Here is a 56,563-nt window from a genome sequence, read left to right as displayed (position 1 = left end):
CAAGTAACCACCACCTTACTCCTCCCCATAAACCGCATCACAATTGGTGACTGCATATTTTTTTCATACACTCCACCAAAATAGGAGTTTCACAGGGCTGGGCCCCATGTAGGATCAACCACTGGGACCTCTCACCTAACTTGGTTCACACGAGAGGGTTTCCAGCTATCAAGGCTTCGTCGCCCATCTGGGTAGTTAGAGGGTACCCTGTAGCTCCAACAGCCCCGACCCTATGCGCCTTACTTCCGGGATGCTTTCCGAACAGAAAATAACGTCACATAGGGCGTACTACGCCTGCGCACATTCCGCCCTGCGCCTGCGCATTCCTAGTAGCTCCTCCCCCGACCGGACATAACGGTCCGCGCGCGGCTCCCCGGACCGGAAGTGGAGGCGAACCGTCGCGGGGCGTGCCTGGCCTTCCTCAACGCGCGGCAGTCCCCGCTGTCGCCGCCGCCCTCGGCTATTGCCGAGGCTTCCCGCAGCCGCCATGTCCGCCAGTGCTGTCTACGTGCTGGACCTGAAGGGCAAGGTACGGAGGGCTCCCCACCCTCCCCGTTGCCAGGCTGCCGGCGGGGACCTCGCCCTTGGGGACCCACCCTGTTGCTAGGCAGCCGGTCAGTGGGACCCACCCTGGTCCTAGGCAAAGAGACCGTTAGGTCTCACCTGAGGGTCCCATCCTTTTGCTGGGTTACCAGGCTGCCGTCTCTGGTCTGCGAGACCTGCCTTGTTGCTAGGTAACCGGCCGCACGACCCCGCTCCCCCAGTGGGCCGGAAGCTCAGGCCTTCTTGGGGGCTGCGGAGGCGGCGGGCAGCATCTAGCTTCTAAGCCAGGCCTTCCGGAGGCAGCGGCTTCCCGACCCTTGGCCGGACGGAGGTGGCAAGGCGTGTCGGGGCCAATGTGCCTTCTGGGAGCACAACCGCTTCTGTTTATCTGGCTATTTCTCTGTGCTGGTCTGTATGAATTTCTTAATGTTCGTTGTGACATTAAGTTACAAAGGTTAGGTGAGGTGGGTGGTGGGCGAGCCATTTTACAGGAGTGAGAAACTGAGGCATGAAGAGGTTCCATAACCCGCCTAAGGTCGTACCCCTCACAGAGATGTGGCAGGTTTAGGAGTCGAACCCAGAATCATTTGTTCATTCAGCTGTTAATTTGAGGAGCACCTCCTGGGTGCCAGGCAGGGTGCTAACCCTTAGGCCATCTTGAGCAAAGTCCGAGTCAGGTGCTGTCCCTCTGGAGCTCACAGTCTGGTGAGGGAGGGCACAGTGATCTCAGAAAGCACAAATAAATGTAGATTGCAATGGTTTTGCAGTGAAGAGACAATAGGGAGAGTCAGCCTCAGCTGGTGTTCAGGGAGGGCTTCCTGGAGGGAGTGATAAATCAGACTGAGACATGAAGGAGCAGTTGAACATAACTAGGGCTCTTGAAGCCTTTCAAAAATGGGTTGCTGCCTTTCCTGGATGGAAGGCAAGTGAATCTCTGGCCTCTTACAACTGGGAGCAATGAGAACAGGTCCAACAACATTAAACTTTAAGTCCCACATCGATCAGTGAGATCCGTGAGAGAACACCTAAGCCCAATGGGTGTTGGGCTTAGGTGGGGCAGGCAGGAGTTAGCTCAGAAGCAGGGGAGAGTGAAGTTGGAAGTGGCTGCCCCTTCCTGCCCAACTCCCCACCCCCGGTACTTTCCCAGAGTCCCTTGAGTGGGTTGCCTGCCTTGGATGCCACCCAGAGTCAACAGCCTGTGAGTCCCAGTGTTGGGCTTCCGTCCATAGCCTTAGAGGCAAAGAATGATACAAGGTACGCAAGGTGGGTGCAGTGTTTCCTGAGTCCTGGTAGCACATGTTCTTGCTTCCACTGTGGCCACCATGTCCCAAGAGGTCCCACAGGCTTCCTGGCACAGCTCACTTGTTCCTTCAACAAACGTTTCAGCAGCACCCAGCATGCACCAAGCCCTGTGCTGACTATCTCACTGTTACTGTGGTGTTAGGGCTGAGGTCAAAACTCATCTCTGCTGCTCAGTGGTGTACTTGGGCAAGTGCCTTCACCCCTCTGAGCCCACTGTCCTTGCTAGTTCCCCTGGGCCTGGAGGTCTGGCAGGGGGGTACATGGATCCAGATGGTCAGATCCAATTAGCCACATGGGCATGAACAAAACCCCAGGTAATGGAATTACCTAAACTCAGTTTTGGTTGAAGAAGTGGTTACAAAATGCTTCCTGGAAAAGCTGGAAAGGTGATCAGGTGGCAGTCAGGTGAACAGGTAGGCGTTGCAATGGGCCCAAGGGGTGAGGAGCAGCCGAAGTCCTGGGTAACACGAGCCTGGAGGGTGGTGCCAGGAGGACTGTGGCCGTTGAAGATGTCCAGGCAGGAGTGAGGTCCATAAGGGGCCATTTTGATCCCAGGAAGGAGGAGCCACCAAAAGAAGATTATAGCCCAGGAGAAGCATGGCCAGTCGGCCTTGAGGGACGCTCCCGAGCAGTCACGGGCTTCCCTCCCATTTTCAGCAACCATCACGTCATTTATTATTCCACTCCCCATTCCCCACGGAGCTCGTGATTTGCAAGTTTGCCTCTAGCGCAGACTGCATTTAATCCAAAATAAGGTCATGGCACATGAAGAAATACATGATCACGTGTCTGTCTGCCAACCAGAGCCTCTGATCGCCAGGGAATCCAGTGTGGCCACACTTAGCTGATAGTAAGCTCTCCCCTTACCTTCCTTGCTTCTCTGCAGCTTCTGACACCACTCCCACTGTCAGCGGGCTTCCGCTGGCTCCAGGTGGCTGCACTCTGTTTGCCTCCTGTTTCTCTCAGTGGTTGCAGGTCCCTCCTCCCCTGGAGATGTTGGCCCATCAGGCTTGGGCCTACGTATGCCTCCTGTCTGTCTTTTCCTCAGGCTGGCTTTGATTCATGTCAGTGTGCCAGTGACTCAAATTTGTACCATAGTCCAGAGCACTTATCTGGAGACCCACTGGCCTCTGGGACACAGTGGAGGTCCCACAACCACTGCAAACTTGGCATTTCCCAAAATGAACTCCCGCCATCCCCAAAGCTGCTCTCTCTCCATTTCAGTGAGTGATGCTGCCATCCCTGGGACTGCCTGCATTAGAGACCTGACCATTAGCCTGGCCTCCTTTTTAATCACCTTTTTTTTAAAGATTTTATTGAGGAAGGGGAACAGTACTTTATTGGGGAACAGTGTGTACTTCCAGGATTTTTTCCAAGTCAAGTTGTTGTCCTTTCAGTCTTAGTTGTGGAGGGCGCAGCTCAGCTCCAGGTCCAGTTGCCGTTGCTAGTTGCAGGGGGTGCAGCCCACCATCCCTTGCGGGAGTCGAACCGGCAACCTTGTGGTTGAGAGGACGCAATGGTTGCGTCCAACCAGCTGAACCATCCGGGAGGCAGCTCAGCTCAAGGTGCTGTGATCAATCTTAGTTGCAGAGGGCGCTGCCCACCATCCCTTGCAGGAGTCGAGGAATCGAACTGGCAACCTTGTGTTTGAGAGCCCACTGGCCCATGTGGGAATCGAACTGAGCACCAACCGCCTGAGCCACTGGGCCGGCCTTTTTATCACCTTTTTATCCACGTTCACTGCACAGACATTTCCTGAGCAGCTACCATGGGCCAGGCTCTGTTCTGGATGGTGGGACATAGCCGTGAACAAAACAGTAGTGATCACTGTTCACAGGGAGTGTTAGACTCTGATAGAAGTGACAGGAGGTAAATGAGGATACAAATAAATGTACAATGTAGCCATGGCGTGGGCAGTGAGCGAAAGGTCGGGTCGAGGACAGATCTCTCAGCTACATCAAGCAGGAAAGATTTCTTGGAGGAGGTGCCATTTGAGCCGAGTCTTGAGAAATGAGTAGAGCCAGGCCAGGGCATTCTGGGCAGAGGGAACTGCATGTACAAAGGCCCTGAGGCAGGAGCAGATGTGGATTGCTCAGAGACCAGTAAGGGAGCCAGGATGGCTGGACTGGGGTGAGCCGGGGAAGCATGGATGGAGAGGCACTGTCATGGCCGTGAAGAGCCGGACGGCCATGGGGACAGACTTGCAGTTTGTTCTCTGAGGGGAGGCAGGGGCAGACAGCAGTTTCATGGGAGAAACTGATCTGACTTTTGTGTAAGAAGACTCTTCTTGCTCTTTGTGGGGAAGGAATTGTGGGTCAAGAGCAACACCTCAATGTTGCCTGCCTCCTCCAGCCTTTGTCCTCTCATCTGGGACCCAGCTCCAAGGCCATCCTCACTTCACCCAACCAGTGCTCCCCCCTCCCGCCGTGCCCTCAGCCATGCTGGCCCCTCTGCCTATATCCTGCCTGTCCCCTCAGGCCTCAGTTTGAAGGTCATGCCTCCAAGGAGACCCTCAGTTCCTCCCAAGCAAGTGTAGAGATCTTATTTGTCTTGGTCACCTGTGTGTCCCCAGGCCCAGCACAGTGCCACCTTAGAGGGACACATGGTGCATGCGTGTTGAGTGAGTGGACCTCTGTGCATTCCTGGGGAGAGCAAATAAATTGCTCCCTGCTCTTGGAGCACTCTGGGGGTCCAGGGGCTCCATGTCAGTGGCAGCCCCCAAAAGTGGATACCTGGGGAAGAAGGTGGGCCTTGGGAAGCCCAGGAAAACAAGGTGTGCGGCAAGCAGAAGTGGCCCTGCAGGGGTGAGAAGTGGAACTAGAATCCTGACTCAGCTTTGCTCACTTGTGAGGCAGGCACGTGGCACCACCTCTCTGGACGTCACAGTCCATCTCTGTGAAAATAACAGTCATATCCTCCTGGCAAGGAGTGCATGGAGCACATGTGAGTCCTTCAGCCGGGGCCTGCTCCAGGTGCCAGAGAGCTTTCCTACTGGGTGCTGGGTCCCTAAGAGGCCTGAGTCTCAGCAGGAAGAGGGCACAAGGTCCCTTGCCCACAGCCTACGAAAGAGAAACTAGGAAGGGAAGATGTTCACTCACTCTCATTTTCATTCTCACTCCCACTCCCGGCTAGAAACAAAGACAGTGATGTGTTTTCTGAAACTGCAGGTTCTGAGGCAGGCGGTTCCCAGGTTGGCCAGCTCAGTGATGGTCTCAGTGCGTTGCTAAGTCCTGCAGCTGGCTGTCCACGTGGGCCCATGAGAGTGGCAGCAGCTGCAGGCAGCTTAGGCTGCCAAAGCCTCAACCCTCCTTTTGATTCCTTCAGGGAGGGGTAACTTACATGTGACAAACTGGCTTATTTAAACCGTTGAGTTTGAGGAGTCAGTCATTGTATATATCCAGGAAGCCATAAGCACACATCTGTCATTCCCGAAAGGTTCCTCATATCCCTTGTGTCCAGCCCATCCTTGGGTAACACTAATGTGTTTTCTGTCACCATTTCCCAAGATTTTATAAAAAGGGACTCCTGCAGCATACGCTGTCCATGGTCTGGTTTCGTTCACGCGGCCTAGTCATCCTTCATGGTGCCGCGTGTGACGGGTCGCTCCTCTCCATGGCTGAGGGGTGACCCATGGTGTGGATGCACACGGTTTGTCTATTCACCTGTTGAAGGACATTAGCATTCTCTCCAGCCTGGGTCCATTTAAAATAAAGTTGTGAACATTTCACATCTGAGTCTTTGGACGTGTGGTTTCATTTCGCTTGTAGATACCTAACAGAGAAATGGCTGAGTCATAAGCTGGTTTAGCTGTGTGAGAACCTGCCAAACTTTACAAAAGTGGTTGTCCCATCCTGCGTTCCCATCGGCGGTGGACAAACGTTCCGGATGCTGTGTTTCCAAACCCACAGGCTGTGAAAGAGAGAGACCAGGAGAAGGGCTTGTCTTCAGGCCACAGGGGGTTCTAGCAGATGTGGGCACTGAGCAGCATCCCCTGAACAGGCGCCCGGTCACAGGCAGAGGAGCAGGGGGAGTCAGCACAGGAAAGGCTCTGAGAAGGTCTGCAGTGAGAGCCTACGGGACGTTGTTGCTCTTGGTGTCTCCTGAGCAGTTCAGTCCTGGGCCCTGGGCCCACATCCCTTCCCAGCTTCCCCTGCAGAGAACCCCGCTGCCCCTGGCATGTCTCACCCCCCACCCTAGGCACTGAAAATGAAAGCTGCTTCCCACCCTTCCGCCCCCACCCAGGTGCTCATCTGCCGGAACTACCGCGGCGATGTGGACATGTCGGAAGTGGAGCACTTCATGCCCATCCTGATGGAGAAGGAGGAGGAAGGCATGCTGTCGCCCATCCTGGCTCACGGTGGGGTCCGCTTCATGTGGATCAAGCACAACAACCTGTATCGTATCCCAGGGGAGCTCCCAGGGGACCCCTTTGTGGGCATGTACGTGGGCACCCACACATGCAACCAAGAGCTGCCAGCACCTGCCCTGGCCTGGCCCAGAGCTGCCTTGGGCACAGCGGGGCCAAGAGGCCCAGCCCTGCCATCCTGGAGCTCCTTGCCACCTGAGGAGATGGGCGGAGAACCCATGATGACAAGGGTGGTGGGTGTTAGGAGAGGGAGGTGTGTGATGGGGACGGCCTCTGGTCTGGGGATCCATTAAGGTTTCCCTGAGGAGGTGACATCCTGGAGGAGACCTGCAGGAGGGCAAGAGGTCTGCCAGCCAGAGGAGTGGGTGGGCCCCAGGAGCGCTGGGCCTGGGCGAAGGTTCTGCAGGTGGGAGGGAGGCTCAGTCCAGAAGCTGCAGTGGGGGAGGCACGGAGAAGTGATGCATGGTGGGAGTGACTCAGCAGGGTCTCGTGGGACCTCACCTTAAGTGATAGGAAGTGAACAGCTGGGTGGGGCTGGGGAAGGTGGTGACCCAGGCCTCTGAATGCTCCTTAACTGTGGCTGCCATGCAGTGGTTGCCACCTCCAAGAAGAATGCATGCGTGTCACTTGTGTTCTCCTTCCTCTATAAGGTGGTGCAGGTGAGTCAAGCCACAGGGGCCCCGGAAGGGTGTTGGTCACCCTGGCTCTGCTGTGTGCCTTCCCTTACCATCCACCCAAGGGCTGCAGCATTCCCAGGGAGTTCTGAGACTGAAACCCCAGGAAGTGGGATAGGGGGGCTCCAGCTGCCCTGTGTGTGGGCTTCTGTGGCCTTGTTTGCCCCCCACTGTCCTGGTGAGGGGAGGAAAGTGAACAGGAGAAGGTGGGGCTCAGAGCAGGGGTGTCCCCTGACCCTGGGAGGAGCAGGTATGCCCCCCAGCTGACTGTGGAAGGGTGGAGGCTGGCCAGCTGAGAGTCAGGTGTTGGGGAGGTGAGGTAACCAGGAAGAGGGCCGAGCCACGCTCTGCTCAGAATCTCCCAGGGGCTCTCAAAGCATTGGCCTGCTGGGGCATGCCGTGGAGAGAGCTCGCACACAGCAGGCCCAGGCTGGCAGCACGATGGGGAGGCAGCGAGAGCAGCACGTGCAAAGGCCCTGGGGCAGGAGTACATGTGGTGTAGTCAGGGGACATGGGGCAGGCCAGTGTGCCCAGGACAGGGAGTGAGGGGCAGAGTGGGACAGCTCAGTAAGGTGGGTGAGACTGGACCACAGGTGGGGGTGTGGAGAGGCACGTGAGGCCTAGTGAGGAGTTCAGATTTTATTCCAAGTATAATGAGCAATGGTGGAGGGCTTTAAGCAGGAGACTGCCAAGACCTGATCTGAGTTAAGATAGTCTCTGGCTGCCGAGCAGAGAAAGAATACGAGGGCAGCAGGGAGGCCGGTGAGGCTGCTGAAGCTTCCAGAAGAGAAATGGAGGGCCTGGCTGAAGTGGAGGCTGTAAGGTTGACAAAAGTGGAAAATTGGACCGCGGAGGTCTGGAGTGGGCCCAGGAAAGCTTTCGTACCTGAGGAGCACCTGTGCTGAACCTTGGGGAGTGGGCTGTCTGGCAGAGGGTGTGCGGGGAGGAGAGCAGTACGTGAGCCTTCAGTGTGGAACGGCGGTGCTTTCCGAGGCAGGGCCTGGGAGCGGGGAAGTGGGAGGAGGAGGTTCTTCTCCCTGGAGTGTCTGGCAGCTCCTTGCTGCTTTGGTGCGCTTCCTTTGGTATCAGTGCTAATGAAACGTTTCTTCCTTGGCATGCCTTCCTTGAGCCGGTTGAAATGGGAAAGATGCGTCTGCCTGCACAGCTATACAGACGGGCAGCTCAGGAGGGCCGGCGAGTCTGAGAGACCACTTATCCTGTCCCCAGTGGCTCTTGCTCCTCACCCGAGTCGCTTCTGACTCAGGCCAAGGGTGACAGTTACCCTGGGGATTCAAGAGAAGCTGGGAAGGGGCCCAGGCCTGGGCACGTCTGTCAGGGAGGGGAGGAGAGCAGGCCACAGGAATGGCGAGGCTTCTGACCAGGCCTCAGAGGACGCCTGCGCAGCCCCCAGCCTGGTTCCCAGGTCTCAGGCAGCCACACTGCTGCCCTCGTTGCCTGAAGTCAAAGGCCTAGTCCCTCCGTAGCAGTTGCCACACCTGGACATGGGCAGATGCAGCTTGTGGGCAAAAGGGCTGTTGTCTGTGGGCTGCGGGGTGAGAAGGGCAAATGGATTTGTGCAAGTGTTCACCCCTTGCCCCTCCTTCCTCGCCCCCGTCCGCCTGCCCCCGCCGCCAACCCCACAGGTGTTTTCAGAGTACTTCAAGGAGCTGGAGGAGGAGAGCATCCGCGACAACTTCGTCATCATCTATGAGCTGCTGGATGAGCTCATGGACTTCGGCTACCCCCAGACCACCGACAGCAAGATTCTGCAGGAGTGAGTGTGCAGGCTGGGGGCGCGGGGGCCATGGCAGTGGGCCATTTGGGATCCTTTCCCACACAGCTTCCCTGCGTGGCACGAGCACTTTCCTGTTACTAGGTCTTTATATTCCATCCATGAAGGCGCACGAAATGCCTGGTGGTTAGGAGTCACCTGCCTTTCTTTTTACTGTCACAAAGGAGGCTGTTATTTAAAAAAAATCTTCCTTCTCCGGAATCCTGCCCTTCAAAATAAAGGCCACCGTGGATTAAGCACTTCTTATGCCCTGGGCCCTCTGTGAGCCTCCTACAGTCACTTGAGTGACACTCTGAGTTGCTGTCTCCCGTTGTACAGGGGAGCAAAGGAACTCTCAGGGAAGCCATGGGACTTGCCCCTGTCTCATGCCTAGTGCTCCCCAAGTGGGAGCGGGGTCACCAAGTTACTTTCCAAGGGGGCCAGTCTCCTCTGCATGCCAACACTGGTTTTCCTCACTACCAGTGACCCCCGAAATGAATGCTCCATGCTCATTGTAACTTGAGTTTGTTGGGTTTTTGGAAATCGTAAGATGTCCTTGAATCACACAGCCCCAGGTGAAACCAGAGCCTGCCTTTTCTGGAGCCTTCTACAGTGTGGGGCTGTCTTCAGGAATGTCACTGTCTGAGCTCCTTAACTCTGAGCGTGGTCCCCCAGGTACATCACTCAGGAAGGCCACAAGCTGGAAACGGGGGCCCCACGGCCTCCAGCCACCGTCACCAATGCCGTTTCCTGGCGGTCCGAGGGCATCAAATACCGGAAGAATGAGGTCTTCTTAGACGTCATCGAGTCAGTCAACCTCTTGGTAGGTTCCCTTTTCTTTGTTTTTAAAAAATGTTGTCTTCTCCATGATTGTTGTAAAGGCAAGTAGACTTTTAAAAGTAGCAAAGCCCTGAGAACTATTCAGGTCCCGTGTGGTAGCACATCAGCAAGATTCAGTTTGGACCACTCACTGCAACGCGAGCTTGTTTTATCTTCATTAGCTTTTGTTCTTATTTAGAATCAACACATGCGCATTATTTTAAAAAGACAACAGTATATACAGTTAGAAAGTGAAGGGCTCCGCGATCAGAAAGACCACCACGCTGAGAATTCATTGTCGTCCTTTGGGACTTTATTCTATAGACACACAAACCTAACGTTTCTGTAAAACTGAGAGCATAAGATGTTCTCCTGCAACTTGGTTTTGTTTTGTTGTTGTTGCTTTGCTGTTTTGTATGTCTTCTTTTTTTTCCTTTACTTTTATTTTTTAAATTATGACCAGGTAAAATTGACCTATGAATTTTAGAGTATGTCCAGACTTGTGTACCCATTACATTCTCAGGATACTGAACGGCTCCATTACCTCACAGACTTCCCCTGTGCTGCCTCATGGCGGTCACACCTTCCCGCCTGTCCCCAAACCCTGGCAACCACAGATCTGCTCTCCGACAGTATAGTTTTGTTTTTTTGAGGTTGTCAAATGAGTGAAATCCTACCGATGTGACCTTTGGAGTCTGGTTTCTTGCTCTCAGCATATTGCCTTTGAGAGTCATCCATGTTGCTCCATTTTATCGAAAGTTGGTTCTTCATATATTTATTTATATTTTCTATTCTGAACCACAGTGTGTTTATCTGTTCACCCACCGAAGGACATTGGGTTGTTTTCCAGTGTTCAGCAATTGTGAATAGCGTTGCTATGAACATTTCGTGTACAAGTTAATGTGTGGACAGAAGTTTTCATTTTTCTAGGGCAAATACCCAGGGGGATTGCTGGGTCATATGGTTAAGTGTATATTTAACTTCATGCGACACTGCCAAGCTGGTTTCCATTGTGGCCACACCATGTTGCATCCCCACCGGTAACATCTGAGAGTTCTGGTTGCTCCACATCCGTGATGAGTATTTTTATTGTTGTCATTCTAATATGTATGTAGTGGTATCTCATCTTGGCTTTAATTTGCATTTCCCTAGTGGCTCATGACGTTTAACATCTTTTCATGTGCTTCTTTGTCACCCATAGGTCCTCTTTGGAGAAGTGTCTCTGTGTCTTTGGAGCATTTTTAAATTGGGTTGTTTGTTTTCTGATTGTTGAGTTTTGGAAGTTCTTTATATATTCTGTATGTAAGTCTTTTGTCAGGTATGTGATTTGAAAATATTTTCCCCCCATCTGTCATTTGTCTTTTCATTCTCTTGGCAGTGTCTTTCACAGAGCAAACATTTTTAATTTTGAGAACGTCCAATTGATTGTGTTTTGGTGCGATGGCTGAAAAATTCATTGCCAAACCCAAGGTCATATAGATTTTCTCCTAAATTTTCTTCTAAAACTTCTATAGTTTTACTTTTAGGTCTGTGATCAATTTCAAGTTAAATTTTACATAAGGTATGAGGTCTAGATCCATCTTTTGCATATGGAATAATATTTTGTAGTTGTTTTATTATCACTTTTTTGAAGACTGTCCTTTCTCCGTTGAATTATTTTTGCATTTTTGTCAAAAATCAATGGGCCATATTTGTGTGAGTCTATTTCTGGGCTCTCTATTGTGTTCCATTGACCTATGTACCTATTCCTTCGCTAATACTGCACTGTCTTGATAACTAACTTTGTAGTAAATCTGAAAATCAGATAATGTGATTCTCCCAACATTTTTCTCTTTCAAAATTGTTTTAACTATTCAGTTCCTTTGTGTAGAACTTGAGAATCAGCCTGTCTATATCTATAAAAAATTCCTCCAGGATTTTGATTGGTATTGTATTAAGTAACTATTAATCAATTTTGAGGGGAAATTGATATCTTTAGTATATTAAGACTCATAACCCATGAAACAGTATATCTTTTTATATTTAGGTCATCTTTTATTTCTTTCATAAGTGTTTTGTAGTTTTTACTATGTACATGTTTTGTTAGATTTATACTTAAGTATTTCATTTTTTTGAAGCTATTATAGATTATATATTTTAAATTTTATGTAGAATTCACCAGTGAAATTATCTGAGCCTGGAGATTTCTTTTTAAGAATATTTTTAACTACAAATTTCAAGTCTTTAAGTTATAGGACTATTCAGGTTTTCTGTTTCATCTTGGGTGAGTTTTGGTAGTTTGCTGTTTTCTTAAGAAGTTGGTCCATTCATCTAAGACATTGAGTTTATATGCGTAGTATTGTTTATAGTATTCCCTTATTATCTTTTTAATGTCTGCCGGCTCTGTACTGATATCCTCTCTTTCATTCCTGATATTGGTAATTTATGTCATGTTTCTTATTTTTTGTCAGTCTTGTGAGAGTTTCATCTATTTTATTAACGTTTACAAAGAATCAGGTTTATATTTCATTGATGTTTCTCTATTTTTGTTTTTAATTTCATTGATTTCTGCTCTTTAGTATTTCCTTCTCCATGATTTGGTTTTATTTTGCTCTTTTTTTTCCTAGTTTCTTAAGGTAGAAACTGAAGATATTGATTTGAAACCTTGTTTTCTAATATAAACGTTTAATGCTATAAATTACTCTCTAAGCACTGCTTTAACTGCATCCCACAATTGGTATGTTGGGTTTTCATTTTTGTTCAACATATTTTCAAATTTGTCTTGAGACTTCCTTTTTGATCCATCGATTATTTAATAAAAGTGTATTTGTTAATTTGTAAATGTTTGCAAATTTTTTTTAACATTGATTTTTAATTCCGTTATTATTTGAGAATATACTTTGTATAATGTCAACTCTTAAAAGTTTGTTAAAGTTTGTTTTGTTGTTTACAGTGAAAAATTTTTAGTTTTGGAATTAGCCAGCTGGACTCAATGTAGATGCTCCCAATTTTGTTGGCAACATCCAAAGCACCATAATCAGGAGCCAGTCGAACATATGCCCTCTTCTCTCCATCAGGCCTGATCAGGATGTTGACCTTGGCCATGTCAATGTCATAGAGCCTCTTCACAGCCTGTTTGATCTGGTGCCTGTGGGCCTTGACATCCACAGTGAACACACGTGTGTTGTTGTCTTCTATCTTCTTCATGGCTAACTCGTAGTTAGGGGGAATTTGATGATGGCGTAGTGGTCAAGCTTGTTTCTCCCGGGGGTGCTCCTCTGAGAATATTTGGGCTGCCTTCGGAGCCGCAGTGCCTTGGGCCTTTGGAAGGGGGTGATGTGCAGATCTTCTCTTATTTTTCATTTATTTATTTATTTTTGTGTGGCTGTGGATGCCTTCAGGACTGCTTTCTTTGCCTTCAAAAGCCTTTGCTTTGGCTTCTGCTTTGGAAGGGGCAGGGGCTTCCTTCTTCGCTTGTGGCGCCATCTTTCTGGAAAAGTTGTTAAGGTTTGTTCTCATGGCCCAAAATATCTCTCTTGGTGAATGTTCCGTGTACACTTGAGTAAAAAAGTGTATATTCTGCTGTTGTTGGGTGGAGTGTTCTTTAAATGCCAGTTAAATCCATTTGGTTGAAGGGCATTATTCAATTCTAGCAAGTCTTGCTAATTTTCTGTCTACTAGTTTTGCCCATTACTGACAGAGGAGTGTTAAAATCTCTAACTGTCACTGTGAATTTGTCTGTCTTTGCCTCACATGTTTTGAAGCTCTGCTATTAAGTGCAGACACATTTAATATCCTTATGTTTTCTTGGTGAACTCAGCCTTTTTTCATTATGTAATGGCCCTCTTTATTCCTGGTATTTTTTTTGCTGTGAAGTCTATTTTGCTATTAATATTGTCACTCTAGAGTTCTTTTGATTAGTGTTTACACGGTATATGTCTTTCTACCCTTTTACTTCTCTTTTTTAAATCCTCTTACTTTTAACTTCCCTACATATTTGAAATGAGTTTCTTATTGATAACATATAATAGGGTCATTTTTTAAAATCCATTTTGACAGTCTCTGTCTTTTAATTGATATGTTTAAAACATTTATACTTACTGTCACTATAAATTTTTTGGATTAAAGTCTGCTATTTTATTTGTTTTCTGCTTGTTCCCTCTGTTTTTCATCCCTTTGTTTTCCTATCTTTCTGTGGGTTACTTGAACATTTTTAGTATTCTATTTTGCTTGTTGTGGTTTTTACTGTATTTCTTTGTATAGTTTTTTTAGTGGTTTCTATAAAATACTTACCTTCTCACAGTCGACTTAGGACAGCATTTTACCACTTCGATTAAAATTTAGAATCTTTACTACCCATTTATGTTACAGTTGTCCTATGTATTCATCTACAGGCATTGAAACTCCATCAGACAATGTTAAAGTTTTTTGCTTTCGGTTGTTAAACATACTTTAAAGAACTCATGAAGAGGAGAAGAATAGTCTACCTTATTTACCCAGATATTTACCATTTCTGTTGTTCTTCCTTCATTCCTGATTTTCCAGGTTCCCTTCTGGTATCATTTCTCTTCCATCTAAACCTTATTTTAGCAATTCTTCTAGAAGAGGTCTACTAGCTACACATTCCCTTAGTTGTCCTTCCTCTAAGAATGACTTTATTTCACCTTCATTCCTAAAGGAGATTTTCACTGGATGTGAAATTCTGGGTTGACAGTTTTCTCTAAGCACCTTAAAAATGTTCTACTTCCTTCTGGGCTCCATGGTTTGTAATGAGAAGTCTAGTCACTAGTCTAGTTAGGGGAAAAATCCTTCTTCCCCTATTGGCAACTCATTGTCTCTGGCTGCTTTCCAGATATTTTTTTTTCTTTTTTCTTTTTTTTTTTTTTTTTGCTTTAGTTTTCAGCAGTTAGATTATGATGTGTCTAGGTATGCATATATTTGTGTTTTTAACATTTGGAATTTGTTTGACTTTTTGAATCTATAGGCTTATGTCTTTCACCAAACTTGGGATATTTTCATTATCTCCTCAAATTTGTTCTAATCAGTTCTCTTTTTTTCCTTCTGGACTCCAGTGATGTGAATGTTAAACATTCTGTTATTGTCCCATGAGTCCCCGAGCTCTGTTCATTTTATTCCATCTTTTCTTCTCTCTGTTGTTTTAGATTGAATAGTTTCCATTGCTCTGTCTTCAAGTTCACTGAGTCTTTGCCATTCTGCTACTGAGTCCCTCCAGCAAGTTTTTAATTTCAGTTACTGTATTTCTCAGTATAAAATTTCCATTTGGCTCTTTTTCCTGTCATGTTTCTTTATGAGATTTTTTATTTTAACATTTGTTGCAAGAGTGTTTGCAAGTTTTACCATAGCTATTTAAAGTCTTTGTCAGTTAATCCCAAATATCTATGTCATTGTTGGTGTCTGTTGATTGTTGATTGTATTTTCCATGTGAGCTGAATTTTCATTCTGTTTGTGCTGAATAAGTTTAGATTCTATCCTGGACTTTTTTTTAACATTACATTTTAAGATTCTAGGTCTTATATAAATTATATGGAGAATGTTGATATTTTTGTTTTAGCTGACGTTTGACTTGGTTTGGTTCAGGCCACAAGTTCCAATCCCCACTTTGGGCCGTGAGTGTCAGTTCAGTTTTCAAAGCCTTTGTGCCATTTGCAATTTGAATCTCCCCGAAGTATGCACTGACTGGTGGTCAGTCAGGAACTGGGCAGTTTGTTTCTCAAAGTCTTTGGTATGCTAATTATGACCCTATCGCTGCATGCCCAGTTCTAGAGAGATCTAAAGACATAAGCAATGCCATGGGGCTGCTTTCCTGAACTCCTCACCCTCTGCTATCTGCCTGGTACTTTCCGGCTGCCTGGGGCTCCCCTTTGGTTCTGTGGCCAAGCACTGGGGACTCTAGATCCCCACTCTGTCATACTGGGCTACACTTGGGCCTGAACACTGGGCTTGCCCCATCCTCTCGGAACAGCGGTCAGATTGCCTGGGGCCTTGGGGAGCAGAGAAGGGGGAAAAAGAGGGATTTCTTTACTCCTCTGACTGGCAGGAGTTCCCCTTCTGGGCCTGGAGCCAGAGCTAGGTGCTTCTGAGAGCTCTGTCTGCACCCAGTACTCACTTCCGCTTCCAGGTTCCTCTGCGCTTTCGCATGGGGGAGAGGGTGCTGCTTATTCTTGGCTCCTCCTGGATTCGCTTGCTGTGCTTTTGAATCTTCCCATAGTTGCCTGTGCCTAAAGTCAGTGGCAGAGAAAGGATGTAAGCCAACCCCACGTCACCCATAGCTGGCCTGTCTCCACATCAGATATTGCCCCACCTCCACTGTGTGTGTGGCCCACGAGGACTAGGCCAGTGCCATCACGGGGCTCACTTAGGGACGCCCATCCTGACTGTGACACACAGTGCAGAAATGAGCATGCTCGTGCATCCTCAGACGTGTTTTGGGCATCTCGCTTACCTGGGCAGGATTTCTGGAGGCGGACTTCCCAGACGTGGCATTGTTGAGATGCTTCCCAGAGAGAGGCTCCTAATGGACTTCACGTAACTGAATTTGCCTTCTTACTTTTAAAGTCGAGGGGCGAGACGGTGGCTTCACTAGCTGCATTCCCCTCCTACCTGAGGACCTTGGTCTGAATTGTTTGTTGAGCCCAAAACATGGTCCATCTGGCTCTGGGGTGTCCTGGGTGGAAAAGCAAATCCCAAGAGCAGGAAAACAGTTGTGTGGGAAAACACAGAGTTCAGGGGTTTGGGGGCGTCCCTGCATGAGGCTGTACCTAAAGGACTCTGTTCCTCCATACTTGAGGCACGTGAGGACATCCAGGCGTGTTGGGACGCCGCCTTCCTAAGGGTGTTTGCAGAGCCGGTGGCTGAGTCAACATCAGCCTTCAGAGCCCAGAAATCTGGATGGCGTAGTACACTTAAGCAGCCGATCCCTCGGCAGACATCTCCGTGCCTGCCCTGGGGGAAGCACCGGCTTTGGGCCTCTGGTCCTGCCTCAGCTGAGAAGGGCAACCCTGCTGCCTGCAGGGCCAAGATTCGCTTTGTGGGCTGTGTGGTTTTCTGTCTCCACTTCCTGGGCCTGCCTTCCCAGCATTCATGACCTCCCACGTTCAGTTACAGAAGACTGTGCAGTCCCGACTCCCCAAGGGGGAGACAGCCCCCAGAGAAGGGGACCGAGGGGCAGTCACAGTGCAGGGGGAAGCACGGAGGGCCCGTGGAGTAAGGCAGGTGGGAGTGGCAGCCAGCCAGAGCCCAAACAGGAGAACCCACGCCCGGTCTACCATTGCTGCTGACTTCCGCCTGCCTTCAGGCGTGTCCCTGTGCTGACCCAACGGCGAGCAGCTTGGCACAACCCCCTCACTAGGAGGGAGACGAGACAGGCAGCCAGGCTGGGGAGGCAGAGCAGGCAGCAGCTGACGTGCGCCATGGGTCAGGGAGCTGCTTGCTGGGGTGAGGACAGCGAGAGGTCAGTGTGGCCAGAGTCTAGCGAGTGACGGAAGTGACAGAGCCAGAGCCTGCAGGGCCTTCTGTCCTGTTTTGTACCCACCTTGGGGTCATCGCCCACTCAGCGCCTCAGTTCTCCGCTCCCCTCAGAAGAAAAGGGCTTTCATGTGGACATGTGGACAGAATTTCCTGCTTCTTTGCATAAATTGGAAGTTCGGGCCCTCTACCATGTGTGTGGCTATGTGCCCGAGGAGTGGCCTGGGTGGCCCTAGTCTTGCTTGCTGGTGTGGATGTGGCCTCATACAGGGTGGCTCTCTGGGGTGGTGGTCAGGGTGGTGGCCCCAGCGCCTCTGTTATCTGCTCTGTGCCTTTGGAGGGTGGCTCCCCCCTCTGTACCTCAGTGTTCTTATCTCTAAAATGGACACAAGGAGAGTAGCTCCAGCAGTCTCTAAGACAGTTTCAGGGTTTGCCCATCAGCCAATTGTGAGTTTTAATCGCACTCTCAGATGCCTCCAGTTGGCACATGAGATACAGGGTTGCCCAAGTCATAGCCCTGACCCACAGACTGTTGAGGGGTGCCGAGAGGGCCCCTGGCACAGAGGGATGTGTGCGCTGTGCCTGCATCTGTTTAAGTGCGTTGTTATTTTGTATCCGTGGTTATCAGACTCAGGGTAGCCCTGGGGAGCGAGGAGGGCTCAGGGCCAGGAAGCTCCATCTTTAACAGGCCCTCGGGGATGTGGGCCCGGTGGCCTCCCCAAACCCCACATGGAGAAACAGGAATCTGGAGAAAAGTAAGTGTGGCCTGCTCCGAGAGAGAGGTCTGGCACAGGGACGAGTCACCAGGTCTTCCCCCCGGCATTTAGGGCTCCTCAGAGGGCGCGACGGTTGAGAGAGCCCTCAGACAGGATTCCTGGCCCAGGTCACCAGGCCTGTCCCTGAGGGAGGAGCCTACAAGTACCTGCCTTGCTGGCTCTGGCAGGAAGGCTGAATGGGATGGGTGAGGCGCCCCCAGCTCGGGACAGTGAGAAGGGAGTTGAGAATGGGGGTGGCCGAGAGGGTCATGCAGCATGGCGGGGGACAGTGGCTGGCAAGCTGGGCCTCCCTTCATATCCCTCCCCTCCCCCCAGGTCAGTGCCAATGGCAACGTCCTACGCAGTGAGATCGTGGGCTCCATCAAGATGCGAGTCTTCCTGTCGGGCATGCCCGAGCTGCGCCTGGGCCTCAACGACAAGGTTCTCTTCGACAACACGGGCCGTGAGTACCCAGGCCTGGGGCCCTGTGCACACAGCAGGCCTTGCCCTTGAGGCAACTGCATCCTGAGCTCAGATTAGACCTGAGGGAACACTTAACTCAGTGAAAGAATGTTGATCTCAAGCACTTGGTTTAAGAACATTTTCATGTTGTTTACAAGACAACTGTGAAAACTAATACCTAGAAGTGATACCTAAAATTAACACCTGATAAATTAATAGAAGGGACCTGGCCTGGAGGTAGCACGTCCTGTTGTGGGCCAGGGCTAGAGCAGCCTCCGGGGTCCGGATTGCTGGGGCTCCGTGTTTACAAACTGGACCACCTGCCTCCCAGCCTGCCACAGGCCAAGCATGGCGGGCGCAGTGGCCAGCGTGGTCAGAGTCACCTCCGCAGTGGCAGCGCAGCTCCCTTCCTAGGGCTGGGTTCAACCCACACAGCCCCTCTGTGGGTGGGAAACCAAGACAGGACCCTAGGACTCAAGGGACGGTGGGGCCAGGGCCCTCGGGAGCCCCGAGCTAGCACCACAAACCCCCCAGCTGGCTTTGTTAGTCATTCAGCAAACGTGTCCCGAGCAGCCACCCTGCTTGGAGATTTGGCGTGAACCAAGCTGAGCATGAGCCCAGCGTCGGGAGGTGAAGGGGTCTTTAGGAGGCTGAGGAGGGCTGGGAGGGTGGAGTGTGGGGACCCAGGGTTATCTCAGAACCCGGCCCCTTTGGTGTTCGGGGCCCAAGATGCTGTCACAGATTTGGACGGCCCAGGCAGTGGAAACATTGCTGAGAGTGACCGGAGGCCTCGGGTCTGTCCCGCCCTCACCCCTACCTCCTCTTCAGGTGGCAAAAGCAAGTCAGTGGAACTGGAAGACGTGAAGTTCCACCAGTGCGTGCGGCTCTCCCGCTTCGAGAACGACCGCACCATCTCCTTTATCCCACCTGATGGCGAGTTCGAGCTTATGTCCTACCGTCTCAACACCCACGTGAGTGCGCCCAGGGCCCCCCACCCTGGGGCCAGCTCTCACCGCCAGGCAGCCATGGAGGCTCCGGGCGGGCTCCTGTCCCCTTCCCACGGGTGGGACAGTCCCCATCCAGGGTGAGGCTCATGTCTGTGACGTGACCCCCAGGGCGGGTACTGGGGCTGCCCCGGCTCCAAAGAGCCTGTGTTTGAAGACGTGGGGCTCTGAGCTTTGTGAGCAGCCCCAGCAGCAGCCCTGGTGATGTTCTCCGCGTTTTCATGGAGGCCCTTGGCAGCTCTCTGCTGCCGGGGCTCTGTGCTCGGGCCTTTCCTAGTGCAGCTGTGGACTCGTCCAAAAGCCCTGGGCTCATACCTGGACAAAGGGCCCCTCGCCCTGGGCCTTGGTCTCCCTCTGAAATGGGGCTTTGTGCTACGACCATGTGTGAGTGTCATCTCTACTCCCCCGGCAGGTCAAGCCCTTGATATGGATCGAGTCAGTGATTGAAAAGCATTCGCACAGCCGCATCGAGTATATGATCAAGGTGTGTGTCTGTCCTGGGGACAGCGTCAGCCTGGGGACAGGACGGCGAGGGTGTGCAGGGGACAGCACTTCCAGGGGAGGGGCTTCCTGTGGGGCTCTGTGACTCCCATCCTAGAGGGTGAGGCCTGTGGCTGTCATTCTTACGGCATCCCTATGAGCTCAGATTCGGGAGTGGGCCCGGGGCACAGAGGGGAGACACACCGCCCAGGGCCTGGGTGTGGCCATCATAGCAGTGGCCTCTGGCCACGCAGCCAGGAAGGTCGCTGCCTGTCAGGTAGAGCACTCCTGCTACTCAGTACACCCTGTCTAGCCTCGGCCAGCCTTGAGGACACAGACCTTGAAGTCCCAGGAGGCCAGGGCTGGGCTAGAGGGAGGAGTGGGGAGGCCGGAAGGTCAAAGGATTGAATAGGAAGGAAGAGACGGAACTTTCAAAGTCAGGCGTAGGGGAGATCTCGGGGCGTGAGAGAGGGATGGGCTGTGCCTGAGAATGGGTGGGGTTCAGCTCGGTGGAGGGTCCCACAGGCCAAGCTGAGGGGCATGTGGTCAACGTGGGGACAGGCTGGCGGGGCTGGGCCATCTCGCCTTCACCCTTTACCGTGTGGGCCTCCTCTCCAGGCCAAGAGCCAGTTCAAGCGACGGTCGACGGCCAACAATGTGGAGATCCACATCCCGGTGCCCAATGACGCTGACTCGCCCAAGTTCAAGACGACGGTGGGGAGTGTCAAGTGGGTCCCGGAAAACAGCGAGATCGTGTGGTCCATCAAGTCCTTCCCGGTGAGCGCTGTTCTCGGCGGGCGCCCCCGCCAGACGTCCCCCGTGCCTGTCATGTGGCCGGTGCCTGCGGGCTCTCCCCGAGCCTCAGGATGGCACAGGGCCAGGATCCTCAGCTGGGACTTCCGGGAGGGCCAGGAGGAAGGGTGGATGGAGAGCTGAGGAGCTGGCAGGCAGGGAGGGAAAGCTGGAGCCTTCTGGGGGTGCAGAGGGTGACTCCGCCTTGTGGGCCCCTCCCACCTTCCTCCTCAGCGTCAGGGCAGCGTCCCCTCCCCCTTCCCTCCTTCCTTCTTTCCCTCTGTCTGACACCCTGGTTTAAACTCAGCTTCCCCGAGGGGAACAGATTGCCCTGAAGCCAGAGTAGCACGGGTTTTGGGAATCCTCCTCCAGCTCCGGGAACATGTACTTTGTGCCCCGTGCCAGCCCCACCTGCTGGCCTGGCTGCCTGGCTTGTGTTCAGGACTCTGAGCACTTGAGTCTGGGTTTGCAGGAGTTGCTCCCGGAGCACCTGGAAGGCGGGTGTGCGCCTGAGCTGATTCCACTGTCCTCATCTTCTGTAAGGCAGGCTCTCAGCCAGTCGCTGCTTTCCCACGTTCTCCTTTCTGTCTGGACCCTGCAGAGCTTGGGAACAATCCCAACTGAGTTAAAGAAGCTGGACATGCAGCCATTCAAGTGCCTTGATTTTTTTTTTATGTTAGTCCTTTCCCTCAAAACCATGATATAATCACGTTACAGAAAATGTAGGAAATAGAGGAAGGAGAGAAAAAAAACTAATCCCACCACCATAGTGCAATTGCTATTAGACTTTTGATGTATTTCATTCTAATGTTTCTTTCTTTGTGTTTTTGTCTGACATTGTTCTGAACAGGAATAGAGCCGATCTGGTCTTGTTCACTTGCCTTGCTCCTATCAGGCATTTTCCAGGTCACTGACTGTCTTCTCGGTTTGGGCAGCAATAGAGTATTCCACAGAGGGGGTGACAACCATCCTGGATTGTCGACTCTTTCCACTGTTTAAAATAGCATTTATTTCTTTAAAAATAGAAAAATCAGAAGATAAATTGCATGGTTAGCTATAGGGGAGGAAGAGACATGGCCACGGGCTAGATCCATCCAACCAGTGTGGACTGTACCTTACTTTATATCCTGTGGTGTGTTTCAGTCTAATCTTTGAAATTTTCATTTGACTTTGAAACCATCAAAGTATTTTTCGTGAGCGTAAAACAAAAGTAAATCAAAATGGAAAAAAAACGAAAGGTAAGGATTTCTAAAAATCAAAAACCAAATGAATTGACCAGTGTATCAAGTTGAGACAACCACACAGAGACAAACTACAAATGATGTGCCCAGGAACAAAAACAACTGCAAAAAAACAATTACATACATACTTGTATACAAACCCTTCCCCCGTCTTAGATTTTCTCCACATCACTGATTCAGTGTACAGTTTGAGTTAGGGTTGGCCTTTTTTATTCCATTTTTAAATGTATAAATCCCTTATGTGGTTCAAAAGTCTATTTAAAAAAGAGAGACCCAGAAGTCTCACTTCCACCCCTGATCCCTGAATCCCTCTTTCCATTGTGTTCATTTGTGTCTTAACCTTCTGAAGTGTCTTGATAAAAAGAAACAAATGTAAGTGAGTATCTTACTATTGCTCCCCCTTTGTTACCAAAAGGAAGAGAAATGCTGGTCTGTCCTTTGCATTTTTCTCGTAACCATTTAGGAGAAATGGGTATATAAGGAGATCTCCTTGTTCTTTTTTCCCGCTACATAGTATTCCACTGTGTGGCATTTATTCCATCTTTGTTCAGCTACCCACCAGGGCATTTATGTTGTTTGTAATGTTTGGCTTTAGCGAGACCGCTCTGGTGATTGACCTTGGGCCTATGTCATTCTGTTTACTTGGAGACGTAGCTTCAGAGTCGATGCCAGAAGTGGAATTGCTGGGTCAAAGGGACACATGGCTGAGATTTCGTTGGACTGTTTCCAATTCCCTATGTGGGGCTTGTGCTGTTTTATGTTCCACCAGCTCAATTTCCCAAGCTTCACCAGCAGAGTTGCCATGGAGCTTTCAGACTTCTGCCAACTTGATGGCGGAGACACGGCTTCTGTGCCATTTCTCATTATAAACAAGCTAGAGCCCTTTCCTTATGCCTGAGGGCCATTTGCATTTCTCTCTTTGGAAACTGTAGTAGCTGTCTCTTGCTCATTTTTCTGTCAAGTTTGGTCATTTTCTTCTTAGTTCCCAAGAGCTCTTTATATATGAGGTGTGATAAAAAAATATGGTGAATGTGTAAGTTTAAAAAAATTTATTACAATAAAAGACACATTGCTATTAATCCCCCTAAAAATACTCCCCCTCGCTTCGAACACACTTATCCAGTCATTCTTGCCACTTTCTGAAGCAGTTCTGGAAGTCCTTTCATGAGTATCTTTAGTTGTGCTGTCATGGCTGCCTCCATGTCCTGAATCAATTCAAAACATTTTCCTTTCATGGTCATTTTGATTTTAGGGAAGAGCCAGAAGTCTCACAGTGCCTGATATGGTGAATAAGTGGATAAAGACACACTGTAATGTTTTTATTTGACAGAAATTGCCATACCAAAAGCAGTGTGTGACAACGTGACACAGAGCGTTGGCATGATGGAGGATGATTTACAGCACACTTTAAAACACACCTTCTTTCACTGCACCAAACAAGTTGAAATTTGTTACACAGTGTTACTAAGGTTCCACACACTGCTTCCTGTATTGAAGATCCCTGCCTTTCCCTTGGATGGCATTCGGCAGCGGCATCCACCATACTTTTTTTATCACACCTCATAGGGGCAATATTAGTACTTTTTCTTTGATACAAGTTGCAAATGGTTTTCCCCAGTGTGATGTTTATCTTTGACTTTGCTTCTGGTGTTTTTTGCTCTGCAACCTTTTTGGATTGCTTCTTTGTTTCATTATTGTTGTTTAATGTACTCAGATTTCTCAGCCTTTTCATTTTATCATGTCTGGATTTTAAACCATGCTTTGAAAGGCTCCCCATTCCCAGTTATAAAGGAATTCACCCCTGTTTGCGTCTAGAGCCTACCCAGTGGCATTTTTAACCTTAGATTTGAGGTCCTTTCAGGGCATGGACTGGTAAATGGGGTGAAGTACAGATCCAATTTGATCTTTTTCCAAATGGCTATCCAGTTCCCAAACAGCATTTACTAGAAAGTTCATCGTTTCCCCAGTGGTTTGAAGCACCATCTTGGTCACATATCAAATTTTCAGGCAGCATTGTGTCTCTTTCTGAACATCTTGCGTGTCTATCCCTGCAGCAAGGCCACAGTTTAACCTGGAGCTGTATTCTGTGTTTCAGCATCCGATAGGGCCGCCCCACCCTAACTCCCTCACCCCCATCACTTGTCTGTTTCCTGGCAATTCTTGCTTGTTCCATTTTCCTTACGAATTTTAGAATCAGTTTGTTGTACTAAATTAATAAGTTAATTGGGAAGAATTAACACCTTTATGAGGCTGAGTTGTCCTGTCCAATGGCTTTGTCCCAGTGTCATCTTTATGCTTTTTGGGAATGTTTTAACGTTTACCTCATGTGGACTTTCCCATACTTAAAAAAAAAAATAACTTTTATTGAAGTACAGCATGCATAACAGTACACAAATGAATTGTGATGCATTTTCTCAGCGTGAACACATCCGCGTATCTGGAACCAGGTAACAGCCAGAAAACACTCCACCCAGGATCCCCAAGGCTCACCATCAGTTTTTTGTGCATTTCTCATTAAGATGATTTTTAAGCTGATGTTTTGGTAAATGGGGCCTTCTCTTCCATTCTCGCTTCCAACAGGTCATTACTGTTTGTATGGCAATTTTATATCCTGGTACCGTACTGGATTTTTTGTTTGCAGTAGTTTTTCTTTTGATTCTCATGGATTTTCAGATATTCTTTCATATCATTTGCAGCCAGGTCAATTTTCCCCTCCTTTTCTCTCCTATTCTTGGGCATTTGATGGCTTCTGGCATCTCATTGCTTCTGTCTCCAGGGCCCTCCCATGGTGGTGGAGAGAACAGCCTCTGGCATTGTCCTCGACTGGAGCCACCAGGGTTTCCCCTGCAAGTTCAATGCTGCTTTGACTGTGAACAAAATCCAGCCCTTCTTTGCTGTGTTTTTAGCACAAATGGGTAACAGACTTAGCTAACTGCTTCTTCAGTGCCCTTTTCAGTTTAGATCTAATAATGGGATGAGTCTCAAACCATCAGTGCATTCTGACAAGCTCCACCTGATCGCGGTGTATGTTCTTTCTAATGTGCCTTTGAATTCTGTTGGTGACACTGTTGTGTTTAGGATTTTTGCATTGCTATTCATAACTTTCTAGAACCAGAGAGAGATTGAGTTTTGTTGGTCCAGTCTCTATCGGATATCAGTGTTATACCCATTTCATAATTTTTTTGTCTCCCTTTTCCATGCGGCAGAACAGTTTAACCTTGAGATTGTCTGGTCTTGAGATGGTGGATAGAATTCAGCTGTGTAACCATCTAATCTCTGCTACTTTCTCTGTCTCTTGGAATGGAAATTGGGCCATTTAGAGTTTCTATTTCTGTTCGAGTCGTGTGAGTAAATTATCTTTTCCTACAAAATTATCCATCCTAAGCAGTTTTTCAACTTTGTCTACACAGTTATAGGAAGTGTTTTTCCCCCGTCTCTTACAAAAGTTACTTCTCTCGTATTTCTTATTTTGTATATTTGTGTCTTCTTTTTTCTTGATAAGGTTATCTAGTGGTTTGTCTGTTTTTTCATATTCACTTTTGATTTGTTGTAATATTTTCCCATTTTTTAAGTCTTTAATTTCTTAGTCTTTTTTTTGTTCTAATTCTAACTTTTTGAGTTAGATATTGTAGTTCGATTATTTTGTCGTTAAATTTGTGTGGAGTAAGTACTTACAACACAGATGTTCCTCTTGAGCCCTGTCTCAGGTGTAGGACCCAGAGTCTGACATGTAATGTTTGATATCATCACTAGCCAGAAATTCTGTGATCAAATAGAGAGTTGTGTTGTTTAGTTTTGTTTTTAATTTCCTGGTGGAAGGGCCTTTGTTCCCATTTTCTCCTCAATCTATAGATTTGGTACCTGAAAGTCAGAGAATGTTATTTGTATTTGTCTTACTACTTCTAGAATTTATTGAAGTGTTCATTGTGGGCCAACAGAAGGTCAGAGTTTGTCAATATCCCACATGACTTTGAGAAGAAGGTAAGGGCTCTGTTACTGGGGTAGAGAGTTTGACACACATGCCCATGAGGTTCACTGTGCTGTGATGACACCCGCCAGGCACAGCCGGGTCAGCGCTGCCTCCTCTGGTTCCCTTTGCATCTCTCGCAGCATCTGCTTTACAAAAGTTGCTGCCGTGTTACTTGGTGCAAAGATACTCATAACTGTTATATCTTCCCTGTGGCCTGTAGGACTGTGGCCTGTAATTCTTGCCCTGAACTCTCCCTGTGACAGCAGCCCCTGCTCTGTTTTGTTTGCCCTCACCTGTTCTCCTGCTGGTTTAGCCTTCCTCTGCTTTGGCAGCATAGAGTTGGGTTTTGGTCTGTGAGCCAACCTGTAATTCTTTCCCATTAATAGAAGAATTAAACCCACGTATGTCAACATGACTGATTTGAGGTGGGTGTGCAGACTCCCCCCACCCCAGAAGGGCTGCTGCTTTGCACATTCTTTTGCTTTCAGTTTTCCTTGTCTTTATTATAAGTCTCGGATTTTTGGTCCTGTTATTGTTTCCTACACAAGCTGATGGAGCTGATTTTATTTCTTTGCCACTTGCTTTGTCTGTTGCTGAGACCACATTATTCTCCCCTCATTGTCCCAGAGTCTTTACTCAGCATGTGTCAGAGTCAGGCAGAGTCCCTGTTCTGTCATCGGCCCTGGAGGCCATGAATAAAGAGTGACCACTCCATCCCAGCAAGGGAAGCATGAGCCCAGCGCTGGGAGCTACGGCTCTGCCCAGTGTGCGAGCACAGCCCCCACTCTGGGCAGAAGCAGCCCTGGTTGGCAGCCCCTCCTGCTGCGAGAGCCCTGGGGATCCAAGACAGCAGTGTCCCACGCGTGGCAGGACCTGTGCTCTGCCCTGCTCGCCCTGCTCTGGGCGAGACGCACTGGGAGCTTGGACAGCCAGGCCAAGAGAGCTTACTCCTTGTGGCCAGGACTTGGCTTCCGGTCATTCCTGGCCCTGCTCCGAGAGTCATTGCTTAGCTTCCGGGCCCAGAGCCACACCTTACTCCCCCTCAGGTGCGGGACCTGGGGCCAGCTTCTCAGTCAGCCCCCAGCCTCAGCCTCTTTTGTCACCGCTCCCCATTCCGTTCCGCATTTTGACAGTAGCCTGTTGCTCTCACATGTCGCCAGGACTGGGCATGTGGGGGTTCTCTCAGACTTTTCTGCTGTTCTCCCTCTCTTCTTCCTTCCCAAGGCCTGTTGGTCTCATTTTCCTTGAAGCAATTAGTCTCTCTCTCTATGGGAGCTTGTGAGACTTTCACTTGATCCTTAGAATTCAACGATTTTCCCCAGTATGGCCTCCGATCTGCCCGTGGGGCAGGAGGGGGAAGTTTGTAAGGCCTGGAGGATACGTGTTAGAGGAGCTGGGGTGCTGGGTGACTGCTGGTCACACAGGAAAGGGCTCCGTGGCCGGGCTGACAGCCTGCAGTCTCCAGGGGCAGCTGTTGGCCAGGCTGGGCCAGGGCCTTGGCCTGACCATCCCCACTCTTGTCTGCTCCACCAGGGCGGCAAGGAGTACCTGATGCGGGCCCACTTCGGCCTGCCCAGCGTGGAGGCCGAGGACAAGGAGGGCAAGCCCCCAATCAGCGTCAAATTCGAGATCCCCTACTTCACTACCTCTGGCATCCAGGTACGTGCCAGGGCTGCTGGGCGCAGAGCAGCCATGGACAGGCCCCATGAGCCTCACAGGGACCCAGAGTCAGTCCAGGCCCAGAGGGTTGTAGGTGACACACAGCAATGCAGCCAGCTTAGAAAAGGGTTCTCGTCGGCTTGTCGCAGGCGCTGTGGTGCTGCCCCAGCTCTGCCTCTCCCCATGAGCAGCCTGCGCTCCAACAGAAAGAGGCCCACACTTGTCTGCTCAGACCCAACCCTGTGCTTCAGCTCCGAGCCCAGAGACATATTCAGCCCCCAAAACTTAGAGTTTGAGCCTCTAGTGTTCACACGCTTGTCTCATTGGGGCCTGTCTTCCTGGGTCCTTCCATGAAAAACCTGCTAGGGGAAGAAAACCCTGGACTTCTCTGGGAATCTGCTGGAGGCCGGGTCTGTGAGCACACACACATCCTGGCTCTTTGCTGCTCCTAGAGGCAGCTCTGCCCTCCCACGGCCTTAGCGTGGTGCAGACAGGCCTCCATGGCCTGTGCTCACCCACTCATCACAGCGCCCCCCGCCCCAGGCCCTGGGGGGATGGTTAGGGCGGATGGGGGGGGCAGCGTGGCATGCTCAGGGCCCTGGTCCCTGTGCCCCAGGTGCGTTACCTGAAGATCATCGAGAAGAGCGGCTACCAGGCCCTGCCGTGGGTCCGTTACATCACTCAGAACGGAGGTGCGTGCAGCCTACTCGGGGGGCAGGGGGTGGGGGTCTTCGGCTGCCCCCAGGGTGGCGCTCACAGATACCTCCCTCCTAGATTACCAGCTCCGGACCCAGTGAGAGGACAACGCCCCACCTCTGGTGTGGGGGCTCCTGCTGGAGGCTCTGGGAGGAAGGCCTGCCAAGCCCGCCTGAAGGAGGAGGGCACCCCAACACTGGCCACCCTGGGAGACTCCTCCTCCTCCAGGTGCACCTGCTCTGCCATCACCACTCACTTCCAAAGCCCCTTCTACCAGGAGAGGCTCATCTTCCAGACGTCCTGTCTGTTTGCCCCCCCTACCACCCCCCTGAGTCAGTCGGGGGGGAAGGAAGTGAAGCCTTTCCCCCCAGAAGTCACATGCTGTTCAGCTCCCTGGCGCCCAGAAGATCGGGAAACAACTTGCCAGGCTGCAAGGCCGCGCTGTCTGTTCCCACGTTGTGGTTTGGGAGTGTCTGGGGTTTTGTCTTCTCCCTTCCTTGCCGCTTGGGAACCTTGTCTGCGCCCCCTGCTCCTCGTCCTGAGACTCATGGACAGCACTTAGTGAGGACAGGACACCCGTCCCCTGCCCTCCTCCCTCCCATGGTGGGTCTCCCTCCATGTAGGGCCCGAACCCAGCACTTTGGCCTCTGGTGGCTCCTGGCCTGGACCCACTGGCTTCAACGAGTCACCTCCCCAGGGCCAGCCTGTGCCACACGATGCTGTCATGCAGCCACATCAGTGTTTGTCCCATTCGGGGAGGTGGGTGTAGCAAGGGCCGCTGGCCTTGGCAGGTGGGGGGCACGGGTCATCCACAGCAGTGCTTGGTTACCTCCCCCATCTGTGTTTGTGTCATAATTACATTAAATTTCATTAATGAAACCTGCCTTTCCTTGGGTGCGGAGTGGTGCAGACTCCTCCTGGGCGACCTGGCAGGTGCAAGGCTCACGCCAACCTGTGTGTGGCCTGCATATGTCACCGGCCCCCAGAGCCTCTGCCCCCAAGTGAAGTGGGAACAGGCAGAGCCATTGCACTGGCCCACCCAGACCACCCCTCCCGGGGGGCGCGCAGACTAATCCTTTCCCTCTCCTCCGGGGTAACTGGTAGCGCCCACGCCTCAGATGCCAGCAGCTTGCCCCCATCCCCCCCGACCTGACGGTCTTCCTCAGAGTGTGGGCCTTGCTCCAGCAGCAGCAGTGTCTCCTGCGAGCTCATAGAAATGCATGTTCATGGGCCCCCCCCACCTTCCAAGGCAGTGAGGACGGGGCCCGAGAGACCTGTTAGGCTGTGCACGTGATTTGTGGGCGCACTGGAGTCAGAACCACTGCCTGGTCCACAGAGGAGAACGCAGCAGGCACATGGAAGAAGTGCCTCGTCTTCCCACCCCAGGGACCTGCCCTCACGCTCGCTGCTCGCTGTCCTTCCACCTTTCCACTGCGGGTGGCCCCCCACTGCCTTCAAAGGCTGTGCTCCCTTCTCTCCCTATCCCATATCACCCAGCTCCCCCTCCCCCTTGGAGGTGTAGTGGGTGTCAGCCCAAGTGGAATCTTGGCTTTCTTCACACATGGACTAAACGATGCTGTGCTAGCCCAGGGCTCAGGCCAAGCCCTTGGAGGCACCCATGGTGCCCCGCCCCTCACTGCCCACTCCCACTTTTGCCGCAAGCCTGATGGCCCCCTCCAGAGGCCTTGGGTCCAACCCCATTTTCCCTTCTCACTGCTGTTTCTGGAGGCCAAGCTGCAGCATGGAGTCCCTGAGGGACAGAGAGACGTCTCTGGTCATCCAGTCAGAGTGGTATCCTTTGCTTAGAGATGTTTGGGACAGTGTTACAGTGGTACCTTGGTTTTCAAACTCTGTTGATGAACATTTCGGTTTACAAACTCCATAAATTTTATGTATCTATGGTATTAGATAGCAAAATTCATGCTAAATTTGCAGTTTTAGGGGTTGATTTTAAAGGTCTGGAACGGATTAATCTATTTTGCATTACTTTCTGTGGGGAAACTGCCTCGGTTTTCAAATGTTTCAGAACTCGGTCTTCTGGAACAGATTACTTTAGAAAAACCGAGGTACCACTGTACCTTGCAGGCCCACTATAAACACACAGAAATGCGTAAAATAAAGTGAACGTGCACAGCTGAGCCCACAGGAAAACGAAGGGCCTAAAACAAAGGAACCAGGCACCAAAGAAATAGGATGAGGTGGTGCTGGGCTGCTCTCAGGAGCCTAGGGCTTTGGGTTTAAGGCCAGGCAGTTGGTGGGACTTGTGGCCTGTGGAGGTTGGTGAAATGCCATGGAGACCCCTGCATGCAGCTGAGACCGTTGGAGGTCGTAGTTACAGTCGCAGTAGGAAGATAGACTGACTAGAGAAGCTGCGTGCCCTCTGGCCCTGGGAGTCAGGAAGCGCTATGGACCGTCGTGGCAGGAAAGCTGGTAGAGAAAAGGCCTCCCCTGAAGTCTTACAACCACCAGTTTGGAGCTGAAATGTACGCTGCCCGGATGGTCTGAAGACACCTGAGCCAGACTTGTATGAAACAGATGTCCCTGGAGGGGTGCGACGCCAAGGTGCTCACCCTACACAGAGTGCACATTCTGAAAATTACAAAATGTGTGCGAGTCGGTCGGCAGACTAAGCAGCTGGATCAAATCCTCAAGACCTTTGTAAGGATTATCAGACATGCAGTAAATACACTCTTAAGTGATTAAAGGCAAAAGGGCTCAAATTTAGAAAAGAAAAGTGCAGGTAAGACTTGCAACATCTAACAAGATAAATAATCTGTTTACAAATGGTACAACTTCTACAAGTCAGACAAAAGGAAACCCAATAGAAAAATGGGCAAAATGTGTGCACAAACAATTCTGAAAAGACAAAACACAAATGGCAATCGTGAAAAGCTGTTCAACGTCATAATTAAGGAAATAAATGATCACAATTAGATGCTATTTCACACTGATCAGATTGGTGGGAAAAAACTAAAATGTCTGACAAAACTATTAGTGAACAAGTGGAGTGTCAGGACGTATAAATTGATAAATTCATTTTTTAAATTGGCAAGACCAGCAAAGTTAAAGTGCTCCTGCTTGTGTGCACGCAGTAGGTAACACGTGGAGCCGTACACTGAAGACGTGCACTTGATACACTTTATATGTGCGTGTTATCTCTGAGCTTTCAAAGCTTAAAGATTAAAAATACAGCTAAAAAAATAGAAACCATGTTAATGAAATGGGAAAATTGCAGGAGGATGTTGTCTCATTATTCTTTTTTTAAAAAACATATACTATGTGTTTATTTTTTAAGATTTTATTGGGGAAGGGGAACAGGACTTTATTGGGGAACAGTGTATACTTCCAAGATTTTTTCAAAGTCAAGTTGTTGAACTTTCAATCCTAGTTGTGGAGGGCGCAGCTCAGCTCCAGGCCCAGTTGCTGTTGTTAGTTGCAGGGGGCACAGCCCACCATCCCTTGCGGGACACGAGGAATTGAACCGGCAACCTTGTGGTTGAGGACTCGCTCCAACCAACTGAGCCATCCGGGAGGCAGCTCAGCTCAAGGTGCCATGTTCAATCTTAGTTGCAGGGGGCAGAGCCCACCATCCCTGCAGGAGTCGAGGAATCAGTTCTCAACCTTGTGGTTGTGAGCCCCCTGGCCCATGTGGGAATCGAACCAGCAACCCTTGGCATTAGGAGCACGGAGCTCCAACCGCCTGAGCCACCGGGCTGGCCCCTTGCCTTATTATTTATGCAAAGTTTAAAATCATACAAAACAACACTTTGTATTTTGTATGGCCACATAGTATGTCATAAAATATAAAATCACAGAAGAGAAAGACCAACTCCAAACCAGACAGTGGTGCCCTCTGAGCCAGGAGAGGATTGGGGCTGAGCCAGGAACTATGGGCTTCAGTTGCAGCTGGCAAGTCGTATGGTCTGTGATACATACTTGGACATTTGTTAAGTGATCACCAGTGTTTTCGTAAGGGCCTAAGACTGCTCTTAATTAAGATTGTAATTCAGGTCATGTCCCTCCCCTGTTCAAAATCCTACCATAGCTCCCCAGTGCCCTCAGAGTAAAACCTTCACTCCCTGCTCTGTAGTCTGACCCTGGCCCCTCTCTGGCCGCCGCTCTCACCCTTTTTCCCTCTGCTCCAGCCATTCTCACCTCTTCCCCCCCCCCAAGCTGCATCTCACCTTGGAGACTTGGCACTTGCACGTCCCCCTGCCTGGTGCGACCTTCTCTTGGCTGCCTCCTTGACACCCACAGCTCAACTCAAATGTCACCTTCTCGTGGCCACTCCAGTTTGTCCCTACATGCATTGTCCTTTGTTCCACATTTTCATGTGCCCCATCTGCCTAGAAGCCTCAAGGGCAGGGTCCTTTGGTTTGTCAGTGCTATGTCCCCAGGGTCCAGGGCAGTGCCAGGCTGGGTCTGGGACCTGAGGATACACCGTGTGGCTCTGCCAGTTGTGGCCACCAGGGGACGCCCACAGGTCAGAAATCAATGCTTGGGAGCCACAGGGCCAGGACCAAGACCACAGGGAGAAGTGGACCAGACAGGCCGTCTGGGGGGGAGGCTCGAGCCCTCTCTGAGCACAAGGGTGTCCCAGACCCCTGCTATCCCTCCTGGGGGTTCTCACTGCCGCCTGACCTGACAGATGTGGAAACTGAGGCTTGAAAAGATCATAGGTCACAGGTTTTGAACGCTCCCTCAGCCCTCTCAGCCCCGTGGAAGAAGCTAAGGAAGCTACAGGCGGAGACACTGGGGTCCTGGTCTCAGGGTGTTGCCTGTGATCCCCACCAATTAGACTAAGGACCAAGTCAGGGCCAGCAAGGGGGCAGGCTGACCCTCCCAAACTCAGGGAAGCTTAGCTCATGGCAGGTTGCCCAGCTCCTGCCTGAGCCCCACAGCCCCCACATTGTACACACGGAGAAACTGAGGTCCAAAGACAGGCCAGAACAGTCCTCAGGGCACCAGGACCAGCAAGGCCCCGATGCCCAGCTGCCCTCGGAGGAGGGGGTGGGTGCCTAGTGAAGCAGATAGGCAGGGCACCCCTCACCCACTTCCTTCCAGCTCTCTAGTCAACAGATGGAGAACGGGGTCAGGCCTCTTCCAGGCTCACAAGGGGACCCCTGTCCAAAGCTGAGCCCCACAGACAGGCTCTCCTTGCTGTGTGACCTTGTGCAGGCTCCTTACCCTCTCTGGGTCTATTTCTATGACCACATAGGGCTTCTGCATGCCATTTTGTTAGGAAAGAGTCTCTTGAAAAAGGAAGTTCTAGGTTGTTGTCAACCAGTTACCCTCTCTAGGGGCCAAGGATCCCTTTAGAAGATGCAAAGGCCCTTGTGCCAATTCACTGTTGTTTTTTTAATTGAAGTGAAATTCACATGACATATAGTTAACCTTTTTAACGCAAGCCAATCCATGGCATTTAGGGCATTCACAAAATTATGCAACCATCACCTCCATCTAATTCTAGAACACTTTATCACACAAAGAGGAAACCCATATGCATGAGCAATCACTCCCCACCCCGCAGCCCCTGGCAACCACCAGTCTGCTTTCTGTGTCTATGGATTTGCTTATTCTGGATACTTCATATAAATGGAATCACACACTGTGTGGTCTTTTGTGTCTGGCTTCTCTCACTCAGCATCATGTTTTTGAGGTTCATCCATGTTGTAGCATGTGTCGATGCTTTATTCCTTTTCATGGCTGAGTAATATTCCATTGTGTGAAAGTATCATATTTTGTTTATCCATTCATCTATGGATGGACCTCTGGGCTGTTTCCACCTTTTGGCTGTTGTGAATGATGCTGCTGTGAACATCGGTGGGAAAATGTTTGTGCGAGTCCCTGCTTTCAGTTCTTTGGAGTTTATACCTAGGGGGAAATTGGTGGTTCATATGGTAATTCCATGTTTAACTTTTTGAGGAATTTCACTGATTTTTATAAGACTAAAAGACCATGGCTCCTGGCCAAATTGGGAATACCGTGCCCGGAAATTTCTGGCAAGTTCTTTTTGATGAGCACCTTCCTCTGTGCCAACCTGGCCCTCTCATCAGCCCTGCTCTATCCTGACCGACCACAGCCCCCTCCCCACAGAGACCCACAGAGACCCCAGCCGGCCCAGCCTCCCTGCCCTGTCACAGGCCAGAGAGCCTCTACACTCCATTTATACTCTCATCACCCACACTTTTTTTTTTTAAAGGAAGGGGAACAGGACTTTATTGGGGAACAGTGTGTACTTCCAGGACTTTTTCCAAGTCAAGTTGTCCTTTCAATCTTAGTTGTGGAGGGCGCTGCTCAGCTCCAGGTCCAGTTGCCGTTGTTAGTTGCAGGGGGTGCTGCCCACCATCCCTTGCGGGACTCGAGGAATCGCAATGGCAACCTTGTGGTTGAGAGCCCACTGGCCCATGTGGGAATCGAACCGGCAGCCTTTGGCATTAGGAGCACGGAGCTCCAACCGCCTGAGCCACCAGGCTGGCCCCAACCACACATATTTAATGCTGCCGATAGTTCGTGTATTTAAAGTGTTACTCAATTTTGTTAGTTTGTTTGTTTTAGTAACTGTATAGATTCATTTTGGGGTTGAGATATAACATGCAACAGAATGTGCCAAGCACTCAGATCTGAAGTGTGTACCATGATGCATTTCTCCCTCTGTGTGCACTCAGATCAATACCTAATGCCCCTCCACCTCCTGGGCTGGCTCACTGGTGTTGCCTCCCAGAAGGAACCAGGATCCTGTCGGCTAACAGTATTGGTTTGTCTCCCCTGTTCTTGAACTTCAGATAAATAGAATCACAGTGGGCATTGTTTAGGATCTGGCTGCTTTTGCTCAGATCATGATCATGCCATTTAAGAGTCACCCATGGTTTTCATTTCTTTTCCTTGCTGTATACTATTCCACAGTGCGACTTGAATGCAATCCGTTTGCTCAGTTCTCCTGCTGATGGATGACTGTGCTGTGTCCTGGGCTATTAGGAAGAAAGCTGCTCTGAGCATATATGGCCGCTGCATGTTTTCATCTCTCGGGTAAATGCTCAGGGGCAAGATGTCTGAGTTATAGGGGAAGGGAGACCTGTGTCTAGCTTTAGTACACACTGCCAAACAGTCTTCCAAAGTGGTGGTACCATCTTAGCTCCCACAGCAGCAGCGAGTGAGCGTTCCGTTTGCTCCACATCCTCACCAGCACTTGGTGTTACCAGAGTCTCATTTCAGCCCTGCTGGTGGGGCAATAGTTCACGCATGTCTCAGCCCTACTGTGGTCCAGACCCTGTGCCCACTGCCAGGCTCCCTTCCAGGGAAACTGCACCCTTCTGTGTTTTCCTCCCACCTGCTCCCTCTTCATCCCCTCAGCTGAATCCTCTTTCTCGTTTTGATCTTGAACCAAGGATGCCTCCAGGTCTTCCTGCCCCCCAGGTAATGACCACAGATTCCAGGGGTCCCAACAGAACCTGATACTCTGCTTCTCCTCCCCTGGGGTGGGGGTGGGGGGGCTCTCCTGCCTTGGTGAGCGTGGCCCAGCTGTTCCACAGCACAAAAGGTAAACCAAGGCTCTCCTCCCCTACATCGATCAACGAGACTCCTGCCCTTTCCACCTTTTTAATCTCACCTCCCCCTTCTCGCCTCCCTTCCTGCTTCCACCTAGTTTAAGCCACTGTGTCCACTGCACTGGATGGGCCCAGCTCCTGACAGGTCCCACCCCCCATTTGGCATGTGCCATCCAACTCACACCAAAGTGACGCTCCTAAGACCACGTGGTGCCAGCTTATGGCTTTGGGTAACTTCCTAGCATTTGTGCCCTGACCAGGCCAGCAGGTAAGTCACTGCCCGGTCGGGCTCCTCTCACCTCTCCAGCCCCTGCCCCGCCCTCAATCATTCCCACATTCATTCATTTGGGTATTTATTGCACACCTACTGTGCAGAGGGCTCTGTTCTCGTGCAGACAGGCAACTGAACCAAACAATCAAGCCCCTCCCCTGGGGGGCAGAGGGGTGAGGGCGATAGGTGATTTTTGGGCTTATGGCATGTGGGGGACTGGATGGAGGGAGGGATGGGCAGACAGAGCCAGCCCAGGGTGGCAGGGGAGGGTGAAGACCTGGGCCCCCAAAGGAATGGGGAGCCATGGAGGGTTTTGGGTTTTCACAGTTTCCTCTGGGGGCTGATGGGAGAGGGGTGAGCCAGGAAGGAGGGAAGTTCGGGGAAGGGTGGTGGGCTATGGAGAGAAGAGGCCGGATTTGGGGGGATGGCCAGAGAAAGCCGAGGAGGCTTGGAGACAGTGGGCTGTGGGTGGGAAGGTCACCGGGTGAGGGTGGTGTGGAGAGGCCTCCCACACCCTCTGGGCAACAAACACATCCGACCCCGGGACTCAGTTCCTCAAAAATGCCACACGCACACGTGCACACACATGGGTGCAACTTGCACACAGACACACACAAACCCACATATAGCACACAAACACAAGCTCCCTCTCAAGCCTGGCGTTTGAAGGGACAGTCTTTTCTGTCCCTCCCCCTTCTCCCCACAGGGCCCCCAATGCCCCCTCCCCACCCCCAGGCCCAGATCAGGTTCAGGCGTCATTGAGCCAGGGTCAGAAGTCCCTTCTGCCCCTTAGCTCATGCCCAGTCCTGACCACGTGATGATGTGTCCTGCTCTGTCCCCCACGCTGGGGACTCCTCACGGCACATGCAGGTGTGGGAGGAGGGGTCAGCAACACTTATGAGCAAAGGGGTCTTGGTCCCCTAAGCCTTCCTTCCCCTGCTGCTGCCCCCACTCTCCTCCCACCCTCAAAGCAGGACTCCCTACTACCCGACCCCTCATCCAGCTCAGCCTCACTCCTTGATGGAGCTGGGTACAGACACCCCAGCTCTGAGGGGTCAGGGATGAGCCAGAAGAAGGGCTAGGGGGCCCAATGGCAGAGCTACCATATTTCCCCGAAAATAAGCCCTAGCATGATTTTTCAGGATGACATCCCCTGAACATAAGCCCTAATGCATCTTTTGGAGCAAACATTAATATAAAACCTGGTCTTATTTTTGGGGAAACACAGTAGGATCTACCCTGGAAATCAAGGAGGGCTGCCTGAAGGAGAGGCATTAAAGCTGGGTTCTGTAGGGTGAGTTGGAGCTTGCCAGGCAGATGGGGTGGGGGAGTTCTCTAGTCAGAGGGACCCACCCAGTAAATCCCTCTAATGCAGTCTGAGTTCAAAACAGCTCCAATGGGAGGGATCATTGGATCATTTGCATTAAAAAAAAATTGTGGTAAAATACACATAACAAAATTCACCTTCTTAACCATTTTAAGTTGACAGTCCACAGTGGCATTAAGTACATTCACATGGCTGTGCAGCCATCCCCACCATCCATCTCCAGACTGAAACTCTGTCCTCAGTAAACACTAACTCCCATCCCTCCCCTAACCCCTAGCCCCCCCGGCACCGACCATCTACTTTCTGTCTCTATGCATCTGACTCCTCTAGGGACCTCACGTGAGTGGAATCACACAGTATTTGTCCCTTTGTGTCTGGCTTATTTCACTCAGCATAATGTCCTCAAGGTTCATCCATGTTGTAGCAGGTGTCAGAGTTTCCTTCCTTTTTAAGGCTGAATGATATTCCGTTGTATGGATGGACCACATTTTGTTTATTCATTCACCTCTCATGATTCTGTTTTCAGTTTTTTAAGGAACTGCTGTACTGTTGGTTGTTTGCTTTTAACCCAGGGCGTTCTCAGTCGTCCCTCTAGGACGGGAACGGCGCTCCCTGTCGCCACTTCCATACGACAAGCAGGGCTCCCCCACGGCTGCAACTCAATTGTTCCATTCATCCCTCAGATCTGCTCTGAGAGGCAGTGACTGTTATAAAGCCCATTTCACAGAAGAAAACTGAGGTTGGAAAGCAGAAGAGACATGCCCAATGTCAGCCAGCATGTCCCAGCTCCCAAGACCACAGGCTGGGAGCCCTTCCTCACCCCATCCCCTGCCCAGAGTGTTCCCAGCCCCTCAGCAGTTCCTGCCCAGCCTGTCCGCTGCCCCACCTGCACTCAGACACTGAGAGCGTTTCCCATCCCACTCCTGGCTCTGCTCCCTTCCAAGAGAAACAGGTTGCACCTGGAACTGCTTCCCAGAAGGCCACGGGTGGCAGGAGCCCAGCCACGTGAGTGGGTGTGTGTGGGAGCCTGCAGTCACATGGCAGCCCCCACCATGCTACCCCTCAGGATGGGAGGGCCACGGGTTCCAGACCTAAGAGAGCTGGTCTGGGAGGTGCTGAGCACACAGCGCTGGAGCCAGCCAGACCTGAGTGCCGCCTGGGCTTGGCTGATTGGGTGCCTGCTGGGTGACCAGGACATCTGAGCTCCCGTCCATCATCTGAAAAGTGAACTCACAATGACCCTGGCCTCTCAAGGAAGACTCGGGGAATGTGTGCAGGCTGGGAGAGCTGATGTCCGCTGAGCGTTGTCATTACAGCAGGGGCGGGACCCCTGCAGCTCCAGCCACGGGTCTTCCTATTGAGTGCAGAGTGTCTGAGGGGGAAGCCAATCCCTCCCACAGCCAAGAAAATCAGAAAACAGAGGGTGCAAAGGTCCATCATTTGAAAATTTAAAAACGATCTCCAGGAAACTGCCACACACACATGTAAAAAATCGTATTTTTTTGATGGACGTGAAATTCACATATCATTAAAATGAACCATCTGAATGTGAACAAGTCAGGGGCATTTTGCACATTCACACATTTGGGCAACCACTCCCAATATCTAATTCTAGAATATTTCCATCCTCCTAAAAGGAGACCCTGTCCCCATGAGCAGTCACTCCCCGTCCCCCTCCCCACCCCTGGGACAACCATTAATCTGCTTTCTGTCTCTATGGATTTGCCTGTTCTGGACGTTTTATATCGATGTAATCATATACCCTGTGGGCTTTTGTGTCTGGCTTCTTTCACTCGTCATGATGTTCTTGAGGTTCATCTGTGTTGTGGCACGTGCCAGTGCTTCATTCTCTTTTACGGCTGAGTATTACTGCTCTGTGTGGATGGACCACGTTTTGTTCATCCTTCATCCATTGGTGGGCATTTGGGCTGTTTCCAGTTTTTGGCTACAATGAAGCACGCTGCTAGGAATATTGATAGACAGTATTTGTTTGAGTCCCTCTGCACACATTTTGTGTTCTATGAGCAGGAGATCCAAGTGGCTAAGGCCGGCTGGAAACAGCACTGATTTATTGAACAAAGTTCCACATTTTGCTCACATCCCTTGGAAAGCACTAATGAGATCATCTGTGTCCAGCTCTGTCTCCTCCAAACTTGGAGCTCCTTGAGGGCTAGGCTGGGGGGCTAGGGGTGGGGGTGTTGAAGAAAACAGATGCCGCCATCCCCACTTGATGGATGAAAGTGACTTGGAGAGGGTCACACAGCCATTTCACCGTAGAGCCACAACTCAACTCTGGGGCAGTTGGACTCCTAGTACAGTGCTCGTCCCCAAAACTCATGTGTTCACCAAATGACCAACCACCCACCTCGGGATGCCCGCCCTGTCCCTCTCCTGGATCCCTGCAGCCCCTGCCCGGGGCCAGAACAGCCTGTCCCCTGTGGGGGGGCAGGTGCTGTCCTCCCAGTGGCCCTGGGATCACAGATAAGGCCACTAGGACCGGCTATCGGGAGGAAACAGCTTGGCAGGACAGGAAGCCACAGCACTGGCCAGCCGCGCCCTCCTGTGCCTTAGCCTATCAGCGGTGAGATATTTTGGGAGCCACTATATAAACCCCAACTCAGCTCCAAGTTGTTCCCGGGGGAAGCCTGAGGCTTCACGCTCCCCAGCAGCCCCACAGGCCTTGAGGCTGCTGTGGCCGGGGCACCTGAGTGCTCTGAGTAAGGCAGAGCAGCAGGGGCACCAGCTTGGTATCAAGCTGACCCCCTTCAACCCTTGAGCACCCACTTGCTTGCTGAGTGACCCCGGGCAAAGTGTCTTCACCTCACTGTGCCTCAGTTTCCCCCTCCCCACAATCCTTCCCTGGTCCTGTCCCAGGAAAGACAGACTCAATTTCAAATACTCATATGTTCCAGAGCCTTTCCTGAAGTTTCTGGGCCTGATGTGGCACCTGCTGACATGTGTGGGCCCACTCGCCCCCTCCCCACACCCCGGGCTGAGCCCAGGAATCTCCATTTTAAATCAGCCTCATGATGAGATCATTATACAAGTTCAAGTTTCTCAAATTCAAGAATGTACAACTGGTCCAGGCCTCTCCAGGACTCCTCACCTCCCCCAGACTGACAAAGCCCCCTGGACCCACACCCAGACAGACCCCACACAAGTGCTAGATCACAGAAACAATGTTACAAGAATGTGGTTGTGATTATTCCCAGTGTACAGCGGAGGTAATTGGGGCCCAGAGAGGGAGAGGGAATTGCCTCAGGCCACACAGCAGGCCAGAGGCAGGCTGCATTAGAACCTAGGCCCGGGGTCTCCTCCTGCACCCCCTGCACCTTTCACAGGGTTCAGAGGGGCCGAGTGTGGCTCCAGAGGTCACATGACTAGCCAGGGGCAAGATTGGGATTCAAACCAGTCCCGCCTGCTCCCCATGCCCCCCCATCCCCCCGGAGCTACCAAGGCCCAATAACTACAGCTTGGGGCCGGACTAACAGGCGCATTTCACCCAGCACCAGTAAAAGTGAAACGCAGAAGTGAAATAAAAATACTCAAGAGCTCACTGGGGCTCGGAGTCAGCTCCCGCTCTCAGCCCCTTGGCCTTTTCTTGGTGAGAGGTGAGGGGGCAGGACAGCAGGCCAAGCGGGGAGGCCAAGCGTGGTTATGTAAATGGCAGGCCCAGCACCTGCGGGCCGCTCGCCAGGGCGGGTGATGGAGCATGCCCTGCAGTCCCCACCCCGGGCAGCTGCAGCTGCCGAGAGGGAACGGCAGTGCCAGATATAACCAGACCTGAACTCCACCCAAAGCCAGAGCTCCCAACCAGGCCTGTGCCTGGAAAGCTGGTTTTGGCCAAATGACCCTGGGCCGGTCATTGTCCAGGTCTGGGTTTCCATCTCCCCATCAGTTCCATCTCAGCATGTCCACATGTCCCCTGTAGTCCTCTCTGCAAGGCTGGAGGGGGCTGAGAGGCTAGACCACTCAGCCCTGGTCATCCTGCAGTCCTGAGCTCCTACTCAGCTTGCTGTCAAGGGGGCATCAGGCTGGGATTGCTCTCCTGATGGGATTCTCACGACCATTCGAAGCAGTCTGTAGCTTAGAAACTGCCTGGTGAAAGTTGGTGCCTCTCTCAGGGCCCATCCTGCCCTGCTCTGCCATCTGGCCATCTGGAGCAGGTGACAAGGACCTGGGTCTGTCCTTCTCTAGGTTAAATGCCTTAAAGCCACCAGTACCTTCTCCCAGGGTACCACTCAAAAGTGTACACACCCACCTATCCACACACACATGCACACACACACACACACACACAATGGTCTTCCCCAAACCTGTTGCCATCTGTCTGCTCCATTTCAAAGTGGCAGAGGCAGCTGCTTGCCTGCTCTGACCAACCCAGAATGGGGTTTGTCAGATGAGATATCACCGCTTCATCCTGGAATCTATACCTCTATTAATGCAACCCATGGTCCCATCAGCTTGGTGGGAAACTTTGTCATAGGCAGAGGGCCCCTCATATAATCATTAATCATCAATTCAAAATATTGAGTCCACATGCACGCTTTGGCAGGAGGTAGGCTGGGAATGTTCTGTTTCTTGATCTGGGTGCTGGTTACATGGGTATATTCACTTTATAAAAATTTATCAAGCTGTAGACTTAGGATTTAGGCACTTCTATGTCTATATGTTATGCTTGAATAAAATGCTCAAAAAGAAGAAAAGGAAAGGAGGCAGTTTGCCGGCAGGCTGAGGCTGACGGGTAAGTAGGCAGTAACTAGGTGAGGTTCGGAGGCATGGAGGGATCAGGAAGAGCATTCCAGGAAGGCACAGCAGGTGCAGACCTGGGGTCCTGAGGGAGCCTGATGTGTCTGAAGCCTGTGTGGCTGGGGTGGAGGACTGGACCTGGCCACATGGAATCTCAAAAGCGATGCCACCAAGTGGAGGCTGACATCGTGTGGACACATGCAAAGGCCACCAAAGCCACAGAGCCACAGACAGGGGTGTTTATTATGATTGAGTGAGTGAAGAGCCCTCAGCCCATTTGCCAGAGGGGAAAACTGAGGTCCAGCAAGGCCCAGTTGCTTGACCACAGGTAGAGGTGGAGGTGCCACATGAGCCTGGCCTGACTCTCTAGGCTTCTTTCTTTCCAGTCCGACACCCCATGAGCCTGGAGGGTGAGAAGGCTCCTTATACCCAAGAAGAAGCGCGGTGTCCTGGGTGAGAGTCCCAGCCTGAACTCACTGGCCTCGGTGTCCTCATCTGTAAAATGGGGGCCTGGGAGGGCTGCAGGGAGTGCTTGACAGGTGGTAAGTCCAGTGGTGTCCTCCCTGTGACTCTAGTCTGAGGGCACCTGGCCAGCCCAGGGGGCATTTCATAACTGGGAACCAGAGACATGGCTCTTCTGAGAAGCCCAAAGCTGAGGAGGAAATCTTTACCTGTGGGGGACCATGGGGTAAGCGTGCCCCACCCCCCACAGCCTGCACCAAAAGAGACCTTGCAGAGATGGCAGAAGGTGGGAGCTAAAAAGAAAAAGATGTCCCAGTAATGCAAATTCAAGCCCACAAGGTTGAAACTGAAGAAAGAGAGAGCGACGGAAGAAATGCCTGTCAAGGGACACCCATCTGGTGCCACGCAGGGGCCAGTCACCACTGAACTCCCTCACCCCACCTCCCTAGCTTGGCCCTTCATTGAAGATGAGACCCTGCCACCACCCCACCCTATCACCCTATTGAATTTCTGGCTCCCAGCCTGGCCCCTGGCACTGGGAGGGGCTCAGGAAGTGTTTTTTGCCTGAATAAACAATTGTAGGTGCCCCCCCCACCTTATCACAAGGGGAGCTTTATCAGCCTGGGTTCAAACCCCAGCCTGGGTTCAGTCTGGCCATCACATGAATCCCAGTGTTCTCGGCTGAACTACAGCTTTGGAGGCGCATGTCTTAGGGGAGTCCCAGGAGATAACCCGTGGCACATGGAAAGCCAGTGACACAGGAAGTTCTCGACAGTCACTCACTGCCGTCTCCCCCTTACCCCTATCCCTGCCTTGTACCCCTGAGATGGGGATCCAGTCTGCACCTCCCCTCCACAAGAGGCAGAGGCAGTCCCCAGGACTTGCCAGGGGCTGGCAGGCTCCCCTATCTCGGCTCTTTCTAAGAAGGCAGCTGAGATGCTATTCCTCTAAAAAGGGAACCAGCGGGTTGGGCCAGGTATTGCAGAACCCTCCTCCTGCCAGGCCGCCCCCAGTACGGCCTGGGCCTGACCCCTCGCCAGCTTCAGGGCCCCCTGGGCCTAGCTGGGAAAGATTTTTATGTAAAAGTGGCCAATGCAAATCCAGGGGCCCAGGGACCATGAAAGGCCCCACTTCCCCCTTTACTATCCTGGCCTGGGTGGCGGCCACATGTGGTGGCGAGCGGGAAGGCCAGTGGACACCCAGCTGTCCCAACTGGACTGGCTTCAAGCACCCACCCTGCTCTGAGCTGCTTTGAGGGTCTAGGCCCCCAGACCTGGGCCAGAGGGAGGGGGAGGGGAACCACAGAGGCTAGTTCTGATTTTTTTTTTAACTGAGGTAAAATTAACATAACACAAACTTGACCATTTTAACCATTTTGAAGAGTGCAATTCAGTGGCATTTAGTACATTCACAATGTTGTGCAACCATCGCCTCTATCTAGTTCCGGAACATTTCTATCACCCCCAAAGGAAACCCGACCCTCATGAGCAATCACTCCCCATCCTCCCTCCCCCAGCCCCTGACAACCACGAATCTGCTTTCTGTCTATGGATTTGCCTGTTCTGGACATTTTATATAAATAGAATCACACACTATGTGGCCTTTTGCGTCTGGCTTCCTTCACTCCGCAGCATGTTTCTGGGGTTCACCCACGTTGCAGCAGGTGTCAGCGCTTCATTCCTTTTTATGGCTGAGTACTATTCCATTGTGCGGAAGGACCACGTTTTGTGTATCCTTCATCCGTGGATGGATGTTTGGTTTCCTCCACTTTTTGGTGACTGTGACTAGTGCTACGATGAACGTTGTGTACAGGTTTTTGTGTAGACGCTTATTCTCACTTCCTTGTGTCTTAGGAGTGGAGTTGCTGGGTCATATGGTCTTTTGAGGAACTGCCAAACTCTTTTCCACGGCAACTGAATCATTTTACGTTCTTACCGGCAATGTAGGCGGGTTCCAACTCCACATCCTCACCAACATTTGTCCATTTTTGTATTTTTGATGATAGCCATCCTTATAGGAAGGAAGTGGAAGCCCCTGTTTTACAGACAGGAAAACAGAGGCTCAGCGAGGGGGACCCACTTGCTAAGGGTGAAAACTCAGCTCCTCAGACTTGAAGGCAGAGAGGGACGTGGGTGGGTCACTGGGAGAATGGAGCAGACGAGCTCTAAGAAATTCTCCCCAAATGGGAATCAGAGACCTGGATGGAAAATTTTGGGTTAGAGAAGCATCCTGTCCAGCCTCCTGGTGCCGGCCGAGGCCCCCATGGAATCTCCTCTAGGAACCCAAACAGCACCTCCTTACATGCCCCCATAATGGGCTACTCAGTACCTACAGGGCAGTCTGTTGGGACCCTCGCCACAGACAGCTCTCAGGGTTAGGAGATCCTTTCTCAGATGGGACCTCACTTCTCTCCTGGACCCCCACCAGCTGACACTGACCTTGACCCTCTGCTCAGGAGCAGCTTCACAGAGGTCTACAGGTGCCACCCAGGCCCCACTCAAGCCTTCTCCGGCTTCACAGCCAGGTTTCTGATACATAAAATCTGTTACTAAAAAGAGCAAGTGAGCACATGCAATGTGGAACTCTGGAGCAGAAAAAGGACATCCGTGGAAAAGCGGGTGACGTGTGAATAAAGCCTGGCATTCAGTTAATAGTAACGTAAACACCAGTATTGGTTCCTTCAATTTGGCAAAGGTACTGTGAAAATGTACCTTCTTCAAAGCTAGGGGGGAGGGCATACGGGGCTTCCTGTACTGTCTGTGTGACTTGTTGGAAAGCCTAAAATTATTTCAAACGAAAACGTTTATTTAAAGAGTTAGCTGGACATAAACACACAGCTTCCCAAACCCCACGGTAGGGAACAGAAAAAGAATAATCTCAGAACACAGGACCCAAGCAAGGCCTGGGGACCCCGGTGACCTCCTCACCTTGAAGTTCCTGACAGTTCTGTCCCAGGCCAGGGCTGTGCCTGCTGGACTTTTCCAGGGAGCAAACTCTTCATGCCTCATCTTCATTGTCAGCTCAGGGGTCCCCCACAGACCTTAATCCAAATCAGCCCCCTCCCCACCACTCAACACTCACTAGACTCTACACGTAGATTCACAAGTATTTATTATGCAGCTGCTATGTGCTCAGCTGGAGGTACAGCAGTGAACAAGATAGACAAGAATTCCATCAATGAGGAGAGAACAATAAAAGTATAAATGTTCAAAATAACATCTTTGTGATACAGAAAAATGCATGGGACAAGGACAGTTGTTTTCAGCTGGGAAGGTCAAGAAAGGCCTCATTTGAGCAGAGACCTACAAGAGGTGAGGGAGCGAACCAATGGAACAGCATTCTTAGCAGAAGGAACAGTCAATGCAAAGGACCTGAGGCAAAACTGTGCCCAGTGTGATCATGGAATAGCAAGGAGCCTGATGGGTAAGGAATGGGAGGAGATGGGGTCAGAGGGTGGCCGGGGCTAGACCACAGGGCCTTGTGGGCAACAGCGAGGGGTTTGGATTTTATTCCAACCACACCTGTGGACATACCCGGGACAGGGCCCAGCATGCTACAGTTGTTCTGAAAATATTTGCTGAAAATGGAAAGGCATACTGCATACTCAGCCTTGCCTTTGGAGCTTCAGGGCCTTTGTACCTGCCCTTGGACCCCTAGGTGCAGGGAATTTGGGCCTGTGTATACCTTTCTGAGGAAGCTGGAACAGCAGGACTGAGCTGAGTTGGCCTTTCCAAGGCCTGAGCCCTTGGCCAACTCCTGCCTGAAGCCTGAACCCTGGAAGAATGAACAGAAAAGATCCCACGGCCCTGGACAGAGGAGCCTCGACAGCTAGCACTTCTTGCCAGTGCCCTAGCAATGCGCACATTTTCCCTAGACAGCTCCGGGATTGATGGTGACTTATTTCACTCGTCCCAAACCCTGTCTAGGAAGCAAAGGGTGTTTCAGACCCATCTGGCACCTATACCCCTTTGGCCAAGCCAGACCCAGGAAAGGGGGCACTAGGGCCCACAGGACCTCAGTTTTCCCATCTGTGAAATGGGTGGGAAAAGCCCCCAACCCAAGGCTACCATCAAGTACTAGAGGCCCACCTCACCCTCATCTCCCTGAGCACCCCACGTGCTGCCCTCCGCTCCTGACCACGGCTGGGCCCAGGTACTGTTTTGATCTCTCCCTGCTCGGTCGACCTGGCGCCACAAGTCTGATGGCTGCGAAAACCACAGCTCGGGGGCTGTTATCTGCTATCAGTGGCGGGCTGAAGGTGGTTTTGGGGCCTTTCCTTGCGTGGGCTTCTCAGAAGAGCCTGCCCATGTCATCACAGGGTAGCTGGCAGAAAACAGTCGGGTTATCAGGACTCCTCATCGCGATCCTGGCCGATTAGAGCTTTCCATGCACCTAGTGACTGTTTACAGGACTTATTTTTAAGATTTTCGGCCAGATGCCTCCTGGTCTCACAGCCAGGGGGTCAGGGCTGGGGAGAGGGGAGGCAGGGCTGAGCCAGGGGCTTCTGGAAGGCTTCCTGGAAGGGACTCCAGAAGAGGGCCTCGGGGGTGTGAGGGGTAGTTGCCGAATGTGGGGAGGGCACTCTAGGCAGAAGGACTCGTGGGCAAAGACTTGGAGGAGAGGACCACCTGGCAGGTTCAGGTTAATGAACTGGGGCATATCTCAAGGGCACTGGGGACATGACAGAGTTTAAGCCAGGGAGGGAAGGGGTTAAGAGCAAGGGTGAGGTTCCAACCCCAGCTCTCTGTCTGGGCCCTGTGACAGGACAGGCAACTTGTACTCTCTCTCAGTCTCAGTTTCCTCATCTGTGAAATGGGAAGGGTGGGAGCACTCACCCTGTGGGGTGGGGTAAGGATCAAATGAGACCACTTGGGATGGGTTAGAGGGAGAAGCCCCACGCGAGGATGAGCAGGAGGGGACTGAACTGGTGACACCATCAAGAAATAGGAAATCCATAGGGACGGAAAGTAGATTAGTGGAGGGAGGACAGGGAGGTGAGAGCTAAAGGGTACAGGGCTGTGCCCTGAGGTGATGAAAACATTCTAAAATTGACCCGGGTGATGGTTGCACAACTCTGTGAATATTCTCAAAACCATTGAATTGGGCAATATAAATGGGTGAATTATATGGTACGTGCATTCATATCTCAATAAAACTTAAAAACAAAAGAGGACTTTTCTTCCTTGGATCTGAAAAGCACAGGACGCAGCTCCAAACCTCCCAGTAGGAGGCGTTTTGTTGGGTGCTGAAGGAGAAAGGTAGTGAGCTCCCTGTCACCCAAGCCAGGACCAAGCAACCTCCACCAGGAACCCCAACAGCCTCGGCTGTTCCTCCCCCTCCTCCAATATGATAGATGCCAGAGGCCGTCCCTCAGATGTGGCATCTGACACCGCGCCCCCAGCCTGCCGACGACGCCAGGCCTTGCTGGGGTTTCTGTGCATTTACTACCTGTCTACCTGCTAAGCCACTTCCTCTAGGCCGTTGCTTGCCTGCCTATCTGTCTATCTGGCTTCCCCAGTTCCTGGCACAGCCTGGCCCTACAGAGTCAGAGCAGCTTTGGTTTGCCCCCTGGGGGTCCTCCAGGATAGCGGAGCCTCAGTTTGTTCACCTGAGCAATGGGGCTCAAAGTGCTAACCACATGGGATGGCCGTGAGACACAGGGCCTTTTCACTGGCTGTTCCCTCTGCCGGGTGCACCGTTCCCACTGTCCTCTCTCACCCCTGGGTGAAGCCATCCGTGACTCCTGCACCCATATGCACAGGTTCACTCTCCCTTCCCCTCCCCTTACTTCATTCTCCTCCTGAGTACCTCAGTACCTGGAATTCTATTTTGTGTCTACAGGGACTCATCTCCCCCTGGCCTGAGAGACCTATAAGGGAAGTGGCTTTGACTGTCCCTGGCCCCAGCAAGGGCTCAGTGACTGTTCATCAATGATTAAATGGGCGAGTCTGGTAGAATTTTGCCCACAGATTCCAGGGGGAAAATGCATGTCATTTTGTAACAAAGTTAACAAGAAAATGTCAAGGAATTGAGGGAGAAATTCAGGTGAATTTTCACAATAAATCCTGAAACCTGAAAGAAAACTTTGTGCTTGGGGAGGTGCCAGGCTAGATCCAGCCCCACCTCCCACCTTCAGGAGGCAAAGTTTGAGCAATGGGACCCTGGGGACCCCCCCCCCAAGGTCTGGCAGGGTCCTCCAGCCCCATCACCTATCACCTTCAGATAGTCCCAAAAACAGATGAAAAAATGAAATAAAACGCTTTTCTCCAGGCCAGGAGCTCTGTTCCCCTGAGCCATGATTCCCCTGAGCCATGATTTCCCGGAAGTGGGACGTTACCTCCTGAGAAATACACTCACTGCCTGATCAGAGAAATCACCTGCAAAGAGGGGGAGGAGGGGATATAAAAATGCTGGGCTTCTCAAGGCTGACCACAGCTCCAGGCCAGGGTGTGGTATACAGTGTTTAGCAAGACCTTTCCCAGTACGCTGCTTGAGAACAGGCCTTGGTTTGGACACCGCCTCTGAGAAGGCCTTCAGGATACCCACGTCCACCCTGGGCCGGGTGGGGGGTCCTGGGGTCCTTCCTCGTTCTTACCCTCCCACACACCTGAAACCTGGGGGGAACCTGACATAATAGAAATCTCTGCCTCCCTCGCCCCCATCCCTGAGCATTTACAGCTGGTTCCCAGGCCAGTGACGATACTTGTGTTTTCCAATACACAGCTCCAAGAGGAGGAGGCGTGCAGGTATTTCTCCAGTCTAGGCTGCGAGAATGCGGGAGCCTGGCTGGGGCAAGGTCCCTGGAAAATGGGATGGAGGGGCAATCAAGAGCGAGAGCCACTTCAAAATATTGTTGTTGCGGCCACACCAGAGAAACTGCCTTGCACGTCTTAGACTTCAAACCTTTGGAATGTTATAAACAGGGCAAAATAACCTTTGGACTGGGCCTAAGCAAACTTGTGCCCCAAAAAACTGTTTGCCCAGGTAACAAGAAAGCAGATATGATGACTACAGCACTCTACTACTGGACTGAAAATTAAAAACATTAGTTAGAATTAATGTCACTATATTATTTGCATCAACAGAAACGCCTTTTTCTACTGATATAATTTTTCCCCTTCCCTTTCTCATAAATACCTATTGCCTTTGTTTCCTAAGAGGACATTATTTAGGCGTCTGCCTGAATCAGTGAGTCTTGGATAGCTATTTTTTTATTTCAAATAAATGTTTGCTGCCTTTCACTTTGAAAGGCCTTTTATTTTTAGGTTAGCAAAGGTCTCGGCTGATAGACAGGCCTGGGTTCAAATCCTGCCTCTGCTCCAAGATCATGCATTTGTGGTATTGGTATCACTATTGTTATTATTATCTGCTCGATGCTCTCTCTACAGAAGGAGGCCAGCTGGTAGGGGGGTGTGTGTGGGGGGCGTTCATTGGCACAAGACAGACAATGGGCTCCAAAAAGGCAGATGCTATGAGCAATTTTGTCTGGTATCCAAGTTAGGATGCTTTCCTTTGAACTGACCTCCTGGTTCCCCAAAGTTTCTGGCAAACTTCTGCCCACCTCCCTACCCCACTTCTTCCTACCATCCACCTTGACCTCTCTGCTTGGGCCACACGCTTTGCAGCCCTGTGGCTCCTTGGAATCCCTGCTTGTTCCCTACCCCAGGGCCTTTGCATGTGCTGTTCCCTCTGCTGGAAGGGCCTTGCTTTCAGATTCTCACACAGTGCATTCCCTCATTTCCTTTGGGCCTCAGCTCAAATGTCACCTCCTCAGTTAGGGGTCCTAAGCCCCTCATGACTAAAGTAGTCCCTTCTCTCGCTGCCCTGTTTATGCAATTCTCTGTCTCTATCCTGACTTGCAATCAAATTGTCAGGCTCTCTCCTCTGGAATGTCAGCTCCATAAATCAGGACTGGGTCTGTCCTGTTCACTGCTGTGTCCCCAGGGTGGGGGACTAAGCCTGACACATAGTAGATGCTCACTAAACTCAGAGAACCAAGGGACATTGGTTTTTTTGAAGCCCAAGTTCTTTAGGCAGAAAACAGGGCTGTCACCTCATGCCACAGACACAGCAACATAGCCAAGGACAGCAGGAGTGTGCCCAAGTCCTCTGTCCCTGCCCCACCCCCACCCCCACTGCCCCACTGACCCCACTGACCCTCTTCTTTCTCAATTTCCCCCCTTGAACCACTTCCCTTCCAGGGCACTTCATCCTGGGGGGAGGAGGTCAAAAACACCCTCCTGCCTGTGGGCTCCTTTCGGCCTCACCCCAACCCTGCAGAGGGAGGAGAGATTGTTATTATCCTCCCTGGCAGATGAGGAACAAAGTCAGGGGGCCCAGAGAAGGGAACTGGGGGGCCCAGGGTGCTCCAAAAAAACTCCATCTTTAAGAAAAACAATATGTAATGCAGTATTTGTAAAAATCAAAATGAGTGTAAAAACATCCATGATGAACAAAGTATCAACATTCTAAATAAGGACAGGTCAGACCCAGCTTGGGCAGGATTCCCATTCAGTCCTCACTCCGGTCCCAGAGGAGAACCCGGCTTCAGAGGGATGACTGTCCAGCCCCAAACGCAGCCCCCTGAGAAGTCATGGTTCCGGGTGGAGATCCTGGGAGACTGCCAACAGGACGTGATGAGGGGGGGTCCTTAACATGGCAGAGCCCCAAGACCCATTGGGTGTGTCAGCGAAGTCAGCCAAAGTGGACACACGCTAGAAAATCAACTCTGAGTCAGAGCGTGGGAGCAACACTGGGAGGGGAGACATCAGCAGCAAGATCCAGACTGGGGGAAAATGCAAGCGACCCAGTTTCTTAACAAATGAAAAGCAAGGGGGAAAAAGAAGGATAGAGGAGAAGCTGTAAGTTAAAGACATTTCAACCCAATGCCCCACTGGCCTAGAGCAGGATTCAAACAAACTAACTGCAAAAACAATATATATAGTATATATATAATGTATATTTTTAATTTATATATAATATAAATATACATATATACCAGGGGTGCCAAAAAAATGTAGACACGTGGACACTTTGGTCAACATTGCTCAAGCAGTAGTTCGCCATCATCAGCAGTGTCTGGACGCTGATGGTAACCACTTTGAGCACCTCTTGTAATTGCAGAAGTCAAACTTGACTTGCATTCATCTTTTGTTATTGGTATATATTGAGTATTACAATTTTAATACAGTTTTCCTTTCTTAAAATGTGTATACATTTTGTGGGGACAGAGCCAGGAGTGCAGTTTCCAGGCTCTCGGCCTCATGGGGAAAGGTGCTCACTCGGGTTGTAAATGGCCATCAGCTGGGGCTAGTTGGCCGTCAGCTGTAAACAGTGAGCCATTGGCCACTAATATAACTGCTGTGGCTATGCTAGCAGAAAATGGGGGGCTAGCAAGAAGATGGTGGCTGAGCTAGCAAGAGCGGATTGCAGAGAGGCAGATGCCGCCAGCGAGAATATAGTGGTATGACTCCCCTACTTATGGCTCCGTAGGTGTTCCTTTTTGGCCTCACCATGTCCTGCATTCCTATGTGGGGAGTGGAGCGGGACCAGAGACCCCGCACGACACATTTTTTTGGCACCCTCTGTATGTGTACATATATGAATTCACTGTATATATATGTGTGTGTGTGTATGTGTATATATATATGTGTATATATATATATATATATGTATATATACAGTCAATTCTCATTGTTCACTGAAAACACTGAATTAGTGAATATTGGACTATTGTTCCTAGAGGAAATACAGGGTTAGGTTTCCTCAAGCCTCTGGTCACAACATTTTTATCAATTGGTCAATACATACTGTATTTTGCCATGTATAATGTACACTTTTTTACCCAAATTTGTGAGGAGAAAAATAAGGATGTGCATTATACATGGGTAATACTAATTCCGTATCTATATAAACGTTTTAAATTCTTTGATTTATGCTTATGAGTTAAAACTGTAACTCTAGAAATCAATAATGATATCCATATGCAAAATAATACTGTAGGGACAGAGCCATGAGTGCAGTTTCCAGGCTCTCGGCCTCACATGGAAAGGTGCTCATTCGGGTAGTAAATGGCCATCAACGGTGATTGGATGGCCATCAGCTGTGGCTAGTTGGCCGTCAGCTGTAACCAGTGAGCCATTGGCCACTAATATAACTGCTGTGGCTACGCTAGCAGCAAATGGGGACTAGCAGCGAATGGTGGCTGAGCTAGCAAGAGTGGACTGCAGTTAGCACGGCAGATTGCAGCCAGCAAGTGGGGTTGGTTGGTTGGCAGAGAAGCGGACAGCAGGTTGCGATCGTGTGGCTCCTGCTTCCTGTGTCTCCAACCCAGCCGCCAGCAAGAATATAGTGGTATGACTCCCCTATCTATGGCTCCGTGGGTGTTCCTTTTTGGCCTCACCATGTCCTGTGTTCTTATGTGGGGAGCAGGAGCTGAGACCCCACATGACACCCTGCATGACAAATACCCTGGAATATAATAATCGGCTTTGTTGAACTTACAACGAACTTGCAACAAGGAAGAGTTCTTGGCCTTCTGTGAAGGGTCAATATCGTAAATTTGTTACCGGTACAGGAGTACCTTGCATCTGTTCTTGTATATTGTAATTATTTGTTACATAAAATTTCTTGTACCATAATATGCTAAAAAATAAATGGTAAAATTCCTTTACAATACAAAAACAAGTACCTAAATATAAACAAATAAAAATTTGAATTAAAAAATTAAAACAAATTTTTTCCCTGAAAGTTTGGGCCAAAAACATGAGTGCATTATATACAGAAAAATACGGTAATCTTGTTTTGTGTGTTTCCGTTTAAAGACACCATATTTAGTATATATTGTTGATTTGTTCACATTAAACTCACATCCACCAGCGCTATAAATTCACCCCTGAATGAACTCATCTAACATTTTCTCTATAAGGTACATGGCAGCCTTCTCGCACTTGGGGATACCAGATAGCCCTTCAGCACTATGGTTGGGGGTCATTTTAAACAGCGAAATCACCAACAAAGTACAAAAATGGGAGAAACGTGCCATAGATGGACAGTTGGATAGAAAGATACTTGTTTACAGTCTGAGAGCTGGAACAAGAGGGCACAGTATCCAGTGTCTGCAAACTGATTTTGGGGCTCCATGGACTGGATGAGGGGACATGGGAGAGGAAGAGGTTGGATGCCTGTCCCTCACGTCTCTGAGAGGCCAGACCCCTTTCCACAAAGCTGCTCTTCTCTCCGATCCATTTGGCCCCAAGTCTGGGGAACCAAGTAGCCTGACCAACTTTGACCACCCTGTGAACCGATACTATTATGTCATTTTACAGATAAGGAAACTGAGGCTCAGAGAGGTTAGTAGCTTGCCCCAGGTCACACAGCTGGTAGGTGGCAGAGCTGGGATGTAAATGCAGACAGCCCAGTTCTAGAGTTCACACCGCACTATTTCTCCTCAAAGGGATGGGCTTTCAAGTTTTCTCAGCCCTGCTAAACCCCTCCCCAAATCCCCACATTGTCCTTGACCCTCCTCCCCAGATTTGTGCCCAACACCTCAGCTGTGGTTTGGCCAGGGAACCCACCTCCCTCTATCTGGACACTATACCTCTGTTGATGTGGCAGAGACTCACCGCATCCCAGGCCCCGCCTCCCTGCCCCTGCTGAGTCATATCAACCCAACGGAACCTAAAGTTTTTCTCACAGGTGCTGCCAACATGCCGTTATCTCCCCCACCTGCTTGTGGACACTTCCTTTCCTTGAACCCAAGAGCAGGGCTAAACTTTTTTTTAATTGCAGTGAAATTCACATAACATCAAATTTACCATTTTAAAGTAAACAATTCAGTGGCATTTAGTACATTTACAATGTTGTGCAACCATCACCTCTATCTAGTTCCAGAACATTTTCATCACCCAAAGGAGACCCCGCCCCCATCAGCCGTCACTCCCCAGTCCCTGTCTCTGTGGATTTGCCTAGACATTGCGTATAGATGAGACCATAGAATATGTGGCCTGTTGTGTCTGGCTTTGGTCACTCAGCATGATGTTTTCAGGGTTCATCCATGTTGTAGCGTGTGTCAGTGCTTCATTCCTTTTTACGGCTGAATAATACTCTGTTATGGGGAGGGACCACATTTTGTTTATCTGTTCATCCATTCATGGACATTTGGGTTGTTTCCACCATTTGGCAATTGTGAATAGTGCTGCTATGAATATGCGTGTACAAGTTTTTGTTTGAACACGTGTTTTCGATTTCGGGGGCTATATTCCTAGGAGTGGAATTGGTGGGTCATAAGGTAATTCTATGTTTAACTTTTTAAGGAACCGCCAAACTTCAGCAACTGCACCATTTTACATTTCTCCCAGCACAAGGACGTCGCATTTTTGAATCCTGTAACTTTCACCTAACTAGGACCCAAGTTCAAATCTTCGCTCAAGCACACGATCCTTTTCTTTCCCATCATCCATCCTGCTTTTTCTGGTATCAACAGCCAGTTCTCCTTCCAGGAATCACCCATCGCATCCTGACCATCAGGCCTACTGATCTCAGAGCCCCAGACTCCCCAGGCTGGGAGTAGAGAGATTTAGGGGGCCAGAGACAGCTCCTCCAGCTAAGAAAATCCCTGAGAACAGCACAGATGTGAGATCCACTTGGGGGGAGCAGAGAGAAGAGGGCGGCCTTGGTGGCTGCCAGGGGCTCCTGAGCCAGCAAGATTTTAAATCTGTTTTTGCACAGAAATAGTCTGATAGACCTTAAAACAGGAATAAGAAAGAACCTGTGTTTAGAGTTGCGGGCCGAGTGTCTAGGCAGCTGGCAGCGTTTAGCCTGGCACAGACGATCTAAAGCAAGTGTGCGGTTAAGGTCGTGTTCAAAAATACGGCTTCGAAGCTGCAAGCTCGGGCTGGGCCATGTGCCCTGTAATTCTCTTTCCAAATAAAAGGCAGAACTATTCCTGGCTGGGCTTGGGGACTTCTGCGGCTGCTGGGGCTCCAAAGAGGCCGGCCTGGAATGTCAGGCGTGGCCCGCGCCCTGCCAGGCAGTTTACGTTTAGAGTCTGTAATTGTAAGACTTTTTAATTAAAATGTTATTCCCGTGGGGGCCGTCCAAGGCTGCCCGAGCCCGGGATCCCGTACACAGGAGCCCCACGGGCTTGGGGCTGAGCACTGGGAGTGTGTGATGTTTGGCAGCTTGAGTCAATTTTGAGCTATTTGTGGAGGGGATAAAAAAAAATAAAACCAAGCATCGTTTGATGTTTGCCAAATATAGCATTTTGCTTTTCTATAAGCAAAGCTCTGATTTAAAAAAAAATAATATACTTGGTCAGCCATACAAAGGAATGAAACCCTGATTCATGCTATAACGCGGATGAACCTTGAAACTATTAAGCTGAGTGAGAGAAGCCAGACACAAAAGGTCTCATGTTGTGATTCTGTTTATATGAAATGTTCAGAACAGGCAAATCCATAGTCACAGAGAGCAGATAGGTAGGTACCAGGGCCTGGGGTTGGGGGAGTGGGGAGTAACTCCTAATGGGGACAGTTTTCTCTGTCCTCAGGCACATGCAGCAGACCTGTCACCTTCCATTTCTGCAAAATGGAGCCAACACTGCTCTCACACAGGGCAGGGCCGTGCTGAAGACCAGACAGTGAAATGGATGTGAGCTCGCCAAGATGGGGGAGGGGGTGAAGAAGGGGCAGCCTAGACGCTCTACCCAAGCTTGAACCCTATGCCCCCCACTCACGCTTCCATTGGCCCTGGGAAAGGACTCCTGCCCTGGTCCCCCTGCTGCAACTGTGGATGCTTCTACATTGCCTTGAACCCCCACTCTGGAGCTCCACCTCACACCCAGGAGACTGACTTAATTGGACTTGGTGGGGCCCAGGAACCAAGGCTCTGCTTTGTGTTTCGCAACGCTTTATTTTGAAAAATGTGCACCCTAATAGAAAAGTAGCTGAAATAAAGCCGTGAACATTCACATACCTTGCACCCAGACTCATACACACTGCCAACAATTTATGAAGATTTACCCACATTCTATCTATCTATCTATCTATCTATCTATCTATCTATCTATCTATCTATCCATCGGTGTATGTATGTGTATATACGTATACAATTGATAGAAATGATATATATACAGTACATAATTTATATATTTATATATTATATTAATCTGCTCAGGCTGTCAGAACAAAACACCACAGGCTGGGTGTTT

The 56,563-nt window shown here is 50.5% G+C and overlaps 1 protein-coding gene across 1 annotated transcript; it reads left to right on the top strand.

Annotated features, from left to right (window-relative positions):
- The first annotated feature begins 336 nt into the window (after positions 1-336).
- On the top strand, positions 337-28,882 carry AP1M1 (adaptor related protein complex 1 subunit mu 1). Its single transcript, XM_019736875.3, has 12 exons — positions 337-529; positions 6,088-6,244; positions 6,803-6,870; positions 8,529-8,659; positions 9,332-9,479; positions 18,031-18,157; positions 18,985-19,127; positions 19,573-19,644; positions 20,259-20,417; positions 27,177-27,302; positions 27,919-27,994; positions 28,077-28,882. The coding sequence occupies exons 1-12, from the start codon at positions 488-490 to the stop codon at positions 28,097-28,099; spliced, it is 1,272 nt and encodes a 423-aa protein (XP_019592434.1). The 5' UTR covers positions 337-487; the 3' UTR covers positions 28,100-28,882.
- The last annotated feature ends 27,681 nt before the right edge of the window (positions 28,883-56,563 follow it).

The sequence above is a fragment of the Rhinolophus sinicus genome, chromosome 15, assembly GCF_057876585.1.
Source record: "Rhinolophus sinicus isolate RSI-liver-muscle chromosome 15, RSI-T2T, whole genome shotgun sequence".
In the NCBI taxonomy this organism is placed as follows: Eukaryota; Metazoa; Chordata; class Mammalia; order Chiroptera; family Rhinolophidae; genus Rhinolophus; species Rhinolophus sinicus.
This window is presented reverse-complemented; position numbering and strand designations above follow the sequence as displayed.

What these genes read in the sequence shown, in the direction of transcription:
- AP1M1 (XM_019736875.3), top strand. Translation starts at nt 488, where the DNA reads ATGTCCGCCAGTGCTGTCTACGTGCTGGACCTGAAGGGCAAG. An exon ending in GACAGCAAGATTCTGCAGGA is followed by an intron (nt 8,660 to 9,331) that starts GTGAGTGTGCAG and finishes GTGGTCCCCCAG; the next exon opens with GTACATCACTCAGGAAGGCC. An exon ending in GGTCCATCAAGTCCTTCCCG is followed by an intron (nt 20,418 to 27,176) that starts GTGAGCGCTGTT and finishes CTGCTCCACCAG; the next exon opens with GGCGGCAAGGAGTACCTGAT.